This window comes from Nicotiana sylvestris, chromosome 3 (genome assembly GCF_000393655.2).
Source record: "Nicotiana sylvestris chromosome 3, ASM39365v2, whole genome shotgun sequence".
NCBI classification, from domain to species: Eukaryota; Viridiplantae; Streptophyta; class Magnoliopsida; order Solanales; family Solanaceae; genus Nicotiana; species Nicotiana sylvestris.
The window spans coordinates 209113721-209185809 of record NC_091059.1 but is presented as its reverse complement, the minus strand read 5'-3'; the positions used below and the strand labels follow the sequence as shown (position 1 = coordinate 209185809).

At 38.3% G+C, this 72089-nt stretch overlaps 5 protein-coding genes and 1 long non-coding RNA gene across 7 annotated transcripts in view; 3 read left to right on the top strand and 3 right to left on the bottom strand.

The window, feature by feature from the left end:
* LOC138888783 (uncharacterized) overlaps positions 1-349 on the top strand; it is a 1142-nt gene extending 793 nt beyond the window's left edge. The window contains exon 2 of the long non-coding RNA XR_011406339.1: positions 1-349. This exon is cut by the window's left edge and continues 252 nt beyond it. This is a non-coding gene — a long non-coding RNA (uncharacterized lncRNA).
* On the bottom strand, positions 110-4724 carry LOC104220378 (transcription factor ICE1-like). The gene is made up of 4 exons (XM_009771239.2): positions 3394-4724; positions 1516-1752; positions 1102-1272; positions 110-408 (listed from the first exon to the last, which is right to left on the bottom strand). Exons 1-4 carry the CDS (start codon positions 4513-4515, stop codon positions 325-327), a joined length of 1614 nt encoding a protein of 537 aa, XP_009769541.1. The 5' UTR covers positions 4516-4724; the 3' UTR covers positions 110-324.
* An 11576-nt stretch (positions 4725-16300) lies between these two features.
* On the top strand, positions 16301-18470 carry LOC104220377 (uncharacterized). The gene has a single exon (XM_070168662.1). The coding sequence runs from the start codon at positions 16366-16368 to the stop codon at positions 18166-18168; it is 1803 nt and encodes a 600-aa protein (XP_070024763.1). The 5' UTR covers positions 16301-16365; the 3' UTR covers positions 18169-18470.
* Positions 18471-20255: 1785 nt separating this feature from the next.
* On the bottom strand, positions 20256-26710 carry LOC104220376 (ATP-dependent Clp protease ATP-binding subunit ClpA homolog CD4B, chloroplastic-like). Its single transcript, XM_009771238.2, has 10 exons — positions 26550-26710; positions 24695-25266; positions 24363-24478; positions 24106-24228; positions 23773-23958; positions 22887-23102; positions 22462-22679; positions 22062-22137; positions 21891-21980; positions 20256-21745 (listed from the first exon to the last, which is right to left on the bottom strand). Exons 2-10 carry the CDS (start codon positions 25257-25259, stop codon positions 20564-20566), a joined length of 2772 nt encoding a protein of 923 aa, XP_009769540.1. The 5' UTR covers positions 25260-25266; positions 26550-26710; the 3' UTR covers positions 20256-20563.
* A 1669-nt stretch (positions 26711-28379) lies between these two features.
* Positions 28380-40114, bottom strand: LOC104220375 (dual specificity protein phosphatase PHS1). Of its 2 annotated transcripts, none has more exons than XM_009771235.2 (11): positions 39936-40114; positions 39604-39681; positions 39362-39510; positions 34296-34500; positions 33712-33888; positions 33458-33618; positions 31348-32434; positions 30960-31106; positions 30641-30868; positions 29886-30043; positions 28380-29635 (listed from the first exon to the last, which is right to left on the bottom strand). In XM_009771235.2, exons 1-11 carry the CDS (start codon positions 39975-39977, stop codon positions 29269-29271), a joined length of 2799 nt encoding a protein of 932 aa, XP_009769537.1. In that variant the 5' UTR covers positions 39978-40114; the 3' UTR covers positions 28380-29268. The 2 variants fall into 2 exon arrangements, with proteins under 2 accessions (XP_009769537.1, XP_070027530.1); XM_070171429.1 differs by having other exon boundaries at positions 29496-29635; positions 30750-30868.
* Positions 40115-71571: 31457 nt separating this feature from the next.
* LOC104218720 (uncharacterized) lies at positions 71572-72015 on the top strand. Its single transcript, XM_009769283.1, has one exon. The coding sequence runs from the start codon at positions 71572-71574 to the stop codon at positions 72013-72015; it is 444 nt and encodes a 147-aa protein (XP_009767585.1).
* The last annotated feature ends 74 nt before the right edge of the window (positions 72016-72089 follow it).

The window sequence follows — 72089 nt, the reverse complement described above, 5'->3', positions numbered from 1 at the left end:
GTTATTCATTCATATCAGAGACTTCTCAGCTTACACAAAAGGCAGCTGCGTTCAATACCATTAATGAATTGCCTGGTATGTAAAAAATGACTAAATAAAGAGGATCATCCGAAATAAGGAACTTGTCACTGAAAAATTCATAGCATTCAGTTTTAGAGCTTCTAAGCAAGCGCTCAATGTTTTTCCTAGAGAAAACACAATATAATGGCTAATAGATGAAAATATCTGTAAACTGCAAAAGGAGCATAGGAAGTCCGAGGTTTAGAAGCTAGAGCATGAGGTCCAAAATCTTGGATAGAACCTCCCAATGAAAAGCGCAAAAGCTTATATCATCCCATGGAAGCCAGCAGAGTCCAGCAACACTGCCTTAATTTGTTCTGGATGGATGTCTTGACCTTCTTTGGATTGCTGTGAATAAATACGATCCAAAATTAATATTACAAGTCGAAGAATTGTATCAACAACTCAATATTTTGGTCAAGGATAAGAAACCAACAATGGAAGATATGGGGAAGGGTTCAATACTTGAAACATCTTTTCCTTCCTCTTCAGATAACGGAAATAGCAGAGGTACAGTAAATTAAGTAGGGAAAAAGCAGAGTTCGCGCAACTCATGGCATATATCATCAATATGTACTCATTGAAGTGTCATCTACCACTTATTATGCAGCATTCCCATTCTATAAGTAAACAAGAAAACTTTGGCAATTCTAGCATTGCTGCACAGCTTTTTTGACATGTATGTTTCTGTGCAATTCTTATTCCCACTCGCAGTTGAACATTTTTGTTGTATTTTGAATTTGTACAGTCATTACATGCTATAATATTTTCATGATTGACATTCAAACAATTCGTTTTTTAGAGGATGATTCATGTTATTATGACTACTTTTCGCTGGCATTCACATATTGATTGATTGATTTGACGTTCAAAGAAGTTTTTGACGGCTTGTTATGGAAATAGGTTTGTCATTCTAGAAGGATGTCGTGGTCATACAAAGCTGATGGGACTTCAATTCTCCATCAACAAACCTTATTGCGCAAATGAAGCATTCTCTAATCCTAGTGTCCGAGATGTAGTAAGTTCACAGAAAGAAGGTACCTCAGCTCGGAAGATATCCAAGGCAAACCCATTGAAGCAGCTGATAACAGCCTGTTGAATGTCCAGTCCAAGATTGTCCAGAGCCCTCATTGTTGAGAGTAAAAGGCCTGGTCTGCGGCTGCAAAACATATGGATATTCACCGCTCTTCCTTCTCTTGCCCTTACTTCAACCTACAAGTACAAAAAGATTTGCATGCATCATCTCAAACCGATAACATAACGAATGCTAAAAGTCTGATGAACTTAGACAGGAAATGCTGCTACAAAAAAGATATTAAAATATTTCCATGTCAAATTGAAAAGGAAAAGAAGTAAAAAGTTTCCACTATCAATACATTTCAACATTTATGCACATCTAATGAGTAAAAAATTCCAGCATTAAGTTTCTTCTGGTTAAAAGGAAGGACATTTTACCCTTGGAGGTTGACCAGTAGGGCTAGACAGAGGGCTTGCAAATGAACTTGGACAAAGTTCTTCCTTGATTCGGCCGGGTAGAGCTGTTGCAGTTGGCGTTAAAGGGTAGAAGCTTGTTGCCGGAGTCAATGAAGAGCCAGGTGGTGTTGACTCGAGTTCGTTATGCAGGTCATTGATTTTCTGTAGAAGCTCCTTTAGGTACTCAATTGCATCTCCTAAGATTGAAGCCCTGTCCATCTGCCAACATGCAAACAAAATCACAAGCTGATTCACGATAATTCACCAGGCCGAGTAACTGCATATAAGGTGTTCGCACCATTTCCAAGTTATAGCCAAGAAAAACCTTCCAGTATCAAGCAGTCAAGAAGACAAAATATCTCGTTTCATTCAGCAAGCTTAAAAACAAGTGCACGGGTTCTTTAGGACTTGAATCAGATTCAAGTTGCAAAAGATGTCCCATAAAATCAGGACGACTAACCAGCAGGAGCTAACGACCCCCTCCATCCCAATTTATGTGGCGGTGTTTGACTCAGCACATAGTTTAAGAAAGAAATGAAGCCTTTTGAATGGTCTAAAATAAACAATAGATATAGATATTTGTGTGACTGTAAATCAATTCATTAAAGGTAAAGTAGAAATTCTAAAAATAAATTATTTTTAAATAAGAAAATGTGACATTCTTTTTGGGACTGACTAAAAAGGAAAGAGTTCCACATAAATTGGGACGGAAGGATTGATCACCACAAGTTTCTTTTAAACAAATTTTCCTCGGTAGATTTGTATGAGCCTTCGAGGTGTTTTAATAAGTTCCTATATACAGGTTGATTTTTAGAGCTCTACAACTATCTTGTTATTACTAGTAAATCAGCCACAAATTTTGGCATTAACAACAGCTGATCAGACAATATTAATATCTAGAATAATTGAGTAACGGAACGAATACGTGGAAATTCAAAATAGGTCCCCCCCGCGCTGGGGCAGGTGGGGAGGGGGTTAGCAAAGAAACATACTGTAATTAAATAAATTTCATGTTACAATAAGTCAGTGAACTATATATCACTCTTAATGAGTTACTGTAGGAAAGGTACCTTTCAAGAATAGCCTTCTATTCTCTATGTGGTCCAAAATTCAGAACGCTTTTAAAAATCAGCTCATAGACTCCATGTGAATGAATTTAATGCTACTATCAATTATACTTAAATTCACAAACCTTTTTGAACTATACACAACTCAAACATGGTAACCATAAGAAAACAAGCTAACCTTAAGAATAAGAAGGCAAAAATTATACAAATAAAAAATACTCTCTCCGTCCATTTTTACTTGTCCACTATAATTAAAAAAAATGTTCACCTCTACTTGTCCAGTTTTGAAAACCAAGCGATAACCATTTATACCTATTTTACCCTTACTATTAAGTACTACTGTTCATTTTCCAACCTTTTAATTAGGGGTGTTATAGAAAACTTATTGTTTTATTAATAATTGCTTCTTAAGGGCACGAGCGGAGAGAGTAGGCGAGTAACGGGTTCGGTCGAACCCAATAACTTTTGCTTAAATAATGTATTTGTAAATAATGTATTTGTGTTCTGGAGTTCATTCAATATGTACAAATATTAATTTAGAACTCAGTCATTAGCACTTGAAGTCGAACTCATAAAATTAAAATTCTGCATCCGTCTCAGATTAAGGGGATGCATAGTTAGTCATGAACAAGTAAAAATGGACGGATGAAGTAACAAATACCAATGCCACCCCCCCCCCCCCAACTCTTCTTTTCGGAGGTGGAAGCTAAATGCTGATGATTGTGAATGGCTAAAAACATGTTAAAATGGTAATGAAAATTCACGAGAATTTTCTGTAAAAAGAATTTCATACCTTACTAATCTTTGGAACAACAGATCTCAGCATGTAAAGCCTATCATTGAGTTTCTTCCTACGGCGGCGTTCAGCCATCAGATTCTTAGCCGGAAGTCCTTTCTTTTTCCCTTTCTGATCCACACCAGTAACAGTACTAGTTGCATTTGAGCTATTTCCACCATTTTTAACACTATCCTCTACCTTTTCAATAAGGTCATCAGAATCATAATTCAATGTAGATCCATCTAGACTCACATCTTCAAGTTCATCCAAATTACTACTACATTTCCTCTTCCTTTCATTCATTTCATTCACTTCTTTATTGCTTGAAGTCTGACCAATTTCATTCCCCAAAATCCCCAAATTTCCACTACTATTATTAGCCAAGTTTTTCCTAAGTGCAGCCCTCTTTTGGAAAAGTGTAGGTTGTGCTCCAATTGAAGCAAAATTATCAAGAGGTTTTAATAACTTAGACCTATTCAAAAACAAAGAGTTGTCATGAGCAGAATTGTCCCCAAACCCAACCAATGGACCAAAACCAGAACTAGTTTGAGGCATTTGTAGCAAATTGGTACAAGGGAATTGAGTGAAAGAACTCAAATTATTATGCCCCATTTGGTTTTGAGAGCTCAAATCTTGAAACCCACCAGTAAACATCCCAGTTTTATTCAAAACACTCAAATTTTGATGAGTTTCAAGAAACCCCTTTTCACCACAACCCAAATCAAAACCATTCTCCAATGGGTTGTTTAAAGCACTAAGCAAAGGTGGAATAGTGGATTTTTGGGGCAAGAAAAAGTGAACCTGAGAAGGGTCAAGATTGTTAAAAGCAGAAGATGGTGAACAAGAAGATGATGAATCAACTGGCTGTAAAAGCAAATTGTTTTCAGCTTCAGTAAAATTAGAACCAAATTGCATGGCACCAACACTGTTGTTGTTGTGATTGTTGTTGTTAGTAGCCATGTTGTACCAGTCTACATCTTCAGCATCAAGCATAGATTTGAATGTAGAAAGTGCACCCATCTCCATTTCATCTCTGTTGTTGTTGTTATGATTATTTTCATTGTTATTTTGATGAACCCAAGTACCAGTTTCTTCATCTTCTTTACCATCCATCCAACCCATACTATGAGACAACATTTTATTTTTTTTGTTTTTTCAAGAAAATATTGGGTTCTATAAAAAGGAAAAAATAAGGAAATTTACAGAAAGAATAATCAAAAGGGGCCTAAGTAAAAGAAGAGAAGATTGTGTTTTAGAGAGCGTTAAAGGGTAGCAGAAAGTAAGGAAAGACGTAAGCAAAAGGCAGCAGAAGAAGCAGAGGAGAAAGGCAAATGGCTTTTTCAGAGATATCTTTATATGAGAGAACTTAAAACGTTACTCTGTTATCATTATTATTATTACTACACTTTTTACATTATTATCTGCAAAATCCCACGATATTACTACTGTTTACATTAAGCTTGTTTTATAATGATAAATTTGCCAACTTTTGAGTTTTGGACTTATTGTTTTTATTTTTTATTTTTTATCTGTTTGTTATGAGAGAGGGATAAAGTTGGCCAAAATCTAGGCTTTATTATGTAATTAGTGAAACAAAACTAATCATGAACAAACTGCCAAATCTTCATTAATGACAACAGCAATTTGTCCTTCTTCAGTCTACTTCTAATACTCCCTGTCCAAAATAAGTAATTTTTATTTTTATTTTACACATATTAAAAAATTTACTTTTTAATATTAGTTAGCAATAAAATTGACCATATTAATCTTTATTATATCTTTACATAAATACTCATAACATATACTCTAACATTAATTACTCCAAGGGCAATGTAGGAAAAAAATAATTAATTCATTCTTGAAATCTGAAAAAATTATTTATTTTAAATCACAAAAAAAAACAAAAAATCACTTATTTTGGACCGGAAGGAGTACTTGCTTACCCACCAAAACCTCTTCCATTTTGAATGCCTTTTATTATTTCTTCTTTCCCTTCTTTTTCTCCTTCTATTTTTGATGAATATGCTTTTTAGTATAATAACTTTTTTATTAAGATTGATATATGAGTCAGTTTATGCGCATTTTGACTATTTTGTTGAATTTCTGTTACATCCTACGGGCATAAGTGTCGAATCTCTATCTACTAAAATTTAGACAAATAAAAAAAACCGATGAGATTTTATCTTTTAGATCATATTAATGGATTCATTTCTTTGTTTTTTTTTAATGTTAAAATTCAAATATTTGAACTCTTTGACAAATTGCAATTGCATGCATTAACTACTCTAGTTATGGATACCAAATTAATGGAGTATAGCCGATCTCATCAAATGCCATATTAACACTTTGATGAATCATTAAAGCAAGCTTTTTATATTATAGTTTCATGTTTTGAGAATTCCAGATATATTATTTTAATGATTTCTATTAAATGCAATGAAACCTTGAGAATTTTCATACACTTATTTTCTACTCTATGCATTTCTTTCAGACATATAATAGCCCATTGATTATAACAAGCGCCTAATCTATGAGGTGATATAATTTATTCTTATGTATTTCATAGATAAGTCAAGATACAAATCTAATCTAGCTGTTAGTATGATACTTTCTCCGGTTCACAATAAGTAATTTTTTAATTTTTTTTTTGTGGTCCAAAATGTCTGATTTTTCAGATTTTAAGAATGAATTAATTTAATATGGTCAATTTTATTGCTAATTAATGTTAAAAGGTGAATTTTTCAATATGTGTGAAAACAACTAAAACATTACTTATTATGAACCGGAGGAAGTATTAACTGGTATTAGATGGTGGAAAATCCCAAATTAATTAATGGTTTGAATACTCAGCTAAGAGACAACACCAAATATAAAACCCTGGGAACATAGTTTCCTAAGTAAAATACTTGTTTTTTAGGAGCATTTATCATGTGTATGCACTATTATAATAATTTCACTATATATAATGTCGGGGATATCTTACGTTTTCATCTTTTAACATTTAGCTAGCGTTTCGGCATAGATTTCAAATTTGTTTTGAAAAAATTTATTTGGGTGAAATTTGGTTTGAAGATAAAAATGTGTTTGGACATACGTTTTCAAAACATATTTTCCAACTTTATTTTGGGAAAACATGTATATAATTCCCAAGTTTTGGAATTTTGGCCCAAAATCATCAATTGGGTGATTTTGTAATTTGGGGTTTGGAATTTTGCTAAAATGTGGGCAAAATTTATGACCAAACATGAGTTTTGAAAATAAACCCCAAATTTATTTTGGCAAAACTCATGGCAAACGGGGCCTTAAATTCAAATTTTTAGCACCTCAATTCTGAAAATTGTAGTGCATATCTTGCGAATCACTAATAGTATTGATAATACGAATTCCTATATATGAGTTTTAGTTCTATGCATATAATGCAAAATATATTTATACAATTAATATATAATTATATATAACTTAAATAGAGTGGCTATGTATAGGATTTCAAAGATATTTGTTCCAAATAAGAACAAAAGAAGCTTGACTTGACATTGAAATATGGTGTCACTTGGTCCCTCAATTTGAAGTTTTATGGGAACTTCGACTTTTCGCTATCTTAACAGCCCAATATATACCTTTTTTGACTATACAAATTGCCTCTCAGACATGCAAGCCCACCTTCATTGCACTTTCAATCCCTTTTAGTCTACTTGAGTTTTCAAGTTATCATTTTGATTTTTAGTTTGAATAGTCATATATTTTTAAGTAATGGTCTAATTACTACTATACATTTAGTGAAGTTAGATGTTTACTTAACTAATTCCATAAAAATGATGGGTAATAATAAAGTTGCGTCGTATGATTACACGATCACAGGTTCGAGCCGTAAAAATAACTCATTGCAGAAATGCAAGGTAAGATTGCGTACAGACAACCCAACATGGTCGCCATTTATGGGATCCCGTGCATAAAGAAAGCTTAATGCATTGGACTACCTGTATTTATTTTATCATAGATAGGGTAGCAAACGGGCGGGTCGGGTTGAATATGGACATGTCGAAAATAGTTAGTGCAAAACGAATAAATTATCCGACCCGACACATGTTTAATATGAATAAAAAACGGGTTAACCGACATATATGAATATCCATATTATCTACGGCTTCTTAACTATGATTACTTTTTGGAGAAATTTTAGTCTCCTAAACTTGAAGAACCCCAATTTGAGACTTTACAAACGTAAAAACTAAACCATTTAGTTATCCATTTTCTAAGTGGATAATATGATTTTTATCCATATTGAACTCACTTTTAAAAAGTTTATTATCCAACCTATTTTGTAACGGATGATATAGATGAATAAATGTTTTCTATCAACCATTTTGTCATCACTAAGCATAGAACACCAAATTAATTTTTGTAGAAAAAGAGGAGAAAAAAAAGGAACAAATTAGTCAAAATTGTGGAGGCGCTAGGAAAATTATAAAGGGAGGGAGAGCCAAGAATCCCGTGAGGCCTTAAATTTTACCGCACCCAATTCCCAATTATAGACTTTAAATTCTGATGGGCCCTTCATTTTAATCCACCAAATGTTTTTTTTTTTTTTTAATGGAAAATCCAGCAAATACTAACTCCTCAATCCTAATCCCTTTCAATTGTCAGGATTTTGTTGCTCATCCTTACTGTCCACTTGTCCATTCTCACCTCCACACTTTTGTTTTATGTTTATTGTTTCTTGCTTGGTATTCTATATTCAGATTGAAACCCGATTAAATTTTAATTTGTATAAAAAAAAATCTTATAATAATCTCTTGGTGTTCTTCAGTTCAAATGTTCAAGAACTCAATTAAATAATGATATTTTAAGTTATTAGAGATTCTTACTCCTTAAAAAGGCAATTTATATAACTTATAAATCTACTGATTTTGTTTTTTCTTGAAAGCATAATCATTGACAGTTCCTTATTGGGTCCTATCAAAAGAGAGCAATATTAGTAATGTTCGGTGATTATACTAACTCAATAAGAATATTACATATAACATTACGTATACTATAAACTAGGGGTGTACAAAGAAAACCGACAAACCGTATCAACCCAATAATTCGAGTCAAATTGAGAAAAAAACCCAACTATAATTTGGTATTAGAAAAAAACTCCGACCATAATCTATTTTTATTTTTTCTTTAGAGTTTAGTCATGTAATTAATACTCCCTTATTACTCTACTTATTTTAGCACGAATTAGTACTTTTAGATTATGTTTATTTTTGTTATAGCTTTTTAATTAACAGTATTTATATTACATAATTTTATTGTCTTTATTGTTGAATATTTCAGGATAATGCCATGACACATCTCATATTTTTGTATTATATTCTTGGAAAATACCTTATATAGTTGTATTTTACTAGGATTAAAAAAATATTTTGAGCATAAGTTATATGTTTTGTGCTACGAAGATTTTACCGAAAAAACCCCGAAAACCCTGAAAACCCGATATTGAAAAACCCGAGTTTTATTGGTTTGGTTTGGTTTTTAAATTTAATAACCCGTACAATTAGTTTGATTTGGTAATTGCAAAATCCGAACCAACCCGACCTATGTGCACCCCTACTATTAACTCTTAAATTATACTAGTAAGTTAATGTAAGTTCGTGCAAATAGCATGGTCAAGATTCACTAATTATATTTGACGGTTGACGAATCTCTTTTTATTTGTTGTCCGAAAAGAGGAGGACTCGATGATTATTCTTTTGCCAAAACCAGAATTTAAAACTTTGGTAGATAAGGATCGCGTAAAAATTTCTTTTGAGGAATGAGCCAGGCTAGGTCATGTTTGATGAGAAATAAAAAGGAATATCGAAAATTCGAGTGATTGAAGCTGAAGCGGTTACTTTGGAAATAAAATAAAAAGTTTTTTCGAGAAAGTTGGGGAAACTGGCTAACGTAACCAGTAGCAGAAGTGTGGCCATATTAAAGATGTCGGAAACATTAGTGGCTACTGTGGAAATAAATAGTGATAGTAACAAGTTTAAAAAACTTAAAATGGTGTGGGGGTTGTGTGTCGGGGGGAGAGTCACAATTAATAAGAGCTACAATTCAGATACTAACGTTGTCTTATATTTGAAGAGACAGCAGCAGCAGCAGCAGCTCTTTTACAATTTCTTCCTTTTCCTCGTGAATTGAGATATTAATGCTTTGTTATTATCCTCAATTTTCCCAATTTTCCAAACAGACAGACAGACGAGACTATCATTCAAACCGCAATTTTGTAATTTCGAATCCAACTCGCTCTTCCCTTGTTTAACTATGGGCAAAAGCTCAGCCCGATTATGGCCAAACTTGGGACGGTCGAAAAGCGGTTTTCTGGGCTCCGGCCCTTTCAAACAGAACAACATGAGCAGAAGCCCAACCGGTCTTTTTCTTGTAGAAATAACACCAGATAGCCACTTTAAAGGATTATTATTTAAGAATTAGCCAATATGAGAAAGACTACTATCTTTATAACTTTGGAAACTATACTCCTAAAATGCCTCTATGCTTTCAATGTGGGACTATGTTTGCGCACCGACCGAAACAAACTACACATTTTCAAGCACTCTCACACTCTATACCATTGTTTAAAAGTTTAGGATTTGTTTGACGGGATTGATCTTAATGGCCTTCTAAGAAGTAGCAGTGTGGCACCATGAGAAACTTAGTCATGTAGTTGGAAAACATGACCCTTTTATCCATTTATATGTGATGACCCGCCATGTCATCATGCCACATAGACGTCATTTGACATATATTAAGCTATGTGGAAGCTTACATAAGAAGAAAGCTAGCATTTGTGAGAAGATTCTAGAGAGGTATGGACATTTCCTTAGGAAGAACCTAGATCCTTATGGATTTGCTAAGAAAGTTCTTGGAACCTTCTAGGCTTGTAAAGAATTCTAGAGAAAGCCCTTATCTTGTAAATATCAAGGACTTGTAAATAATTAATATTTACACACTAGCCCCTAGGAGACTAGTTTATAAAGGGGGTCACTCATTTGTAATTTACCAAGCAAACAATTCAAGTTCTCTCTAATACAAATCTTCCTTTAACAATTCTCTTGTGTTCTTTCTTCCATTCTCTTAGCGATCTTGAGTGTAGTAAGGCTTACTTGACATAGCAAGAACATGAGCAAGTTGTGCAAGATCGTGAGCGAGTTGTCAAGTGTCGCACGTGTACTTAGTTAACAACTAAGGACGTGACAACGTGGTATCAGAGCGAATGTTTCAACTAAGGGAATGGAAAACGACGGAGAAATTAACGCTGCCAACGTCATCCAGGATGCTGCTGGCAAGAGCGGCCGTAGCATAAAAAGGAATGCCACCAACAAGAGTTAGGAGGTGCCACCTGAGGTTGTGTCAAACGAAGGGCTTATATCCCAAGAACCATCTGCCACTGAGGCAAGCGAGGATGAAGTGTAGGTCCTTCCAGAGGACGTCTCGCTTGGTAAAGAGTGGGTGATGAAGATGAACGCGGGGATGGACGCCGTGGAGATCTTTGGCCAATGCTTGGGGAAGGTGGAAGGCACCCTTAACGTTCTTGAGGGGCACACTCTTGAAGAGATTGAGAGTATTCGAAATGACTTGGAGGGACGTACACAAACTGAGATGGAACTCAAGCAAACCATCAGTGCCTTAAAGTGCAGACTCATGGAGGCTTTGAGTACTATCGATGCTATGAAGGAAAAGATAGAGTCACTCGAGGAGCATGTCAATGCTGGTGTGACCGAGGTAGCCAGTAATGTTGTGGTGATGAGGGAGGCCAAGATAGAGGCTCCCAAACCCCCGGTGTTCAAAGATGTTCGTGATGCACAAGAAGTGGAAAACTTCCGTTGGCACTTGGAGAACTACTTCAGGCACGGCAAAGTGAGGGACGACGAGGCCAAGATCAACATTGCGGTATTGTACCTCTCAGAGACTGCCATGCTATGGTGGAGAAGGAAGATGGCCGATGTGGATAAAGGTCTATGTACTATTAGCACATGGTATCAGTTCAAAGCGGAGTTCGAGCGACAGTTCTTTCAAACAATGTCTTATACGAGGCAAGGCGCAAACTTAGGGAATTGAAGCAAATATGGAGCATACGTAACTATGTCAAGGAGTTCACTACCCTTATGCTTCAAATCCCCAACCTGACCAATGATGACTTGTTGTTTCACTTCATGGACGGGTTGCAAAATTGGGCTAAACGGGAGTTGCAACGCCGACAAGTCATTGATATAGACCAAGCCATAGTGGAGGCCGAATCATTGATGGATTTCAGGCATGACAAGCACGACAAGGCAATATCAAAGAGTCAAAGGTTAACAATGCCAAATGTGGGGGAGACCGTGGCAAATTCAAGGAGATACAACAACAATACTCCAAGACTCAAGATTTCAAAAAGTCGAGTGGTCGTCAGGGCTACGCCGAGAAGAAGGCGCAAGTCGAAAAGAAGGGATGCTATATATGCGGAGGGCCACATGGCTTCAGGAATTATCCTGACCTTAAGAGCCTTAGTATCATGGCACGTGAGCGGAAGGAGCAGCCATAAGGAGAGAGTCCGGGAACCGCACAGTTGGGTATGATCGGATTATGTGGTGCTGTCACAAAGCAAGCTATCCAACCTACCGATAATGGCAATCAGTACATAGATCTCACCATCAATAACAAGCCCTCTCGTGCAATGCTAGATACTGGAGCAACTCATAATTTCGTAACTGAGGCTGCCGCAAAGAGACTAGAATTGAAGCTTGCTCTAACCAACTCCCGCGTCAAGACCATAAATGGCGAAGTAAAAAATGCTCGTGGGGTAGATAGTGGGGTTGGTGTCAAATTTGGAACTTGGAAAGGTATGACAAACTTTACCATAACCGCTATGGATATCTTTGACATCATACTGAGGCAAGAGTTCTTTAGACATTGTCATACTTTAATCGACCCCTACCTCCAATGTTTCTTAGTTATGGAGCTAGAAGGGGCTTGCATGGTACCTACAGTGACTATGCCGCACGGGCAGACCCAAGCACAACTCTCAGCTATGCATGTTGTCAAGGGGATCAAGAAAGAGGAGCTGACGTTCGTGGTAACCATTGCAAGTCTAGAGGAAGACAAGAATTTTCAAGAGACAGTGCCGCTTTGCATATAGAAGTTGCTTGAGGAGAACAAAGATGTCATACCCGAGGAGTTACCTAAGCACTTGCCGCCTAGGCGAGAGGTGGATCACAAGATTGAGTTGGAGCCAGGGGCTAAGCCACCCGCATTTGCTCCATATCGTATGGCACCGCCCGAGATGGAGGAGCTCAAGAAACAATTAAAAGAGTTGCTGGATGTTGGTCACTGCCCATCAAAGGCATCTTTCGGCGCACCAATATTGTTCCAGAAGAAGAATGATGGATCGCTGCGCTTGTGCATAGACTACCGAGCACTTAATAAGGTTACAGTGAAGAATAAGTACCCGATCCCGCTTATTGCTGATTTGTTTGATAGACTTGGGCAAGCCAAGTACTTTACCAAGGTAGATCTTCGAAAGGGCTACTACCAGGTTCGTATTGCAGAAGGGGATGAGCCAAAGATAGCATGTGTGACGAGATATGGATCCTTTGAGTGGTTGGTGATGCCCTTTGGCTTAACCAATGCACAGACCACATTTTGCACCCTTATGAACAAGATTTTTCATCTCTACCTTGATCAGTTCGTGGTAGTCTAACTAGATGACATAATCATCTACAACAACACCTTGGAGGAACACATGAAACACTTAAGGAAGGTTTTCCAAGTCTTGCGGGAGAACGAGCTATACATCAAGAGAGAGAAGTGCGAGTTTGCACAATCAAAGGTGCACTTCTTGGACCATGTCATTAGCAATGGCGAGCTATGCATGGACGAGGCTAAGGTACATGCTATCCAGGAGTGGGAGGCACCCATAAAGGTAACTGAGTTGAGATCCTTCCTTGGCCTTGTTAACTACGATTGTCGGTTTATCAGTGGATACTCAACAAAGGCCGCACCATTGATTGAATTGCTAAAGAAGAACAAGCCATGGGTTTGGACGGAGCATTGTCAAAAGGCGTTTGAATGTCTTAAGGTAGCTGTAACAGAGGAGCCAGTCTTGGCATTACCTGACTTTGCCAAGACATTTGAGATGCACACAGATGCCTTAGACTTCGCCATTGGGGGTGTCCTGATGCAGGATACGCATCCCATAGCATTTGAGAGCCGCAAGTTAAATGAGACGGAGCGGCGTTACACGGTACAAGAGAAGGAAATGACTACCATTGTGCATTGCCTTCGTACATGGAGACATTATCTGCTCGAGTCGAGGTTCGTGGTCAAGACTGATAATGTGGCTACTAGCTACTTTCAGACACAGAAGAACCTCACACCAAAGCAGGCTAGGTGGCGGGATTTTTTGGCCGAGTTTGATTATGCGCTAGAGTATAAGCCAGGCAAAGGTAACATTGTAGCCGATGCCTTGAGCCGGAAAGCCGATCTTACTGCAATTACTTCAGCGAGATGGGATATTCGGGAGGCTATAAAATAAAGCATACAACATGATACAACAGCCAAATAACTTATCGAGTTAGCCAACTAGGGTAAGACGAGACGTTTTTCGGTAGAAGACGACATATTGCTTACCACAGGTCGGCGGGTCTACGTGCCTAAGTTTGGAGACATTAGACAGCGGATCATAAGGGAGAGTCATGATACAATGTGGGTTGGTCATCCAGGCCAACGTCGTACCAAGGCCTTGGTTGAGTCATTCTACTATTGGCCACGCATGCGAGATGATATAGAATGTTATGTGCAGACTTGTCTTGTATGTCAGCAGGACAAGGTTGAACAACAACAGCCTAGAGGACTTTTAGAGCCACTACCAGTTGTAGAGCATCCATGGGAGAGCGTGACTATGGACTTTATCACTTGCCTACCAAGGTCCGACGGTTATGGTACTATTATGGTGGTTGTGGATAAAATATCCAAATATGCCACCTTCATGCCCGCCTCACCAAGTTGCACAATCAAGGAAGCCGCCAAGCTATTATTTAAGAACGTGGTGAAGTATTGGGGCTTACCAGGCATATAATCAGTGATCGAGACCCTCGCTTTACTGGAAACTTTTGGATAGAGTTGTTTGACATACTTGGTACGGAGCTGCACTTTTCTACTAGTTTCCACCCACGGACGGATGGACAAACGGAACGAGTCAATGCCTTACTAGAATGCTACTTGAAGCATTATGTAAGCGCGCATCAAAAAGATTGGGCAAGGCTCATAGACATTGCCCAATTCTCTTATAACTTGCAGTGGAGTGAGTCCACGGGACGGACACCATTTGAGCTAGCCACAGGCCAGCAACCACAAACTCCACATTCCTTACCAGCCCCGTTCTAGGGAAAGAGTTTGAGGGCTTATCATATGGACAAAAGATAGGAGGAGCAGCTCGACACTGCTAAGTCCTACTTGGTTAAGGCAGCTAAGAAGATGAAGAAGTTTGCGGACCGTAAGTGGCGTCCCACATACTATAGAGTTGGGGACATGGTCATGGTGAAGTTTAACCCAAGATAGTTCAAGGCACTGCGAGTTATGCATCAGAATCTGATTCGCAAGTATGAGGGGCCATTTAAGATCGTCGCCAAGGTAGACAAGATCTCATACAAGCTTGACATGCCATCATATCTTAAGATCTACCATGTCTTCCATGCCAGCATACTTAAGCCATATCATGAAGATAAGGATGATCCAAGTAGGGGCCAATCAAGTCGGGCGCCAATGATTATCACTGCCTCGCATGATTGGGAGATTGAGGCTATCATAGATTACCAGGCCAGGTGAAAACAAGGGCAAAAAGCCACCGCTATGTTCCTCGTCCATTGGAAATGACAATCACCAGAGGATGCCACGTGGGAACGATATGAAGACTTGTGGCAATTCAAAGATACGATTCGAGAGTTTATGCAAAAGCATTGCGCCACGGTCGTCGCAATATTGGGTGGGGGAGAGTGTGATGACCCGCCATGTCATCATGCCACATAGGCACCAGTTGGCATATATTAATGCCATATGGAAGCTTACATAAGAAGAAGGCTAGCATTTGTGAGAAAATTCTAGAGAGATATGGACATTTCCTTAGGAATAACCTAGATCCTTATGGTTTTGCTAAGAAAGTCCTTGGAATCTTCTAGGCTTGTAGAAAATTCTAGAGAAAACCCTTATCTTGTAAATATCTAGGATTTGTATAATAATTAATATTTACGCACTACCCCCTAGGAGACTAGTATATAAAGGGGGCCACTCATTTGTAATTCACCAAGCAAACAATTCAAGTTTTCTATAATACAAAGCTTCCTTTAACAATTCTCTTGTGTTCTTTCTTCCATTCTCTTAGTGATCTTGAGTGTAGTAAGACTGACTTAACATAGCAAGAACATGAGCAAGTTGTGCAAGATCGTAAGCGAGTTGTCAAGTGTCACACGTGTACTTAGTTAACAACTAAAGATGTGACATATAGGAATATAACTTTCTTTAAAATTAGTAACAATAGTATCCTCTTCCACTTCTTTTCTTTTACTTCCCCCGTTTCAAATAATCTGTCGTATTTCTCTTTTACATGCCTCTTAAGAAAAATATTAAATAGGAGGATTTTTTTGACTGTTTTACTGTTATTTATGTTTTAAGATATAATCTCTTTTCATTTAATATTTATTCATAATTGAAGTATTTGTAGTCTTCAAGAATAATTAATATTAAGGGTAAAATAGAAAAAAAATAATTTAGTTTTAAAATTCTAAAATGATAAATAATTTGAAATAAAGTACGATATATAGTTTGAGAAGGAGGGAGTACTTATTTATTTATTAAATTTGACATTAAGCATTTTTGAAAATAGTACTCCTCATTTTCTATAATGACGATTGAAATCGTTAATACAACATTTTCATCAACAAAACCGCGCCAAAGCGGAGCTTAGAAAGCGGGAAAAAGAAGACCATGGCGGAGCAGCAGCTTCTAGGGATGGGCTTTCCAGTAGACTTAGTCGCTCAAGCACTAACCATTACCGGCGGCGATGTCGTTAAAGCCACCGAGTGGATTCTCAGCCACCGCAACAACCACCACAAGGATTCCAGCGAAGATTCTCCCAATTTCAACCCCCCAATTCCTCCATCCTCCGATTCCCCTACTACTACTACTACTAACGCCGCCCACGATCATCATCCTTTCCAGCCCAAAATCGATCAATTCTTTCAATTTCCCTCTAAACCCCTCACACCTACCCCCGTATCAACACTTAAAGTCTTGAACCCTAAGGAAGTGGTGACCCCTCAAGAAGACGATAACGAACCTCAATTACTCCGTTTAACAAAGCGTCCTAAATTAGTAGAAAATGAGCAGGGGAAAAAACAGAAACCAGCTCCACCGCCTCATGAGCCATTGGCCGAACGAATGCGACCTCGTACCCTAGACGACGTTGTTGGGCAAGACCACATTTTGGCGCCAAAATCCCTTCTTCGATCAGCCATTGATTGCGGTCGTCTTCCATCAATACTTCTGTGGGGTCCACCAGGTACTGGCAAAACCTCCATTGCTAGAGCCATAGTTAACACTTGCTCTGCTTCTCAAGCTGCTGGTGGTACTAATAATAATAACAATAATACCTATCGTTTTGTTTCGTTATCGGCTGTTACTTCGGGTGTTAAGGATGTTAGAGATGCAGTTGATGAAGCGAGAAGACTGAAAAAGAAAAGCAACAAGAGGACCATTTTGTTTATTGATGAGGTTCATAGGTTCAATAAAGCCCAACAAGATTCCTTTTTGCCGGTTATTGAAGATGGCAGTGTCATTTTCATGGGAGCAACTACGGAGAATCCATCGTTTCATTTGATTACGCCGTTATTGTCCAGGTGCAGAGTCTTGACTCTCAATCCCTTAAAACCCCATGACATTGCTGCTCTCCTTAGGCGGGCCGTGGCTGATTCTGATAAAGGGCTGTGCTTTTCTATGGGTGAGATGATGAAAATTGAAGTAAATGATGAGTGTATAGAGTTTCTTTCAGCAAATTGTGATGGTGATGCTAGGGTAGCATTGAATGCCTTGGAAATTTCTGCTACCACTACTGCTGCACGGACGCTAATGGCGAGAGGATCAAACAGGGAATTAGAGGAAAACACAGGAAATGCTGATTTGTCTTGTTTGTCTGCAGTTATAACTCTGGATGATGTGAAAGAAGCATTGCAATGTAAGCATTTGGCTTATGACAAAGCAGGGAATGAACACTATAATCTTGTCAGCGCACTTCACAAATCTATGAGAGGAAGTGATTCTGACGCTTCCATTTATTGGCTGGCGAGAATGTTGGAAGGGGGTGAAGAGCCTCTTTACATAGCGCGTAGGCTTGTCAGGTTTGCTAGTGAAGATGTGGGGTTAGCTGATCCATCAGCTCTTTGTCAGGCTGTCGCTTGCTACCAAGCTTGTCATTTTATTGGCATGCCCGAGTGCAATGTTATCCTTGCTCACTGTGTTGCTTATTTGGCCTTGGCTCCTAAGTCTATTGCCGTCTATAGAGCAATAGGGGCAGCTCAAAAAGTGGTAAGGGAATCAGTTGGACAAAATGAAGGGGTGCCCATTCATCTTAGGAATGCACCAACTAAGCTAATGAAGGATCTTGGTTATGGAAAGGACTATATTTATCCTCCTGACAATCCAGACTCATCATCACAGACTTATTTGCCACCTTCTCTTCAGGGTTATAAGTTTCTCGATTGGCCAAATGTTGCAGAAACTGATCGACCATGAGGATTACCTGTCAATTTATGGCTTTTTTCTGGCAATAGCTGCTTTTTCGGGTAGCACTGTTTCTTCCCCCTTTGCCTTTGGTTTTGGGAATTGTTCGTGATCTGAGAAATCCTTCCACTCTAGTTATATTTTGGGAACTTTCTGATTTTGTTGTGAGTGAAGAGAAAAGAAACTTAGTGGTTTTGAGGGATTGAATGATTCCATTTTGGTTATACTGTTGTCAGAATCTATGCATTCCCTCCCTTTCTTGATTGTTTTTGTTTTCGGGCTACATCTGGATAAAATACATATTTACTTGATGAGATCTTGTGAGGACATGGGAGGTTTACTTTTGCAGCTTCTATCTCTATATTAACAAACGATTGTTCACTTGCTATCTCAAAAACTTGATTTGAATTTTGGCCTAAATGGAGATGAATAATTTCTTATCTATATGTCCAGACTCCAGTGGTCGAGCTTTGGTACCTCACTAACCGAATGAATCATAGTGATGCCCAAAATTCAGAGCTCCTTTTTTCGATGTCATCTGAATTTGGACGTTTTGGAAAACTGATTAGTAGGTAGTTGGTACCGTATATCTTTCTGAACTGCTATTTTAAGTTGTTAACCGCTCAATTTATATGGGTTAATGCCATGTCTTCCTGAGCAATTTATTTGAAATGGCGGTTGCTGACTGAAGACATTTTAAATTGAGATGAACTTGGGACATTCTGATATATTCTGTCATCCGGGATAAAAAGATATTAACTGTCATATGTCTTAAAAGTATATGTGAAGTTGATATCTAACTTTGACCATACATAACTCAATTGACAATTAACAATTAACAACTTAATCAGGCTTTTCTTTGAGCTGTATTTTAGGGACTGCTTAGCAGTGGATTCCGATTAGTTTGGAAACCTGTCTCTGACTATTATCAGTTCCCTGTAAAACCTGTTCGATGTTAATTCTCTCTTGTGGTGTTTCTGCTGAACATACTAACCCAAGTTGGAAGATAGAAACCAAACACCCCATCTGTTCCCTACTTATATTCTTATTTGCATCCCCTTGTGTCATTTCTACACAACGAGAGGATCCATCAACAATATCCATTACTTGATCTGGTAATGCCCAGTTTGACGAAAACGTGGAGAGTCACATTGTCCATCAAATAGTTTGTCTCTGGGCCGTTTCCCAGTAAAAATCTCCAGCGATAGGATCCCATAATTATACAGACCTCCTGTTGTCTACTAGATCATATGAAAACATTTCGAGGGGAAAAAATATATGGTCAAAGTCCGCAAAAAAATAATAATATGTTACTGCATTCATGACTTGACAGATCCAAAAATACATTAAGCTGTTATCATCTACGTTAAGATAAGAGATGTTTTTCTCTCTATCTTTCCTAGGCCGAGGTCTACCGGAAACAATCTCTCTACCTTCTTAAGGTAAGGGTAAGGTATGCGTACACCCTACACTCCTCTGACCCCACTTATGGGATTACACTGGATTTGTTGTAGTTGTTTGCAGGTAGGGGTAAGGTATGCGTACACTCTACACTCTGACCCCACTTATGGGATTACATTGGATTTGTTGTAGTTGTTTGCATCTAAATGACCGTAGAGAGGCTAGGAATAGGATCTTTCTTGGGATGTGGCGACATTTTTGTGCATTTTAGTGTTGTGCCAAATTTCAATTAACCAAATCGAGCAGTATCCAACAAAAATCAATTCGTTCAAGCTCAAAAAGTCCTGTTCAACTTTTAAGCAGGCACTCTAGTTTACACTTTTTTCACGATTACTTCAGAACCAAAACATGCTCAGGTCAATGAGGTGGGTTTATTAAATCCGTTACATGGAAAAGAAAAAGAATAAAAAAAGATAAAAATAAATCCCGACTGTTACTTGAATATAAGGCCTATGAAGTTTTGATATTTTATAGAAAAAAAAAAAATAGGATTGTGCTGTGTGCGATGCACAAATACTTCAGCCACTTAATGGAAAGTTAACGAAACGTAGCATTAGAGAAATATATGTAAATAACCTATTTCCTTATATGCATTCTATAAAGATTGTGATTTGAGCCAGACAGCAGGAAAAAGGTGCTGAAAACAATGACAAATTCGACTATCACCTACCATAAATTAGAAGATATGGTTCTACATAGTCTTCGTCGCAATTTTACACTATCTTGCGAGGTCACTACAATCTTAACGAAATCCAGTATGTAGTGTGTAATCCTGAAAGCTCTGCATATAATGGAGATGCCACCCTTCTCAACTTGGCAGATTTCACCCAATGACCCCATAAATTACTCACAAGTTGCTTCATAACCCCAGGAGAGCTTAGTGGCCAAGACAAATGAAAGCAACATTACAAACAACAAATTTGCAGAGCTAAAGCAAGAAGCGGATCTACACAGGGATAGGCTCAGGAGCTGGATCTGAGGGAGTTCCGCTAGTGCCATTGAGGACGGTCACATTGCCATCAGAGTCCACGTCCACAATTACTGAATCACCTTCTTTGATCTCACCTGCAAGCATCTTCTCAGCCATGCTGTCTTCCAGCAGTCTCATAATAGCTCTCCTCAACGGTCTTGCTCCGTAGCTTGGGTTGTACCCTTCATCAACCACCCTGTCTCTAAACCTCTCTGTCACTTGAAGTTCTATCTCCTTATTTTTCAACCTCTCAAAGACCTCCTTAAGCATGATATCAGCTATCTCCTTCACCTCTAACTTAGTTAGCTGACGGAATACAATCATCTCATCCAATCTGTTCAAGAACTCTGGCCTGAAGTACTGTTTCAACTCCTCAGTCACCAAGCTTTTGATACGGTTGTAACTGCTATCCTTCTCGTCATAATCTAGATCAAAACCTATACGACGGCCTCCTTTCTCTATCACACTGCTTCCGACATTCGATGTCATGATGAGAAGTGTATTCTTGAAGTCGACAGTTCTGCCCTTGCTGTCTGTCAATCTTCCATCTTCAAGAATTTGAAGCATCATGTTGAAGACATCAGGATGAGCCTTCTCAATCTCATCAAAGAGCACAACAGTGTAAGGTCGACGCCTCACAGCTTCAGTCAGTTGACCACCTTCAGTATAACCAACATAACCAGGGGGTGAACCAATGAGTTTAGAGACGGTGTGTCTCTCCATAAACTCACTCATATCAAGCCGGATCATTGCTTCTTCAGAACCAAAGTAGTATGCTGCTAAAGCCTTGGCCAGTTCTGATTTCCCAACACCAGTTGGACCAGAAAAGATGAAACTGGCAATAGGTCGGTTGGGATTCTTGAGCCCAACACGAGCACGTCGGATAGCACGACTAATGGCTTTAACAGCTTCATCCTGGCCAATGATTCTGGTGTGAAGTGTTTCTTCCATTTTCAAGAGGCGATCAGACTCGTCTGTAGAAACCTTCTCAACAGGGATGCCAGTCCATGAAGACACAATGTGCTGAATATCTGCCTCTGTAACGAGTGGACCTGTATCTCCAGCCTCGGATTCAGCCTTGCTCATCTCTTTGTTTTTGTCTATCAGGGCTGAGATCTGTGCCTTAAGATCCATTTCTCTATCACGCAGTTCCCCAGCCTGTCAAATGCATTGAGAGATACGAGATTATGTAATGCAAACTCTGCAATTACACTATTTAGCATGAAAAGCAGTTCAATGCTTTTACTAAGGAAGAAAGCAGTTCACAGGAATTTTATGCACAGAATCAGAGAAAACCAATCACCTTTTCAAAATCTTGACCGCGCACAGCTTCATTTTTCTCCTTTGTAATCTGACGAAGTTCTTTCTCGAGCTCTCTTGCTTCCTCAGGGAGCTAGATCGTACCAAGAAAACGGGTCATGACTCCATTAGGAAAAGAGGGCAGGGAAAGGTAGATTAAGAGAGTACTTTATACCTGTGCATGGCGAAGTCTAACACGAGAACCAGCTTCATCAATCAAATCAATTGCTTTATCAGGCAGAAAACGGTCACTGGAACAAGCAAAGGTTCAAGTTAAAAGCGTGGTCAACTATAAATGAGTTATCATGGAATCTAGGAAAAATATTTTGGTTTGGAGATATATGTGCCAATTTTCAGGAGTAGATAAAAATATGCATAAGCTTATTCAGATGTCGATACAAAAGAAACCAACTTCTAAGACACTATATAAAGAACATAATACCATCTTGGGAAGGATATATCTTACTATACGCGTAAAATCAGTTGGTTATGAAATCCCAATGTCAAAATGTACCAACAACTCAAAGCGAGGAGAGACTAAGGGAAATTTGGAAAATGAAAACATGATTAATTACCTGATGTACTGATAAGAAAGCTGGGCAGCAGCTTCTAATGCCTCATCGGTGTAACGGAGCTTGTGATGAATCTCATATCTCTCCCGAAGCCCTTTCAAGATCTGTATGGTTTCATCCACAGTAGGTTCAGGGACTTTAACTGGCTGGAACCTCCTCTCCAACGCAGGATCTTTCTCAATGTGCTTTCTGTACTCATCCAGGGTTGTGGCTCCAATACACTGACAAGTGAAACCAAATAAACTACTTCTCAGTTACACCAGCAGTAAATATTGTCATGTTAACAGATTTACCTTTCGACATTGTTTTGCAGTTCTACCAGGATTAACTCAGGATCAAGATAATGATTAATCATCAAATTAAAAAGTGTATTTCTAGTTCTTGTTTAAATTTACAAGGAACATACTAGGTCTAGGAGGATAACTAACCTGTAGTTCCCCTCTAGCCAGGGCAGGTTTCAAGATGTTTGCAGCATCAATTGCCCCCTCTGCAGCTCCAGCTCCAATCAATGTGTGCACTTCATCAATAAAGAGTATTATTTCATCACTTTGTTTAATTTCTTCCATTAGTTTCTTCAGTCTTTCCTCAAACTCTCCACGGTATTTTGTCCCAGCAACAAGCAAACCCATATCTAGTGTTATGACCTAATCATCACCAATAGCAAGTCACATAAGAAAAGGGATTTACAATTAAAAGAAAAGTAATACCACACATGACATTGAAATCAGTTACATTTCAAAAAAAAAATAGGCTCTCCTGTACCTTGTTAGAATAGAATTAAAGTAAGAGGGTAACTACAACCTGTTTTTCTCCAATACTTCATAGCTGAGTCCATAAACCAATCACTGAAGGAAATATGTAGAGGACGCTTCAGGAGGTTGGAATTGAAAACAAGCTCGTACTAAGTTTTTTTCTTTTATCATTCGTGGCTTTTTGTAAATGTTTGGAGCACCCATCAAAAATATTAATGAGCAAAGATGGTTGATAGTTTGTGGAGAATCATGTTTCCTTTTTTTCTTTGGTTTGGGGTGGGGGTGGGGGTGGAGAATTGAGTTGTGAATGGGGATTGGCATAACAGTATGGCATTTTCTACTCTTCATACTCCTTGTATATATCTGGTCTTTGGAATTTTGACTTCTAATTTGATAAAATTAATTACTCAATAAAAACAAATTTTAAGACACTATAAATATGAATTGTTAAGCCTTCCCACCTAAGACTGGATCTGCTATACAGTTAACATAACATTGAAAAAATAGAAAATAACGCACAAGCATACATCATGTTCGGCATATTTATCATACACGTCTTTACCTTCTTTCCCTCTATTGTTTCAGGGACATCGCCATTAGCAATTCTTTGAGCTAAACCTTCAGCAATAGCAGTTTTGCCAACACCTGGTTCTCCAATAAGGCAAGGGTTGTTTTTTGTACGCCGACCCAAGATTTGAGTAACGCGCTCAATTTGCGGTTGTCTTCCAACAACAGGATCCAGTTTCCCCTGAAAACACAATATGGCCAGATCAGATAAATGAAGAGAGGCAATCACCACAATATGACAAATATAACTCCATTTTTTTGCACAGCTAAAACACAAATAAAATTAAGTATAGTCACCATTGCATGACAAATATAACTTTCTAAGTACCTCTTCAGCTAACTTTGTCAAATTGGTGCCGTACTCCTCCAATGTAGGCATCTTTTGTCCAGAAGTTCCACCACCAACACTAGCACCGACAGCCTCATTACTCTCGCCAACCATTCGAATGACCTATTTTACAAAATAAAACAAAAGGAAGTTATTACAATGAATTCAAGTAATTTAGATACCCCTGGCCCCACCAAAGTACCAAAAAAGAAAGAAAAAAATAATGAAGGTACCCAAAGGAAGCACAAACTACTTGCCTGTGTGCGAATGTTACTGGGGTCAGCACCCAAGTTCTCAAGAACACGGGCAGCCACACCTTCACCTTCACGCAGCAATCCAAGTAGCAAGTGTTCCGAGCCAATGTAGTTATGCCCTGTATGAAAAACCAATCAGCACAGACAATAACCAAATGACTTTCAGAATTCGATGAAGCTCATGCACGGAAAGGACAAGAGAGGAAAATGAGAAAATAAATTAACTATAGAAAATCGTGCCTACAACAACTAAATTAAAATAGATCAAAAAGATAATTTTTTTTTTATGTCTGAAAGACAACCCAAGAAAAGACTGAAATGATTAGATAAGGTACCTAGTTGGCGGGCTTCCTCCAGAGAGAGTTCAAGAACACGCTTTGCACGAGGAGTAAATGGAATCTCAACAGCAACAAACCCACTACCCCTTCCAATTATCTTCTCCACCTCCACACGAGCATCTTTTAAATTGATTCCCATGGATTTAAGAACTTTAGCTGCAATACCAGTTCCCTCACCAATAAGACCCAACAAAATCTGCTCTGTGCCAACGAAGTTATGACCTAGTCGTCTGGCCTCTTCTTGTGCAAGCATAATGACTTTTATTGCTTTCTCAGTGAAGCGCTCAAACATTGCTTTTGGGACAAACCGGCAACCTTTTGGCCGCCTAACAGAAGTTGCAGCTGCCACTTTTGAATGGAGAGTTTGTCCAGATTTTACAAGTGTATCTACTGCATTGCACCCTCGCAGTCCTGTAAAATTGGTCAACCTTATGGAGGGTGATTGTACATTACAGAGCATTTTAACAGTTTTTTTGTTTTTCCCAGATCCACTAAATTGCCTAGTCCTTTCACCGGCAACTGAAGATGGGATGTTAGTTGACTGAACTAAAGCTCGAGCCATGATGGACCTGCAATTGATATGATAGCATGTCATAAAAACTCACTTGTGACATTTGGTAAAATATCAAGGTTCATATTACTTAACAGAATAAGGATATGATCAATTGGAATTCCCAATTAGTAAACATAAATAAAATTATTGATAACAATTGAAGGTTCAACTTTTTTGGGTGACATAATATAGAGAAACAAGATCCTTCTGGGAATTCTGAACTTCAAAAACTATGCAAATACCCTTCCCCTATATTCACAGAATATTTGAGCAATACATAGCTGACGCATTAGCTTAAAGCTAGATACAGATGTCACCATAAAAATTACTCTTTAAAGCTAGATACAAATGTCAGCATAAAAGTTACTACTTAAAGCTAGATACAAATGTCACCATAAAAATTACTAAGTAACCAAATAATAAAGCCTCTAAATTAGAAGAGCTGGAAAACTATGCAGCCACCAAATGGTGTCAACTGTTTTCTCCAGGATGAAGCAGCCAAGCTGCAAGGACCTTAGTTTCTAAACTAGAAGAATCGTGGGACATCAAAAGCGGTAAGTTGATTGTTGGTTTTATTACTCATTCTCATATATGTTACTTGGTTTCAATCACAATATATAAACAAATTGGATATAATACAATAGTTCTTTTACGAATCTGATTAACTAACAATCCAAAAGCTAAAAAGAAATGGCAATCCGGGGAACTGGACATAGGAACCAAAATGGATAAGGTGGATAAGGGTCTAATCTAGACACTACTAAAACTCATGCCCTTAAGACAAGCCAGTTCTATTCAGTATTCCAAGTACCAACTAGTTTCAAACACTTCAGAGTAATTTAGTGAAGCAGTGAGGTCGGAATTTCAATAACACAAGAAGTCAACCAGAACCAATATAAATGCTTAATTAAAATCACAAAAGGGTGAGCTACCTCATACCCCTTTTCAAAGAAGCAACTCGACAAAGACAAGCTCAGAAATTACTACAAACAAGTAGAAGCAAAAGGCGAACAGAAGAAACAGCTCAAAAAAACTCTAATGAACAAAATCAGCTCCAAAGTTGCAATTTTTACCGCTCTATCGAGTAAGTATGCTTGAATTGAAACACAAGAAATAAAGGGGTCGAGAGTATTGAACGGATAAAACAACTAATTAAAGCATTCAACACCCACCCAAAAAACAAATCTTGAAAAAGAACCCTAATACCAACCTCTTATTTAACAAATAAATATGTATATATAGATAGATATATATATATATAGGGAGATTATTCAATTCATTAGGTTAAGAGATGCTCACCTCAATAATACTAAAGACCCAAAAGATTCTTCAGGATTGAAAAGAGATAGAGAGAAGAAAGGGAAAAGAAATAGAGAGACCTTGAAAAAGGTCGGCCGTGAATTGCTATAAAGATAGATATAGGATTGTGGATGTAATTATAAAAGAACTCTCTCTCTCTCTAGGCTTGTGTTTTGGCTTTCGTGTTTATATTTGCCACTCCATTGACCACTCGTGCACCGTCATACACCCCAAAACATCTCTTCTCTTCTCTTCTCATCTTTCTCCTTTGGGAAATTCGCCTAAGCAAATCACTACCGTTTGATTTGAATACTTTTATCTTACTGGTCCATTCACCATCAAAGAGAGGATACATGGCCCCACATTGTTGACGTGTCCGCTGGCTGATCTCAATTTTATGTTATTTTTTAATTTTTTATTACATTGAGGGAGGAGAAGGTGGAAAAGAAAGGATCATCTCAACTAGAGGTGCTTATCGGGTGTATATTTAGGCTAATTGGTTCGGCTTATTGGTTATCGGTTATCGGCTATTGGTTTATAAATGTAAAAATCTACCCGGCCTGGTATTTTATTTTGACTGGTAGAAGCTAAACCTGAACCAAACCCTAAGCTAGCCAACCAATAAAATGTTACAAGGATTGGTATTGAATTAACAATTATCGGGCGATTATCAGACGGTTTATCGACTAAATCAAATAGATCATAAAACAAATAAGAACTAAAGATAGGAAAAATTTAAGTCCAAATTTATTTATATAATATTTCTCCAATCGATTTAATCTAATGCCAATTATTATATTCCTGATATGTCAACTATTATGTAACTGTATGTTACTATAACCATAGCACAAGAAATGTTAATGATCACACATGCTCCCAACTTGGGAGTCTATTTGACTTCAGCCTTGCTATAAAATACTCTTAAGTTCTCAATTATATCTAAAGAGAAAAATAAGATTCATGGCAGATCCTAAATAAAAAGGAAGCAATAGTAAAAAATTTATTACTTTTTAACTTAAAAAAAGAAAAGAATGAAGAAAAGAAATAGCAAAAGTAAGGAGTGGTAGACAAAAGCAAGAAGAAAATGATGATTTGTTATGAAGAGGAGGGAGAAACGTAAATATAAAAATTCTTAACGGTTTATTTGATACAAAAATTGAGTAATCCATCCCAAATCGTTAAGCCGTTAATTATAAAATTTCAATCCGTTCATCGACTATTACTCCGACAACCCGATATTATTGGCTACAATTTTGCGGTTTGGTTAACGGTTACGATTCGATTTTAAACAACCTTAATCTCAACCCCAATATTAATCCCTCTTTTGCATTGGCTGTAATTTCTTATAACTATCAGGTATTCGAAATTTACATCAATTCATTCCAGATTCATTTAAGTAAAAATGCTTATTTATCATAAATTTCGCATACATCCCATATTCCCACCATATTCCATGATTGTTGTGAATTGTGATTTCTTAATTGGCTTACCGTTCCCAGGTCTATCTTAACTCCACTGTACTGGATATTTTTTCAAGATTTTTTCTTCTTTTTTTTGGGGCAATTTTCCTGATTATTTGGAAAAGGGGCTGAGATAGGGAAACTTGGAACGAGTAGGTCCTCTCATTTTAAGCAATCTGCAAAAAAATCGTGCTGATATTTGGACTGACATTAACATTTGTTTTGTTATTTTGTTTGTGATTCAACCCCTTGTTGTTCACGTCACCCATTTTTTCTTCCTTTCCTTTTCTTTTCTTTTCTTTTGTCCAGAAAAGAAGAATAAAAGCAAATGTGGAAAACACAATGGATTGGATGATTTACAGTTTAATGGTCAGACAAAAATAAAGCAGTTGCTTAGAAGTTACAAATTACAAATCAAAGTTTCTACATAGTTGGAAACAGGGGGGAAAGTAAAAAAGATTACAAGATCCTCATTTGCTTTACGTAACGGGAAGCCAACAAAAAGTCTAATGCAAGATTTTGCGATTACAATATGATGGGGTAACATCCACGAAAACAATAGTCCACGATCATAACAAGTACATGCATCAAACATAAGAATCTTCCTCATGTCAAAACTTATGCACGCTAATTATGACACCCTAAGCAAATCCAACATCGACAAAACACGGAGAGATGTTGGGTATATAATTAAACAGACCTTAGACCCTAGTGGTGCATTTTAAAGCCGTGCGGGCCTAAGCTCAAAGCGGACAATATCACTGGTGGACTAAGCTGTTACATATGGTATCAGAGCCACTCCACGTCTAACCTTGAATGATAGCGAGACAAATTAGCAAACCTCAGCGAGGACGATGAGTTCCTAAGAAGAGGTGTATGTGACACCCTAGGCAAATCCCACATCGACAAAATACAGGAGAGATAGCCATACGGACCTAGGCCCAAAGCGGACAATATAGATGATGGGCTGGGTTGTTACACTAAGAAACATTATTTTACATTTTCCATGGCAGGAACACATCAGGTATCTAACTTCCTAAAATTATTGCTAGGATACAGTACAGAGCATCAATTCTTAAAACTCTTACACCTGCACTTGAGCATGTTTATAGGTTAAGCTTGTGTACTTAACTACACGTTTTACCCTTTTGATTGATATTGAAACTACATAATCATGAGGATGACTTTAAGCTTCATGATTCCCGTCTGCAATGACCAATACCCGTCAGGTAGGTTAGGCCAGTAGCACACTATTAACCTCATGATTCCAAATCTTCAATCATGGAAGATTGTCTTTGCGTAGGGCTGACACTTCCACCTCGACTTATTTTGAGTGCATCTAAGGCCTTCTGTATTTCCATGTTCATAGCACTGTCCACACTTCCAGATGATAGTTTCTTGTGTGCTTTCTGCAAATGAAGCTTCAGCGAACTGCTGCTCAAGCCAGCGTTCTTTCCACAGATGGGACAAACCTTCATGCTTGGCTTCCGCTGTTGCCATTCCATAGAAACCTTACCATGCAACTTGCGATCTAGGTCCAAAAGAATCCTTGCAAAACCATCATTAGGTTGGGCTCGACGATGAACTCGTCTCAATGTATTCCATGCCTTTAACAAAGTAAACTTCCTGCACCATATAAAACTTTCCGTTATGAAGTTTCTTGCATGACTTCCGGAAAACAAACTGCCTCAATAGTCTACAGGCCAAGTTTTAACAACAAAAAAGAAACTATTCTAATTGCTTCAAAAATGATAACAGCCAATCTTCTAAAGAATTAGCAAGTCAGCTAATGTCCATTCATTTGACATTCAGCTTCACATCAGTCTACAAAACATAAGCCAATGCATAACCCATTCATTAAATCTTTTGCACTTACTTCCTGAGCATTAAATAAGCAAGAACTACTGTAGCACTCCTGCTTCTCCCTTCAAAGCAATGAACCAGAACCTTCCCGCCGTTTTCTTCAACAAGATCGATAAAATCATGAGCTTCGTTAAAGAGTGCACTGATATTAGAATCTTCTTCATCACATATCTGCCCATACAAGAAAAGTAACACCACACATGCAACCTCTGTTAGTATACAACAAATACAAGAGTTGAAGAGCTTCTAAGTGTGTTTAAGAGTTGTTTACAATAACTATTACTAATACTTTTCCTCAATCCCAAGAAAGTCGAGTAGATATTTTAAAAAATAAACAACAGATTACTTAGTTGCTAACTTGGAAACATCAGTAAGAAACTTCTTCAAATTTGTAGCTTGTACACTCTAACAGGTTTGAAAACTACTTCCTCCTGAGTCAAAGATCAAAGGTTTTAGGATAATTATTTCATAGTATGCAAAGACTATACAGATCGCCTAACTTAATTTTTAGGATACTCAACCGAAAAAAGTTATACACAATGGAAGATGGGATGCATCTTGTGAAGAGAAACAGGTGTCATCTCAGTAGCCACATGATGAAGACTCAAAATAAGTAGAATTCTAGCACTTCTACTGCTTTAGAAGACTTCAAGATAGAAGTAGTCAGAGATGCATCAAACAGAAGGACCGATCATAAATTAAATGCCAGATTTTAGCCAGCATGAAAAATGTATATCAAACAAAAGCAAGAAGGTTTTGAGGACTAACGGAAAAGTTCTTATATTCAAATAAATCAGGAAATTGGGAGTCTGACTGCCCAGTTTCATTTGCACAGAGACATAAGATATGTGTGATCCCTAAATGTTGCAGTGTGTACACAGATCTAGCAGCAAGTGCGCCACCAATAAACAAGCTGGCTGAGATTGCAGATGGTTTTTCTGTATTTGCAGCATCAGAAACTAATGATATCCTCTCCAGAATGTGCTCAAGCCTGATCTATAAGTTGCAAAATTGAACATGAAAAGGATTACAACAAAGACAAATTACCATAGTGTCTCAAGGGGCAAGCTGAGTAGGACATTAGTACCTTTAGCTCATAAGCATCAACCACATAATTACTATCACTTCCTTCAAAGAAACCTGAATTAAAATTGTTTTCCTGGCATAGTTTAACTGCATCACTTTTAAGCATCTCATTCCATTGCTCCAACTCTTTATTTAGTTCTGCATCTACCTGAAAAGGAGAAGCAAATGCCTATAATTGAGAGAAGGAACTTGCTCAAGACTTAGAATCTTCTTTTTCATAGAAAAAAGTCTCCAGGATATGGAAGAATTTTGTGTTAAGAGACGAATAAAATTCTTAAAACATTACTGAAATACTTTTAATGATACCCAGCAACTTAAGTAGATCAGATTTTTTTGCAAAGAGATAAACACTTTCTTGTTGGAGTAAATTTCCAACGCACATCACAAACCTTAGCAAACTTATGAAAGTCACGGAGTTTTGAAGTCAAACGGAGACTACGAAGTGGCTCACCACTGCCCTTACAGAGCTTTCCTTGCCAGCTATCACGTGAACTTGGAGAAACAGTAGAATCCAAGCTGTCTCTGCATCCTGAAGATGATGGTCTAGTAGCTGTTCTCTGACATTCTGATTCATTTGAATCCAAATAATTATCATTTGGTGTGCGTTCTTTACTTGGTGTTGATGGGCAATGCCCCGCAACGCCAGCAGATTGTGAAGGTGACTCAGGAATTACCAAGTCTTCTTTCTCAAGATCGCCAGCAGAAGCACGGTTGATAATATTAAGAAATACTCGAAAGAGGCTATCCAGTTTCTGATGAAGTGTGACAATGAATATATGAAATCCCTGCAAGTCACGTAGAGCTGCACGAAATCCACTCCGGAACTCATGCACTATTGAAGCTGCATCAGCTGCCTGATAGTTGTTCATTATATCAGAATCCTCTGGTGGAGATCCTAATTTTCCTCCCGTAATCTCATATAATATTTTTGAAGCATACTCGGGACTGTTAATTAGGAGCTCAACCAGCTTAGGATAATTTTCTTGATCACTTGCACGCTTTCCTGCAGGTGGTCTTCGAGGAACCCCAGAGTCTATTGCTACAACGTGAAAATCTGGACATGACTCATTTGAAGTTTGACTTACACTCATATTGCTGGATTTTGGAGATTCTGTGATGTCTGAAAGGTCGGAACTCTGTGATATTAATCCTGGGTTAGGAGTGCTTATTCTGCTATCTACAGAATTAGCTCTTCTTTCTTTCTGAAGCGCCCGAATCACTCTCGGCCTATATCTATCAATTGCAGAATCGAAGGCTGCTGCTAGTGCGTCCAAGTTTGCAGCATTCACTTTATCAGCTAACAATAAATTTGCAGGGTTACCGCGCCATCTGAGATGGCGACATGGAAGCCGATCTTCATTTCTGATGACAAGATCCAACATCAAAACCCTACCTAGTGCTGCCGCAGTCCTTTCTCCTGCTTCTCTTGAATCAAATGCATTTGAGCTCTCCAACAGGGGGGACCCATGTATGTAACTGAAATAGCAAGTCATAAGGCCAACGAAAGTATCAAAATACAATTCTAGTGACTTAAAACATTTTCTTAGACCAAAGCTACCTATTTCATTTGGGATAGTAAAAGGAGAAATCTGACACAAGGAAGCTAAAGTGGTAACTGTCCTAGTGCACCAAAAATTAGACATATAATCTGCAGTACTAGCAAAGCCCCCAACAAAGTAGAGTTACCTAACTTGGTCTTTCACTCCATTTCCTACTTTCGGCTCCATCATCTTTAACTATTTCCTTTATACATATTTTTTCATAATCTTAAAATAAAATATTCTACATTTTTTAGTAATATATTCAAGCTAAACAGTAAAAAATAAATATGTGTATGCATCAAGCGCAAAATGATTTATGCGTCACCATACATTGGTAAACCGTAAACCATACATACTATTGAATGATAGAGAATTTCCAGGAAGATATTCTCCGTATCAAGACCGATCCTCTTAAGATTTTAGGGATAATTGTTGTAATCTAGAATATCAGATTTATGATTCTTTTAGTATTTTATATGATTCTGTATAATCCCTATTTTAAGAGATTTAGGTGATTCTGCTTCTCAACCTCTTTGGTATATAAAGCCATGTACATGACATTGAAAGATATGAATAAAATTATTCAAGTATCTTACTCTTTCCACACATATTAACACAAGAATGAAGTAAACAGTTGCTAGTCCGTCCACAAGTAGGCAGCAGCTAGTAGAAAGATTGCCTGATCCAATAACAGCTCATTGGCTTTTGGCTTATGCTTTCTAAGAGAGGCCTAATTTGATAAGTTTTACAACCTAAAAAGAGCCAAAGTACCTATCGAATAAATTTTCTTACCGTGAGAAACAGCCTCTTGACTACATTCTCATAATTTTCAAATTGCATTTATCTAAATTACCACCCGTCTCATGCACCAATTCACCAGCAAAGAGATATCAAGAAATAGGGAAATTAATGCACATGTGCTCTAACGCCCCACAAAAACATCAAGTCGTATACGCACTTCATTAACATAAGGCACCGGCTTAGCTCAAGAGCTTCCAGAAGTTCTGAACACGTCATTTCCACAATCCCATCACCTTCCAAAATCGCTGCATCTTTTGCTTTTTCTGCAGCTTCCTTGATCTGTAGCCACTCTGGGCTACAATTATGAATAACCCTGGACTGCAATATTTTCGGAACATAGTTAAAGATATGACCTACAAAATCTCCCTAATAAAACATATAAACAATTATAATGAAGTGAGAAGGAACAACTTGTGGAGTTTGGACACCTAGCCACTTCGCAAATTCATAACCCAGACGTTCTGATTGTGTAGCCATCCTCGAAGATGATATCTTTATAACAGCCGCAGCTTCTTTTGGAGAAGCATCATCATTTTCAGGTTCGTTAAATAGCGCAAAGAATACAACACCCCCAGAATTTACAGTCACCTGCGTTCAGTTGCATGAGCAAATAATTATTAAGAACACAGCAATAATTGTAAAATGCTTAAAGTGTCATGCGTAGTTGACCTTCCCTTTGCCACTCGTTTGTTACTTCTAACAGATATAAAAGCTTATTTTAAACAATAGGTTCATTAATCTCTCATACCAGAAAGTATGTTCAGTTGAAAATGACACATAAGATTATAAAATAGCATTCATGAAGCTCTCAGTAAGGGGAAAAACAAAAGTTTTAAGGAACCTGGAAAGAAAAAAGAGTTGTTAGATAACTAAGGTAAATGCTACTAATTTTTTCTTTTGGATAAGTAAGGACCACTCTATACTTGTTCCAGTCAATTCTACCTCTTATTCAGACAATCAAGTACTGAGCAAACAAACTATCAAAACTGAAATACCTCTAATGCTTTATTGGTTTCATCCTCGGACTGTTCGGTACTACTACTGTGTTCTGTGTGGTGAAGAGAAGACAGCATGTTCCATGAAAAGGTGCTTGATTCAATGTCCAAAACCGCAGCTTTGCCAAGTCTCTCCCATAAATTTACTTCTGGCGTTTGCTCAGATGGTAGAGGATCAACCTGATCAAGACTTGACTCTTCTGCACTGAACGAGAATTATACTAGAGCTACATTATAATTGCAGTCTGTACATTTATAGAGCTCAATGAGTCCATGCAATTATTTGCACAATAGACAGAAAAAAGAACTAAATTCCTATTCATTTAAGGATATGGGCCCACAACAGCACCTAATACTTTTGCTCTCATCTGAAAGTTTGAAATTTTTCTTGAAAGAAAGATGTGTTAGAACAAGCACTTTGAAAGAGATGGTGTCACTTGTTTAATCTCAATATTGAAAGGGAAAACACTGTTCCCATTCTTCCCTTCTTTTAGGAAGTGCCAACATGGTTGTAGACTCGCGCTCAAAAGAAACTTCACCCCTCAACTCTAAGCAGCTTAGTAGCTACCATTGGAGGAAAGAGCTTTGCCAAACTTAGGTACTTATTTTTCACTTGATTTCCTTGTGAAGAAGATGTTCTTTTGCTCCGAGAACTATGTATAGAAACAGAACAGAACAAGACTTACAACTCCTACATTTCATTTTACATGGTACTCTTTCCTTTTTGGCCAATACCACAAAGATAAACACATTTCTGTATCTCGGAACTCTTTGATTTTAACATTCTGGTTTTGCCCTTAACGACATGCTCTTCGAAAATTGGAGTCGCATCTATAAACAAGAAGATACTATGGGTACTTTGATTTGGGTTAGCCGTTAGTATAAAAAATCTTCCTTGTTTTCTTAAAATGTCATAAATAGCCAAACACCACTCTATTAAATGAAATAAATCTATGGTTCCAGATGTGTTACAAGTTCCATTGCCTAGATTGACCTCGGATCACTCGCCTATTATGCTAGATGGCAGTAGAAGGAGGAGTTTGCGTATTCCTTTCAGGTTCGAGAATATGTGGCTTCAGGTGTCAGATTTTGAAGATAGAGTGGATGCTTGGTGGAATGGGTATGTAGTGACTGGCACACCATCTTTTCGACTTGCAAGCAAGTTGAAAATGCTAAAAGGAGATATTAGGAAGTGGAATAAGGAGGTGTTCGGGAGGGTAGAAGTTAAAATAAGGGAGCTAATTAATGAGGTGGGGGAGATGGAGCGTGTGGAAGCTTTGAGGGCCTTAGAAGAGAGCGAGAGAGTTAGGAAAGAGGAGGCAAATCAGGAGCTAGCCGCTTTAGCGGTCGCTCAAGAGACCAGTTGGAAGCAAAAATTGAGGGCGTTGTGGTTGAAGGAGGGGGATTCAAATACAAAAAATTTCATAGGCTCGCGATAGCAAATAGGAAGAGGAACTTTATTGAGTCCATAGAAGTGAATGAAGTGGTGTTTGAGGGGGAGGAGGAAGTTAAAGGGGCTATTGTTGGCTATTATGCACGTCGGTTTAAAGAAGATGCTAGTTGGAAACCTAAATTGGGGGTGGGGGGTTAGATTTTAGTCAAATAGGAGAGGGGATGAGGCAGTGTTTTGGAAAGCGTTAAGCGCAAAAAAGCAACGAGGCCTCGCTTCACCAAAGCGAGAAGCGAACAATGAGCACTAGCAGAAAAACAGAGCAGAAAACAGAAAAACAGAAAACAGAGCGATAAAACCAGAAAAACAAAGCATAAACCAGAAAACATAGCATAGTTTTAGGACACAAAAAAAGAGCAATAAACCAGAAAACAGAGCATAGTTTTAGGGCACAAAAATAGAGCAATAAAAAATGAAAAAAATAGAAAGAAGAAGAGAAAAATAGGGCAGAAGAACAAAGCATAAATTAGATGTCTAGAACAGAGCAATAGAAAGTGAAAAAAATAGAAAGAAGAAAGAAGAAGAAGAAGAAGAAGAAGAAGAGAAGAAGAGGGAAGAAGAAAGTCGTTGGAGTAGCAGTCGTCGTTGGAGTTGGAGCAGCAGAAGAGCGTATGTTTATTTGGCAACTTACGGTTTATTTGCCAATTTTTTTTTAAAAAACCCTAGCAGATGCCTTCACGTCGCTTAAACACGCTTTTTCCATCGCGGCGCTTCTCGCTTAAGCGGTTAAAGCGTGCACTTTTTTTATGTGAGTCGCTTTTGTAGCAGAAAAGCAAGCGATAGAACAGCGTCTCGCGTCGCTTCAGCGCTTAAAGCGAGAAGCGAGCGCTTTTAATAACACTGGGATGAGGGAGTGGTTGGAGAGGGCTATGGAAGAAGAAGAGGTAAGGGCAGCGGTAGTGAGTTGTGCGGGTGACAAAGCTCGGGGATCGGATAGATTCACTTTGGCTTTCTTCCAACATTGTTGGAGGATAGTTAAGGTGGAGTTGATGGAGACCACTGTGGAATTTCAAGAAACTAGGGAGTTTGAAAGAAGCCTTAACGCATCTTTTGTCACCATTGCGCCAAAGAAGGAAAGAGCGACGAGTATCAAAGATTATAGGCCTATTAGTCTGTTGGAAAGCATCTATAAGATTATTTCTAAGGTACTTTCTAATAGACTAAAAAAGGTTTTGGATGAGATGGTATCCACTTCTCAAAAATGCATTTGTGGAAGGAAGACAGATCCTGGATGCTGCATTAGTGGCGAATGAGGTGGTCGATTCCAGAAAGAAGAGAGGAGAACCGGGAATCTTATGTAAGCTAGATCTTGAGAAAGCTTATGATCATGTGAATTGGGATTTCCTAGATTTCATTATGTCCAAGATGTGGTTTGGGGACAAATAGAGGAGATGGATCAAATTTTGCATTTCTACGGCTAGATTCTCTATTTTGGTGAATGGAAGCCCATGTGGTTTCTTTGGGAATTCGAGGGGTTTGAGACAGGGGGATCCACTATCCCCTATGTTATTTATTTTGGTGATGGAAGCATTGAGTAAGATGATGGATAGGGCGGTCTCTAGAGGTCTAATTAAGGGCTTTGATGCTTCGCTTAGTGGGCATAGCAAAGTGACAGTTACTCACATTTGTTATTTGCAGATGATGCGTTGGTCTTTTGTGATGCAGAGGTGTCTCAGGTAACTTATTTGAGACAGATTCTCTGATGGTTCCAGATTGTGTCAGGCCTTAAGATCAACCACAGAAAATGTGAGATCACACCGATGGGAGAAGTGGATAATATTGAAGAGATTGCACATGTGTTGAATTGTAAGGTGGGTACTTTACCTACTACCTATTTGGAGCTACCGTTGGGTGCATCGAGCAAAGATCTTGCAATGTGGAACCCAGTGATTGAGAGAGTAGAGAAATGGCTAGCGGGATGGCAAAAGAAGTACTTGTCGATATGAGGGAAAGAAGTTTTGATCAAAAGCACTCTATCTAGCATTCCTACAAATTATATGTCATTTTTACATGAGAGGTTGGAAAGACTTCAACAAAACTTTTTATGGGACACAACGGAAGGAGCAAGAAGGTATCATTTAGTGAACTGGAGAGTTGTCACATCTCCAAAGGAACGGGGAGGTCTCGGGGTGAAAGATCTCAAAGTCTTCAACAAAGCTTTGCTAGGGAAGTGGATATGGAGATTTGGGGTGGAGGAGAGTGCATTTTGGAGGGGGATGTAGCAGAAAAATATGGTATTATGGAAGGGGGGGTGGAGGACTAGAAACATTAGAGTACCGTTTGGGTGTGGCTTATGGAGGAGTATTATGAAGGGGTGGGAAGATTTTAGTGGCCATATTTCCTTTAGGGTTGGGGACGGAAGCCATATTAATTTTTAGGTGCATAAGTGGTGCGGGTAGAACGAGTTGAGGGAGCTTTCCCTAACTTATATAGAGTATCTTGCCAGAAAGAGATGACGGTCCAACAAATTTGTAGGTCCCACGGAGGGGTGCTTCATTGGGATTTGAGATTTATGAGGAACCTACAAGATTGGGAGATAGAAGAATTTCACAATCTAGTTGAGTTATTGTATGGGTTGGATACACCGAATAATGTATCGGATGTATGGAGATGGCGGGAGAGTAAAAATGGATTATTCACGGTTAAATCTTATTATAAGAGGTTAATAGTGAGAGAGGAACAAGTTTTCCTTCATTACTCGATTTGGATTTCTAGAGCACCAAGAAAGGTGTGTTTCTTTGTGTGGTTGGCGGCGAGGGGAGCGATTTTGACAGCGAAAAATCTGAGAAAGAGAAGGATCACCTATGTTAGTTGGCATTTCATGTGCAAATGCTCGGGCGAAGATGTAGATCATCTCCTATTGCATTGTAAAGTGGCTAATCGGTTGTGGAGAGTGATCCTTAATTTGTTTGGGGTGCAATGGGCGATGCCGGGTACAGTGAAGGAGGCGTTGCATAGTTGGGTTCACATGAGTGGAAAGAGAAGTCTAAGGGCATGGAGTGTCTCTCCCTTAGCAATCATGTGGGTGATATGGAAAGAGAGGAATAGGAGGGCTTTTGAAGGGGTGGAACAAGATTTTGTGAAATTGCAAAGTAGTTTCTTGTTCCTAGTTTCTTTTTGGTGTACTCATGAGGTCTCTATTTGTATAGAGGATTGCATCTCTTTTGTTGAGAAATATATTTTGGTGTAGGTTCTCTTTTTTTTTCTCTTTTTTTTGGTATACGGCTTGTATACGGGGTTAGTCCCCAATTGTTAATAAAATTATTTACCTTATCAAAAAAAATAACTGTCACCTTTTGCAAAGAAGATAAAAATCTAAAAGCACAACTTGCAAACTGTGGTCCATAATTAGTTATAGCTCTTAGCAATAAACTCAAGCGCAGCATAACAAAAAATTTCAAGAAAGACAACTCACATCAGGTTAAAGAAAACCACAGTCACTAATCTCAAATTTGAAGAAGACTGTTACACTGTCTAAATCCAACTCTCAAAGTTGTGCTGCCCAATACACAAATTTTTGGGTTAATAGCATGATTAAGCATCAATGTCAGTTTTCTTTACTATAAGATCATATTATGATGAATATAAGTCATTGTGTTAAAAAAGAAGTATGAACCTTAAGCTTAATGGCATGCTATGGGCTCTGGGGATCCGATGAGGGAATCCAGAAGAGCGGTAATTGCTGCTGCGCTTACGGACCAGCTCCAGCCATTGGGCAAACCGATACGCCGGTCCCGCCGTTATATCCCCCAACATATACAGCACCTGCAAATTGCAACACAATGCTCCACCCTTCAATTTTCCTATCCCCAGAACTTCAATAATAATAAATTATAATTAAAAATAAAAAAACCAGACCCGAGAAGTGACAGTGAGGGGCAACGGGGCCTCAGGCTCCTCAGATCCCAGCTCGAAGGAGTCTTTCTCCTCTTCTTTCTGCATAATACATAAATTTCTTCCCCTCTTATAAGATCGTTATAAAAAGCAATATAAATCGATAACTCAGATCTATATAGTACGATATACACACACACGCACACTAAAAGCTCATAATGATTAATGTGCGATGCGTATATAGGTTATTTTTTGTAAAAAAAAGAAAAAGAAAAAGGAAGAAAGGACATGGGTGTGTTCATTTGAATTGAAAAAGGTACTCTCCTAATAGTTTGAAGGAAAGAAAGAGAGCGTGCCTGAAGGGAGTACATGTCTTGTTGTTGATACTCATTGGTCATTGCCTTTTCTTTTCATACAAAAAGCAAATTAGATTTTGCCGCTTTTTCTGGGTCGTTGAGAGAGAGAGAGAGATCGAAACTCAGGTGGGTCGGTTCTTTGTTTGGGTCGACAGTGATGATGACACACTCTCGCTCCACTGCTTTATGTTATTGCGAGTTTTTAGTGCAGTCCATGTTCTACTACTTATTTGTAAGGTGCAGCCACGTGTTTCTCCCTCCAATTTTAAATTTTAACTTTTTTTTCCGGAGAAACGGTTATTTATATTTATTAATAATTTATATTTATATCTATACACGAAGGTCCTTAGCGAAATGTCGTTTGCCTTTTTTGCCCTTTAAAAAAAATTCACACTAGATAAAATTGTCATTTACCCTTAAATCAAATAAAATTATATTTATTAAAATTTTTCATATTTGAATTATTATGTAGGAAGCCTTAATATTTAGGACATTAAAATCAACTAAATTTCCTCCATGTATAAAGTAAAGTTCTAATTTAGGACCAAATATATTAACTAACTTACGTTGAAATACATTAGAAACTCAAAATCTTTAATATCTAACCAGAAACCATTAGACTTAGGATTCAAAGCCATTAACGGAAAAAATTGAACAACTACCGAAACTTTTTTTTATTTGAAGAAAAGAGGTACCAATTTTTATGTTATGAATTTTTGGAGTTGAAAACAATTTAATTCTATCTTGAAAAGGTATTTTTCTCTTTTAATTACGTTATATTTTAAGAATTAAATATAATTTAATATTTTTTGAAAAAAGTTTTTGTTTATTTTACTTCTCGCCTGGATCAGCGATATCAATATTCATCATTTCAATAACTTATATATTTTTCAAAATTTTTATTTTATAACTTAAATATGTTATTTAATAATATTTCTATATTTTTAAATATTTATATAGTTGTTGATATAGGTATACATACAAAACGTGTATCTTAAGTACGAAGGTCATTAACCCCTTTAAAAATATATTTTATATTGGACAAAGTAGTAATTTTAGTTATTTTCCTAATATGTAGGAATAATCATTAATTATTTTTCTCATATTTAGGGACAATCATTTAATTAGTTGCCTATTATTTAGGACTTTGACATGGAAAATCATATAATTATCTTTTTGTTATAAAAATATTTGTTAAAGATTCCTTGACGAGCTCTTTTGTTTTGTAAAAAGTTTTAGTTTTAGTATTATTTATTTTTATTTTATTTTTTCAGAACTCATTTTTTCGTATAATTATGTAATTTGATTATACAATAAGCTACAGTAACTTATTCTTTTTCTAATCTGTTAATAATTCATATAATATTTATTATTAATTAAAAATTAAATAATATGCATTTTACTCTCGAAACAAAAATTGTTATTTTCTATCAATTTGTTAATCCTATTTGAGTCTTCTAAAATGAAGTAGTGAATAACTTTTAAAAAAAAAAATCTTAAGCTGAAATTGAAAAGGAAGCATGATAACTTATGAATTTAAAGCGATTGACTGAAAAAATTAAAATAAATTTTTAGTTGAATACATTGATCGATGATTGAGAATTTGTATGAAGATTCATCATTTTAGAGAATATTAGCTTTTATTTTATTATTCAAACATAATATTTTAATATAATATTTTAAAATTCTTTCTTATCGAGATAGTGTACACGCGCAAAGCGCGTACCCTAATACTAGTAGTAATAAAACTACTAAGGTGGCATTACATCACTTGTACTATTATTAGGGACTACACTTAAGTTTTCAAACATGGTCAGCTTGTTACATATGGAGTTAGATACAAGTATAGTAGTAGCTATTCTATCCTTGTCGGCTTGCACCATCACTGTAAAAAAAATTAAAATTAGCTATGAATGTCGTCGCTAATCTGTTGCTAAATCGCCCGTAGCTAGCAAGATTTCTTGATAATCTGTCGCTAATCCATCGCTAAATGTGATTAGCGGCGGATTGTACTATTTAGCTACATAATTTGTCCGTCACTAAAATCTGGTTTTTTAGTAGTGCATTGTCTTGACAAGATCTGGGGGAGTTAACAAAATAGTTGCCTCGGAAAGAGTTGGTTGTTTGGAGCCTATTTTACTCAAAACATGTGCCACCCTGTTGCCTTCACAAAAACTATATCGTACCACTGGATTCCCCAATCTCCGCAACAAGCATCTGCATTCAAAAATAATGTTAGTATATGCTGGATAGCCATTACGCTCAAGTAGCTGGATGATCTCTCTAGAGTCAGTTTCTATTTCCAGGGGAGTAATCCTTTATCTTGTGCGAGTTGTAACCCTGCCTTGAGTGCCAATAGTTTTGCATATGTAGGGGTGCAGGCTTGGACTGCTTTTGTAAAGCCTCGTAACCTCTATGAATAATTTGGATTTAATTTGATCTTAAGGATGTAATTTGAACAAACCTAAGCTATATGAATTATTTGAGTAGCACGAAGTTATTGAGGTATTTGGAACTAATGACTTCTATCAAAGAATGAATGTTGGATGGATGGTAATTAAAAGGATTATTAACAACTCTTGAAAGGAAATGAATTAAGGAACAAATAAATACAAATGAAAAACGAGGGAATCAAGGATATGAGCTTAAGGTGACGGTGGATAGAATATGAGTTATGTGACGTGGTTACCAGCTAGGAAACAAGGGGACAAAAAGGAAATTGAAAGAATAAAATAGTTAAGCAAGATGAACACATCTGGATACAATTTTAAATTAAGGGAATGGGGATTATCAAAAAGGAAGTTAAGAGCATCAATTTTTGATCTTCAGAGGTCGACGTTATGGGTGACGCGTCGCATTCCCATAGCCCTCAATTCTCCATCTGCCAAGAATGGGGGCAGTGAACTATGCCCATCGCACCAACCTTGGCGTCCCCTTAAATTTTATAGAGTTGGGACGCACGCGATAGTGCATGCGATGCGTCCCATGTGGCATGCGATCTTTGAAACCTTTTTAAAGCAATTACGGGAGGAAATTGGTCTTTTATGTTTTGAAGCTTTGTCTTTGAAGACTTAGAGAGAGAAGAAGGCTCTCTACCATTAATACACCTTAAGGTAAGAATTTAATTCTTTCTTGGTAGATCTAGTTCATTAAATATACCTCTTGACTCGTCAACTACATGGAAATTCTAGATTTGTTGAAGAAAATCTCAAGAACACTTCAAGAACCCAAATCTTGAATTCTTCTAGGGTTGGACAAAAAGGTAATCCCTTCACTCCAACCTTATACATTATACTCCATGAATGTAAAAGAGTATATTTACGAAGATCGATTTGTATTTAGGCCTCTGTTCATGAACCCTAGAAGAATGGATTGGTAGAGATGATGAATAGTGTTGGGTCTTGTTCAACGATGTTATTTTGAGCTTTCAATGGAATGACTAGATCCTATGACATGTTTAATGAAGGATTTTGAGTTAAAGTTTAAGGATTTACCTTCAAATGGTGAAATGGGGATTTTTGCTAAACCTATGAAATTAGACTTAAAGTGTTGGGCACTTAGTTGAGTTAGTTGGTATTGTTGTGATGCTTTATTGAATTATGTGAGTTCGTATATGTAGATTGTGACTCGTCGGTATTATTGGATCATTTGGGGTAAGGTTGGAAGCAATTTGAGGTACGTTGAAACTTATTACCTTCGGAGCTTTTCTCCAAACTCATATCGAAATATGATTAAATTCAGCTTCTAAATGTGAGTCCTATCTTGTAGGGACGAGCGAGTTAGGATTGTACCATTTCTTGCATCATAAAAGATTTTGAGTGCTATGAATATTATTTTCTTGAAATGTTATTCAAATTTTAAAACTAAACAAATGAGAATAGCCCTTGTAGTATTTTTTATACGCAAATACATGAGTTGTGAAATATTTTGGATTTAACTATTTTTAAGTAGTTGATTTTGCTATGAATATCGTCATTGATAAATGTAAAGGTTTTGGGAGTTACTTAAGTTCACCGAGATTGACTTTGGATATTTTCCTCATTAGGTCATAAAACTACACGTGCCGGTGTAGGCGTAGAACCTACCTTACGGTTGGGGACTACGGCAGAGTACTTCCCATTAGGGGGTACTATTATGCTACTTTATTAGCACGGCTGAGTCGATTCGTGCGGCACCACGATGAGACGACCTGCGCAAGTAGGGTATATGATACTTACCGCTAGGTACATAACCTAGTTGACTTTTCCTCGTGTCGGTGATGGTATAGTGCTCCCGGTAAATGAAAAATCTAACATGATTATGTAAAGATCAACTCTAAAGGAAGACATTGAAATATGTTTTATCTTATTATTTTATTTTATTTTTTAAATTGTTAATTTATATAAATGCTTCTTTCTTATATCAATTGTCATTGCATGTCTTACCACTCCTTAAGGCTTGTCCTATATTTTTGTTGGGGAACCGTTCATGATTCGTACTAGGAATGTAGAGCTTAGGCCTTTCGGTCACATTTCGATTTATGTTTTTAGGGACTGGACTTGGGCAGCTTGAACCGCGTGGATAGGGCAGCTCTACATTTCCTGTTGATACTTTTGGTGAGACTCCACCCTCGCAACGGTGGAGAACTTTATTATATTATCATTCTTTTGAGCCACCGGGTTATGCCTTGGTTGGCTATGTCATTTCGTGTCATAGAGATTCCATAGACAATAGTAGTATTCATTTTGGGCTGTAATCCTATGGTTACTTGTCACACCTCCTTTTTCCGGCACCGCGAGGTGCGTAGGGAGTTTTTTCCAATTAAAGGACAGTCGAAACGGGATTGGTTTAATTATTTCAGAGTCGCCACTTGGGAGATTTAGGGTGTCCCAAGTCACCAATTTTAATCCCGAATCGAGGAAAAGAATGACTCTATATTACAGTCTGCGTACCAGAAATCCGGATAAGGAATTCTGTTAACCCGGGAGAAGGTGTTAGGCATTCCCGAGTTCCGTGGTTCTAGCACGGTCGCTCAACTGTTATATTCGGCTTATTTATCTGATTTTTAATACAATTATGAACCATGTGCAAATTTTATCTTTTTACCGCTTTATTATTATAATTATTATTTTTTTAGGAATGTGAACATCGCTTAAAACATATCTTTGGATTGTGTCACATGAAATGCACCCACAATACGAAACATATTTTATTTGATGTTTTAGGATTTAGATTTGGGTCGCATGAAATGCGCATCCGAGTTTAAGAAGGTAAAATTAATTAAATCGCGCCTAAAGAGTCTAACGCGTCATCATCTTTGGGGAAGGAAGTGAAATTCACTAAACAATCCATCCCTAATTCTAAGTAATTTTTTTTTTAATAATTAAATAAATAAATGAGAATGGAGAATCCTATACATTTGTATTATTTACATCTATTTATTTTTAGCGAACTCCTTTAATAGTATCCCTAATGACTACCTTTTTATTATTACTAAGTTTTTTTATAAATATAAAATCAATATCTACATTCTTGAAAATGACATATTAAATAGAAGGGAAAAACAAATATTAGCAGAAAATAATAAAATTATAATCATAGATACAACATGGAATTATCGGAAAGTAAAAAAATAAAAAAAAAAAAAAACTAATTATCCCATAGTTGGATTAAAATTCAAATTATTAGTAAGACTTAAGCTTATTGAAACTAATTATTTGCAAATACTGAAAATTGAAAGAAATAAAAATAAAAACTTGAGTACTAAATCATATTTCTAAAAATTTAAACAATTTAACATTAACTAACTTTGTTTTAATTCATCATGTCCTAATACTTGTTTGCAAACTAATTCATGTTATAACTGAAATTAACTACATGATTCGGATTAACTTATCGTTGATGAAAAACCTTCTGCATAAGGAACTTAGTTAATTTTTGCCAAACTGATTCAATAACGCCATTTTTACGTTATTTCTTCTATTTTTTTTTATTAAACAGTTTTAATTAATAATCAGGCTTAAATATATTTCCTAATAATCTGGTAAAGGCGTTATTTAATATGTCGCTATAATATGCCTAGTTATGCCGATGACAGTGATTTACAGAATAATAATACATGAATAACCTAAATACAATACAAAAATTAAATTAAACTAAATTAAAAATTTAACACTCCATTCTTCATTTCAGCTTACAAAATGCCAAAATTACAGTTGTGTACCTGATATTGTCAATATAAGAAGAAGAAAGTCAGCAACGTAATACGTAACACAGCAACAGCAACAATAACCAGCAATAACCAGTCAACGAAAATCCCAGTGACAGCTTTGAAAAATTCAAAATAAAATCCAGGAATGCCGAAAATAATGGACAGAAACCAAAGGAAATTTTCAGATTTTTGAAAGGCTAGTTAATCTTCAACCCTTAATTTCTACACCTGTATACCAGAATATTTCTCAGGTGTGTACTACTTTCTCTTCTAATTTTCAAATTTTTTTTTCTTTGTATGTTTTTTCTTTTCTTGAGAGTTTCAATGTTTTTTTTTTTCGGAATAAATGTTCAGCCTTTTTTTTTTCAATCTCTTTTTTTCTGTCTCTCCCCTTTCTTATGTTCAAGACTTCACATATATATATCCCATCCCATAAATCAATTCAAATCAATCCCTTTCTCTACCAAACCCATTATCTTCCCACTCATCCCCATTACATTAAATAAATATATCACACCACCCCATTATATTTTGTCCCCCATGCTTTATTTAAAATAATGCAAGATTCCCCTTTAATTTAAATCTTGTCCCCCCTTTATATTAAATAATCATATCACAACCCACCCCATTTCATTTTGTCCCCCATGCTTCAAATAAACAATTTCAAAATGTACAATTCCTAAACTACCCCTTCCAACCTTACTGAAATTACCAAACTACCCCTGATCGTATTACAAATTTACCAAACTACCCATCAGCTATAACACATCATTTAATCAAACATAACCAAAATATAGTCAATATGATCAATTTCTAACAATGTTCAAACAACAATATGAACATGGATGAACATCATAACAACAATATCACATGAACATGATTTTAACAACATTTCAACAACAAATCATATGAACATAAATTGAACAACCAAGAACAACCAAAATTTGATTGAACAATATTTTTGGCAACAACAAACCTATTTTTCGGATTTAAACAACAACAACAATCAAACAAGTATATTCAGATTCTTAAATTCAATAATATTGAACTTAACATCAACTCTAACAACATTACAACAAACAATTCTTATATTAAACTTTAAACAAGATTATGAGAACAATTCAAGCAATAATCATAAATGGTAAACAAGAAATCAAACTATATAAAATTCGGATTCAAGATCATCCAAACAAAGTAGGAACATGAATGAATCTACTTTAACAACAATAACAAACAAGCTTTATTCAACTTCGAATTAAACTTAAACAAAACAAATAAACATATTCAAATTACTAATCTTCAAATAATCAATTAATCTTTTTTAAATTAAATCCAACAAAATTATAACAAATATGCATGATCCAAAAATTAAAACCAAAACATAACTTCACATTAAATCACTGAATTAAAAACGAACTTCAAACAAGATGAAACACGAATTAAATCTATATTAACAACAATCAACGGATTTAAACGATTTAAGCTAACACTTTTCTATATTAAAACTAAATCTTCTCAAACTGAAAAAATAATTTAATTGAATCTTCAATTCAAATCTATCAACAATATAATTAAACTAACCATTTTTATCTAAAAATAAATATGAAAAATGAAACAAACTTATACTAATTTCAAATCTGAAAATATCAAACAAATTATGGATGAAAATAAACTTAGAACAACTAACCGTAAATGACCAATGACGAACATCGAACGAACTCTAAACGAAACCAACGAAACTTGGACATAAACGGACTTGAAGACGACGAAGCAACAAGCATCAGTGAAAGATGAAGAAAACGCAGCAGCGACGAGCAAGCTCGTCCATGGTCAGCCGCGATGGAGCAGCTGCGAAGAAGAAAACGGGCAGCAGTGGCAGCAGCAGCGGCAACACGGCATCGGCAGCAGCAATCCGGCAGCGAAGGCAGCAACACGTCGCGGACAGCCATGGACGACGACATGGTCGACGTCGAAGCTCGTCCATGGCTGTGTTCGTTTGGTCATTTGATTGAAACAGAAGCAGCAGCATCGACAGCAGCACGATGGAGGGAGTAGCTGCGACAACCGGCGACGAAGAGAAGACGCAGTCGCGACAGCAGCCATGGCAACGAGCGGAGCTGTAGCGGCGACAAGGCATCGACTGCGTAGTTGTCCAGGAACTAAAGCACGGCCATGGCAATCACTGAAGCAGCAGATGTGTCGAGAAAAGGGTGCAGCAACAGTAAAAAAACGACGCGACACGGCGAGAAGGATGAAGTCGCGTTGGTGGTTTTTGAGGTCGTTCATGGTTTCTGAGGTTGTTCATGGGAGGGCAGCTTGGAGACGACATGTGTGTGTGTGCAGTGAGGAGGATGGAAGGGAAGCCATTGATGCTAGGGAGAAACTTGGAGAAGAAGAAGCAAAGGTGGGGGGGGGGCGGATGACTTAGGTCTTTTAGGGTTTTTTCTTTCTTTTTTTTTTTTTTGTTTTTGTTTTGTAAAAATGAAAGACAAATGGGGTTTGAGTCTTTTGGGTTATGGACTGGGTCGACCCAGTTCGAAATGGACTGGGTCGTAGGGAAGATTGGGCCATTATTTTTTGGGCTTGTGGCTTGAAATTGAAGAAGAGGCCTAATTCCGACTTTCTTTATATTTTTGCTTTCTTTTCTTCTTTTATTTCTCTAAAACTAAATTATAAAAATACTTAAACTATTATTAAGAATTAAATTAAGTTATAAAAGCGCAAATTAACTCCCAATAACAATTAACGCACAATTAAGTATTAATTAAGCATAAAATTGTATATTTGGACATTAAATGCTAAAAATGCAAACGATGCTTATTTTTGTAATTTTTAAATTTTTGTAAAACAAATTTAATTACTAACAACTATAGAATTAAATCCTACATGCAAAATGCGACATATTTTTGTATTTTTTATTAATTTATCAAATAAACACGCACAGACAAATACAAATAATTATTCAAAATGTCACAAAATATCACAAAATGGCACACCAAGAAAAATCATTTTATTTTTGAATTTTTTGGGAGTAATTCTCATATAGGGCAAAAATCACGTGCTTACAGCTGCCCCTCTTTGCCCGGATACACGAAGGGTTTTCGTGCAAAGATAAAGCGAGCGATTTTTGCCCATTCGCGTACTCCGTTGAAGCATTTTTTTTGAAAAAGATTTGACCGAACCTTTGCTTCAAAGGTTTCCTACATATCCTGGGCTAAACAGGAATCAGGTCAATGTAGTTCGGGAAATTTTGGTAGCTGGGACTACCGTTGGACTGCAATGTTACTGTTGTTGCATGCTATTATTATTGCTTACCGATCTCCTTGTTACACCGTGCTTAAAAAAAACAAGAAGCTAGGCTAGAGTACAATTTATTTTTGTTGCCTTGCTTCCTTGTCTGCTTGCATTTCTTTCGGTGCTTTTCTTCCGATGCTTTTCTTCCTTTTGACACATGGACTTGAGTTTATGCTGGGACCCCTTGTTGCAACCTTCTGCTTCCCGGTGCTGGGGAATTTTATTGTTTATTGCTGGGGATTCCTGTTGTAACCTTCCGCCTTCTGGTGGGGTTACTGATTCCAAACTCTGTAATACAAGACTAAAAAGTTGCTTCAATGCAAAATTATGAAATGTATGCCCGCATTATACTGGTGGACGACCTAGAACTGAAATGTATTCCCGCATTTTACTGGTGGGCGACCTAGAACAGAAAAGTATTCCCGCATTATACTGGTGGGTGACCTAGAACATGAAATGAAAACATAAATGTATACCCGCATTATACTGGTGGGTGACCTAGAAATGGAAAACTGAAATGTATGCCCGCATTATACTGGTGGGCGACCTAGAACAGAAAAGTATTCCCGCATTATACTGGTGGGTGACCTAGAACTTAAAAGTATTCCCGCATTATACTGGTGGGCGACCTAGAACCTAAAAGTATTCCCGCATTATACTGGTGGGCGACCTAGAACTTAAAAGTATTCCCGCATTCTACTGGTGGGCGACCTAGAACTGAAATGTATTCCCGCATTTTACTGGTGGGCGACCTAGAACTGAAATGTATTCCCGCATTTTACTGGTGGGCGACCTAGAACTGAAATGTATTCCCGCATTTTACTGGTGGGCGACCTAGAACAGAAAAGTATTCCCGCATTCTACTGGTGGGCGACCTAGAACTGAAATGTATTCCCGCATTTTACTGGTGGGCGACCTAGAACAGAAAGTATTCCCGCATTTTACTGGTGGGCGACCTAGAACATGAATGTATTCCCGCATTTTACTGGTGGGCGACCTAGAACATGAATGTATTCCCGCATTTTACTGGTGGGCGACCTAGAACTGAAATGTATTCCCGCATTCTACTGGTGGGCGACCTAGAACTGAATGTATTCCCGCATTATACTGGTGGGCGACCTAGAACTTAAATGTATTCCCGCATTTTACTGGTGGGTGACCTAGAACATGAAATGAAAAGACAGAAATGTATTCCCGCATTATACTGGTGGGTGCCTAATTGGTAAAGAATAATTTGAATTTGTTTCCTCTATTCTCCGAGAAAATTTCCACTTGTGGCAGAAAATTTTATGCCCCAATTCTGGCGATCTCTCTTATGGCATATTTTTAGGCCATCATCAACACTTTATTTTCCTGTTCAAATCAAAGAAAATTTAGTTAGTTTTTTTTTTTTTTTTTTTTTTTTTGAAATATGGCGAATGGTCATGTCACTCCTGATGGGGATGATTGTTCCCTTTCCCTTATTCTTGTTCGGCGTTCTCAAAACTTGTTGGGGATGATGTTATTTGCTGGGGATAACATTCTGCTGGGGATGGTTTTTCCATTTATCCCTTCACCATTTTGTATCTCAAAAATTTCTGGAGGTTATTTTGCCGAAGATGAATTTTCCCTTCTTCCCTTCCCCTTCTGTGTTGTCCGACCACCTCGTAGCTTGGTCGATATTCGGTCGGAGTACTCTGGGGATCGTCTTGGAACTAGGCTTACAATTTCCTCAACATTTTTTTTTTCCGGCTCTTCCCCGTACTTTCCTTGCCATTTTAGGACAGTATTATTCGGCCTAGCAACCCACGTCTTTTGCCTTATTGCCTTGTCTCTTGCCTGACCTTTTCACTTTTTATGTTGTACCATTTTGGCAACTGGTAGTAAGCTCTGAAAGACCTTCCTTAAAACATAAATTTCTAGAAAAATTCTTTTAAACAACGAAATGAAAAGATAGAAAAATGAGAAAATCTTTCTGAACAAAAAAAATGAACTTATCTGGGTGATACAACCGATTCCAATGATCATGTTGTGCATTCCGGATTAATCAACCCAGTCTATTTGTGTCGATCAAACTTTCTGATGTCTTCACTTGCTGGGGATAAATAGGTGCCCAATTCTTCGCAAAATACGGATCTTTTCCGTCAATCTATCTTGTCGCCTTATAGTGCCCTTCGCGGGGTTTTCACTAACAAGGCTCTCTCATTTCTCACAACTCCCGTCGCCTTATGGTGCCTGTGAAGGTTTTCACCGATAAGACTCTCTCATTTTGTATTTCTCAGCTTACGTCGCCTTATGGCGCCTGTGAAGGTTTTCGCCGATAAGACTCTCTCATCTTATTTTCTCAGCTTGGGATTGGAGTGTTGCCGATAAGATTTATCTCTGCCGGGAATTCTTTTGGCTATAAATTCTTTCAATTCATGATCCTCATTCAGTCAGGGACCGATGTTTTATTCTTGGTTTTCATTTGCCTATCTTAACACCTCTCGGATACTGATCGGGAGGTCTTTTTTGGATATCAATATAGGTTTTAGAAGAAAAGGATATAAAATTCAAAATAACTTTGATGGGTAAAGTATTACAACTCTTGGAATCAAACTTTTTTTTTTCAAAATTTAGAAACATAATTTCTGCCCCAGTTTTCTTACTTGGGGATTTTTCTTTTGATTTTTTTTTTTTTTTTTTATTTTATTACCTTATGACCGAGCCGTGAGGCGCCTACGTATCCTCTTTGAGGAATCAGGTCGAACGTAGTTCACTGACTCCTTTGTTTTCTTGCGACCTTCAAAAAGTTTTTTTTTTCATACATTTTTCATTAATGATTCCAAGAGAGGGGTATAAAAAGATAAGTATGGCTCAAAGGGGTAAAGCAAAGGTTAAAAGTGTTTGGATAGAAGAAAGAATTGCCTCCGTCATTTCATTATCCGATAAGCACTAAGTACAAACAAACAAATAAACAACAAAAGAAATTACACATAATATCTTTTGACTGCATCAGAATTGATAGCCATGTCGACGCATCTTCCTTCAACATCCATCAGACGTAAAGCGCCATTGGATAATACTCTGGTCACAATATACGGCCCTTGCCAATTCGGGGCGAACTTGCCTTTTGCCTCAATCTGATGTGGGAGGATCCGTTTCAATACTTGTTGCCCTACTTCAAATTTTCTGGAGCGCACCTTCTTATTGTATGCTCTTGCCATTCTCTTTTGATACAACTGGCCATGACATACTGCTGCCAATCTTTTTTCATCCATTAAACTCAGCTGCTCTAGTCGGGTTTTGACCCATTCATCATCGTCAATCCCGGCCTCAGCGATAATTCGAAGGGAAGGAATTTCAACTTCTGCTGGTATTACTGCTTCGGTTCCGTATACCAACAAATAAGGAGTCGCACCTATTGAAGTACGAACAGTAGTGCGGTATCCTAACAACGCAAATGGTAGCTTTTCATGCCATTGTCTGGATCCTTCAATCATTTTCCTCAATATCTTTTTTATATTTTTGTTGGCTGCCTCAACTGCTCCATTCGCCTTGGGCCGATACGGAGTGGAATTACGGTGTGTAATCTTAAACTGTTCACATACTTCTCTCATCAAGTTGCTGTTAAGATTAGCACCATTGTCCGTGATTATTATATTTGGGATCCCAAATCTACAAATGATATGGGAATGGACGAAATCCACCACTGCCTTCTTGGTTACAGACTTAAAAGTTTTGGCTTCAACCCACTTAGTGAAATAATCGAATGGCTACCAGAATGAACCTGTGACCGTTCGAAGCTGCCGGCTCGATAGGCCCAATGACATCCATGCCCCATGCTACAAATGGCCATGGTGCGGACATTGTATGCAATTCCGTTGGTGGAGAATGAATCAGATCTCCGTGTATCTGACACTGATGGCATTTTCGTACGAAACTGATACAATCATGCTCCATAGTGAGCCAATAATATCCCGCTCGCAGAATCTTCTTTGCCAACACATATCCGCTCATATGGGGCCCACAGATTCCAGCATGTACCTCTGTCATCACTATCGTGGCTTGACCTGCATCAATACATCTCAGCAATCCCAGATCTGGGGTTCTTTTGTACAACATTCCTCCACTGAGGAAAAATCCATTTGCCAGTCGTCGAATGGCTCTCTTTTGATCTCCGGTTGCCTGCTCCGGGTATATTCCTATCCTGAGGTATTCCTTGATATCATAAAACCATGGCTCGCCATCCATTTCTTCTTCTATTATGTTGCAGTAGGCATGCTGATCACGAACCTGAATATACAATGGGTCAACATGGATTTTGTCTGGATGGTGCAACATCGATGCTAAAGTGGCCAAAGCATCGGCAACCTCATTGTGAACTCTCGGGATGTGTCTGAACTCCACTGATCGAAATCGCTTGCTCAAATCGTGCAAACATTGTCGGTATGGTATAAGCTTCAAATCCCGTGTTTCCCATTCACCCTGGATCTGATGTACTAGGAGGTCCGAGTCTCCCAAGACCAAGACGTCCTGAACATCCATGTCTGCAGCCAATCGTAGGCCCAAAATACATGCCTCATATTCAGCCATGTTGTTAGTACAATAGAAACGTAGCTGAGCTGTAACAGGATAGTGATGTCCTGTTTCTGAAATAAGTACTGCTCCTACTCCAACTCCTTTCGCATTAGCAGCCCCATCAAAGAAAAGCTTCCACCCTGGCTCCTCATTCAGTTCTAACTCCTCTATATGTATCACTTCTTCATCAGGAAAATACGTCCTCAAAGGCTCGTATTCTTCATCAATAGGATTCTCAGCTAAGTGATCGGCCAATGCTTGAGCTTTCATGGCCGTCCTCGTCACATAGACAATGTCGAACTCTGTGAGTAATATCTGCCATTTTGCCAATCTTCCTGTGGGCATAGGCTTCTGGAAAATATACTTTAATGGATCCAGACGTGAAATAAGGTATGTAGTATGTGACGACAGATAATGCTTAAACTTCTGTGCTACCCAAGTTAGAGCACAACATGTTTTCTCAAGTTGAGTGTACTTATTCTCATAGACTGTAAACTTCTTGCTGAGATAATAGATGGCTTGCTCTTTTCTTCCTGTGATGTCGTGTTGACCCAACACGCAACCAAACGAATGATCCAGGACCGTTAGATAAAGGATTAATGGCCTCCCCGACTCAGGTGGAACCAATACAGGTGGATTAGATAAATAACCTTTGATCTGGTCAAATGCCTTCTGACATTCTGCCGTCCATTCTATCGCGGCATCTTTCCTCAACAATCGAAAGATGGGTTCACAAGTTGTTGTGAGCTGAGCGATGAATCTGCTGATATAGTTCAACCTTCCCAACAGACTCATTACTTCTGTTTTGTTCCTCGGTGGCGGCAATTCCTGGATGGATTTGATCTTTGACGGATCCAACTCAATGCCTCGCCGACTGACGATAAATCCTAACAGCTTTCCAGATGGAACACCAAATGCACATTTGGCTGGGTTGAGCTTAATGTCGTACCTTCGAAGTCTTTGGAAAAACTTCCTAAGGTCTGCTACGTGGTCTTCCTGACGCTTGGATTTGATGATCACATCATCTACGTACACTTCGATTTCTTTATGTATCATATCATGGAACACAGTAGTCATTGCTCTCATGTACGTTGCCCCAGCGTTCTTCAAACCGAATGGCATTACCCGATAACAATAAGTCCCCCATGGCGTAATGAAAGCTGTTTTCTCTGCATCTTCTTCATCCATCAAAATCTGATGATACCCAGCGTAGCAATCCACAAAGGAGCCGATTTCTTTCCCGGCGCAATTGTCGATCAAGATATGGATATTGGGCAATGGAAAGTTATCCTTTGGGCTTGCCCTGTTCAGATTACGGTAGTCGACGCATACCCTGATCTTCCCATCTTTCTTTGGTACTGGCACTACATTAGCCAACCAATCAGGATATCGAGAGACCCGAATAACCTTTGCTTGCAGCTGCTTGGTTACTTCTTCTTTAATCTTCACACTCATATCTGTTTTGAACTTCCTCAGTTTCTGCTTGACAGGAAGACAGGCCGGGTCAATGGGCAATTTGTGAACCACTAGCTTGGTGCTTAAACCCGGCATGTCGTCATATGACCATGCAAAAATATCTTTAAACTCAATGAGTGCTTTGATTAATTCTTCCCTGATGCCAGGCTCAATGTGGATGCTGATTTTGGTTTCTCGGACATTATCCGCATCCCCTAGATTTACAGCCTCGGTGTCATTCAGATTAGGCTTGGGTTTCTCTTCAAATTGGCATAGTTCTCGGTTTATTTCCTCGAAGGCTTTATCCTCATCATATTCAGACTCATAATCGATCTCTTGTATCATTAAATCAGAGTCAGATTGATTTATTAGACTAGGTCGAAGATCCGTCGTGCATGCCATGTCATTAGAACCAGTAAAAAGAGAACTGTTCAGAAAGAGAAAAGAATAAAACAAAATTAAAATGAGACAAGAAAAGAGTTTTATTAAAATGCGGGATAACAGGGTTCACACTTTTACAAGATAAAATGAGATTTGGATTACACCCTGAATAATCCGAAAAATAAAAAAGCAAAAATCAAAGCCTACTACCAGGACTCTCCCCGAGTAGGAAGAGGAGTAACCGTCCAATTGTTGGTTTTGGCTTCAGGCCCCATAAACTGTATGTCTGTTCCACTGGAACCCTCTCCGACTTCTACCATATTGACATTAGTGAACAATCTTTCGAAACTCTGATTCAGATCCCCGTCAATCCCAATCAATCGCCCGAGAACTTTCGGGACTGGTGACCCCTTGGCGCTTGCTCTAACAAAAGATCTTGAGAGACGTGGCACAGGTTTGGGAAGAAACCAAACTTTCTTCTTCATTTTCCGAGCTCGTTTTACATCTGCCGCAGTCGGTTTGAACCCCAACCCAAAGGTCTCCAAATTCTTGGGCAAGGAAACAGGTTGAACAATTCCCTGAAGTTCAGCTCCCAAGCCTTTTCCTGGCATAAACCCATTACCTAGCATTTCTGAAACCATCATAACCGTTGCGGAAGCTATCCTAGGATGCTGAATGATTTCACCCTCGGGGATCTTGTTTGCCGACACTGCATCAAAAATCTGGTAGACCCAGGGACCTTTGTCATCATTAGTCTCTATGAAGGGTACAATGGCGCCTCCTACGGTGCACGCAGTGTCCTCGCCGTGCAATACGACCTCTTGTCTATCCCACTCGAACTTGACCATCTGATGCAAGGTGGATGGCACTGCTTTGGCTGCATGGATCCACGGACGTCCCAACAGAAAGTTATAAGATACCGTAGCATCTAATACCTGGAATTCCATGGTAAACTGGACTGGACCGATGGTCAACTCAAGTATAATATCCCCCACGGTGGCTGTTCCATTTCCGTCAAATCCTCGGACGCAAATGCTATTCTTTTGGATTCTTCCGTGGTCGATCTTCAATTGGTTCAGGGTGGATAATGGACAAATATTGGCACTTGAGCCGTTATCCACTAATGCCCGAGTAACTGCCGAATCTTCACATTTGACAGTTAGGTAGAGAGCTTTATTATGCTCCGTGCCCTCCACTGGCAGATCATCATCTGAAAATGTTACCCTGTTCACCTCGAAAATTTTGTTGGCAATCGTTTCCAGGTGATTTACAGAAATTTCATTGGGCACATGAGCTTCATTCAGTATCTTCATCAGGGCCCGACGATGTTCATCCGAATGGATTAATAATGATAGCAGTGAGATCTGGGCCGGTGTTTTCTTCAACTGTTCGACCACGGAGTAATCCTGCACTTTCATCTTCTTTAAGAAATCCTCAGCTTCTTCTTCTGACACAGGTTTCTTTATTGCAGCTGGATTGGGTCTTCTCAATTCCGCCGGAGCAAAACACCGTCCTGATCGAGTCAGTCCCTGCGCCTCACAACTATTCTCCTCCACTTGTTGTCCCTTGTACATCACCACTGCCTTTTCATACTTCCAAGGCACAGCCTTGCTATCAATCATTGGTGTTTGGACTACTGGTTTTATGATGACCAGTTCCCTGCAGACCCCTTTCACAACAACCACGGGTGTAGATGATGCTCCCGTTATTACCAACTTGGCTGGTTCTGGTTTCCTTGTAGCGGCAGATGGATTCTTCCCCAATATCACCACTGGCTTGACATCTTCCCCTTTCAACTTTACCCCTGCTTCCTCATTGATCGATTTTTCTTTTGGAGTGGCACGGATCATCATCACTGTCTGTGGGGGTTTCTTCGGCTCCCCTACTTCGTGCACAAGCTCGATCATGTGGGCTTCAGGGTGCTTTGGCAATGGGTTCTGGTTAATGTTAGGTGCCTCCGGTGCCTGTACCTCGATCTTGTTGGTATCAATAAGATCTTGTATTGCATGTTTCAGCCTCCAACATTTCTCGGTATCATGTCCGGGAGCTCCCGAACAATATTCACATCTTACCGAGTGATCCATATTTTGGGGTAAGGGATTTGGTAATCTAGGCTCAACAGGATTTAATAAACCCAACTGCCTCAATTTGTGGAACAAGGCAATATAAGTTTCCCCCAACTCAGTAAAAGTTCTTTGCCTCTGCAATCTTTCATTTCTGGCGGCCGGATTTCCCCTGAAACCCATCCCTGGAGGGTTCCTGTAGGCTCTTGGTGGTGGATAGGTGTTTTGTGGTGGTGGGTATGTGTTATGTGGAGGTGGGTATGTGTTATGTGGAGGTGGGTATGTATTGTGGGGAACCGGCGTGCGCCATTGTGGGCGAACCGGAGGTTGGGTGTATGTCTGGGCTTGATGGACGGTGAAATGTTGTTCTTGTGGTTGGTAGTAGGGTTGTGGAGGGTAATTTGGAATGTGTGGGTAGTTTAGACGATGGGGTCTGGGTTGGTAATGAGGGGAAGGACCTCTAGATCTGGACCAATTGTCGGCCTCTAATGTCGTGACCTCCTCTCTCCTTTTCTTCCCTAGCGCACCTCCCGTGCCGCTCTGAATGGCCTGAGTTGTTGCCTTAATTGCCGAATAACTCAGGATTTTATTAGACTTAAGTCCCTCTTCTATCATACCTCCCATTTTCACAACTTCATTAAATGATTTGCCAACTGACGTCACCAAGTGACCAAAGTAAGTTGGCTCGAGAGTTTGTAAGAAGTAATCCACCATTTCTCCTTCTCTCATTGGGGGATCAACTCTGGCTGCCTGTTCTCTCCATCGGAACCCAAATTCTCGGAAGCTCTCTCCGGGTTTCTTCTCGAGCTTTAGCAATGTGAGACGGTCTGGGACTATCTCAAGGTTGTATTGGAAATGTCCTGCGAAAGCCTGTGCCAAGTCATCCCAGGTGTACCACCTGCTCGGATCTTGTCTTGTATACCACTCTAACGCCGACCCGCTCAAACTCTGGCCAAAGTAAGCTATTAATAGCTCATCTTTGCCCCCTGCTCCCCTCATTTTGCTACAAAAACCTCGTAGATGTGCCATAGGATCACCATGCCCTTCGTATAAATCGAACTTGGGCATTTTGAACCCTGCTGGTAATTGAACGTCAGGGAAAGGGCATAGATCCTTGTAAGCCACGCTGACTTGGTTACCTAACCCGTGTATGTTCCTGAAGGATTGCTCCAGGCTTTTAAATTTCCGCATCACCTCGTCCTGCTCTGGGCTCTTAGCCGGCTTTTCAATCTCCGCCGGGACCTCAAAGTGGGGATTATAGGTATGTGGCTCGGGTGCTTTGAATGTGAGTTCAGGGGGGTAGTATTGTGTATCGTGAGCCTGAAACAATGGCTCACTAGATGATCTGTGCAATGGGGCTGGGGGAGGTGCCACAAAGACGGGAACATTTGGTGGAGGAGGGTTTTGAGTGGGTGGTGGAGCTTGGGAATCATAAGCCTCTCTTCCCTGATAATAATGATGGCTTGGGAAACTTGTTGAAGGACCGGGAGAAGGGTATTCCGGCGTGTGTGTTGGTTGGAGGGTAGGAGTAACGGGTAATTCTTGCCCCTTCTGGGCTCTAGCTAAGGCTATCTGCATTTCATTCATTTCTAGCCTCATTTTTTCCATTTTCTCCAGGGCTTCTTTCAGCATCTGATTGGCCGTTTTTTCTGACTCAACGCTGTTGTCTGACCCAGTCATACTTTCTGGTATAGGACCTTTTGATCTTGTCTGATAATGGTACGGTGCCAGTACGCTCTAACAACTAACTGATATTGGTATGAAAAAACAACAAACTTGTCAGTGGTAGAGTCTTAACAGATATTGTAATTGCACGTTAGGGGGATGCAATGCTCCTAGGCAGTTAATCATTTCTAACATGCTTTTGCTCCGATCCGCATGCATCATCCCGGCTTATTTTTGCTCTGACAAATATATATTCTTCCTCTTTTTTTTTTCTTCTTTTTTTTTCTTTTTAATTACGGTCGAATCCTATAGAGATTGCCTACGTATCGTGACCCCGCACGAATCAGACCAAGCGTAGTTCGTGCCATAAGACCAAATATATATATATATTTTTTTTTATATTACTCAAAAATAATGCTATTACAAGCCATCACAGAAAAAACAAAAAATACAGACTTTATATATATATATATATATATATGTTTTTTTTTTTTTTTTTTTTTTTTTTTGAAAATGTTTGAAGAAAAGGAAAAAACATATGGGTAGACAACAGACTCGAAAAACAAACAAGTGCAAGATTGAACTAGGGATACATTAAAGCTTTGAATTTTGGTGCCCGCGAGGCATCATTCGGCCTTTCCGCGGGCTTGGGGGCCAGGCTTCTTTGCAAGCTTTTTAGTTCCTCCATGATCTGATGGACATAACCCATGATTGAGGCAAATAGGACATCACGAGGCATCTCTTCACATGTTAGGCACTTTGTGGTGATATAGCGCCCTATATCATTGATCCTACCCCTGATTCTATCCCTCTCTATGCACAGCTGTTCTATCCGTTGATTCTTTAGTCCCAATATTCGAGTATTGTCAATGAGCTGCTCTTGGAACCTCTCCATTTGTTCTTCCATCCGGGCTATCGACTCATGGTAGTGTTCTCTATATGTTCTAGCATCCTGGGCTTGTTTGAGGACCCGATTATTGAGAATGGAGTTTATCTCTCTCAATGTCGCGACACTCATTTCATAGTCCCTTTTTACTTTCCATAGGTGCTCTCTCCGTGATGTTGTAACTGTAGCCCACCTGACCCGCATTCTTGTTATACAAGCCTGGGATCTCTCCAAGTCTTCTCGGCTTTGGCTGACTTGATTTCTCAATTCCGCTATCAACCTTTCATCAGATCGACGTTTCTGTCGGTCGCTATCACTCTTACTGACTTGGCGAATTCGGGCTTTCAGTGCCTGGTTTTCTTTGGCTAATTTGTTCTTCTCACCCTGCTCTGAGGCTACCTGAACGTTGTTTTCAAACATAAGTCTTTCAATTTGTCGCTTCAGCTTCCGGATTTCAACCCGGTAGCCTTCCTCTCTCTCTAACCAGCCCCACTGTTCCTGCGAATCATCCGTAAATTGTTGGACGTGAGCTCTTTTGGCAGGCCTCTGACGAATCTGGAACCTTTTCCCGAACCAAACATCGTATTTTGGGTCTACCTCACCCTTAGCCAGCTCTCGAACCATAGTCTTGGGTTCAAGGAATCTACATTCGTGCCACAACTTTCTAATTTTTCCTTCGGGGAACACGACTCCTGGACTCAACTCAATGGCGTGCTTGCTTAGATCCTCATCAGTGGGAATTACCTGAAATCTTCCTAGTTGGCGCAGTACCCGATGAGGAGCATATGGTTGGATGCTACGAAGTCCCATCAAAAGAACATGACATTCCTCGGCCGCCATGTATATTACCTCAGTATCATTCAACCACCCAAATGCCCATTCAACTTGGTCGGCTGTTGTTGACCTCAATTGTGCAAGCCATGCTTCGACGCCTTCGGGAAATATGACGCCTGTCATTCGTTTCTCAAAGCCGCTAATGCAGTTTTTCTCAGTCAACCCGTGGTTCATGTATCCCACTCGGTGATGGAGGTGTTCTTGCATCCACAACTGGAGTAACAGATTGCATCCCTGAAAGAACTTGCCTCCTTCTCGGCATATAGTTAAAGCTCGGTAGATTTCAGACAAAATCAAAGGAACCACAGTACTGTCGGTTCTTTTGATTGCAACATCGGCCATCCCTACAAGGCCTATCTCTATTTTTTTATCTTTGCGGGGACAGACCACAATTCCCAGAAATGCTGTGATAAATGCCAAAGTACGTCTTGCTTCCCACCTGATTCTGTTCCCAGTGTGAGTTAATCCGAGGTTTGGTTCTTCCAAACCCTGAGGAATTCCGTACCGTTGATACAAGAATTGGAGAGTACAACATCCCTTCGACAAATCATCATTCTGTACCTTCCGACTAATGCTTAGTAAATCCAAGAACGCGTGCGGAGATACTGGTCTTGGTGAAAGTAAATACTGCCCTCTTAGTTTCCCATTCAACCCCGCATATCCGGCGACTTCCTCTAGTGTAGGTGAAAGTTCAAAGTCAGCAAAACGAAACACGTTGCGTGTTGGGTCCCAGAACGGTATTAGAGCCTCGATGATATCTGTCCTTGGCTTGATATTCAACAGATCGACAAAACCTCCCAAAACTCTTTCCACTATCTTTATACTATCCTTTCCCATATCATTCCACCACATGTGGAGTTGCGAAGGGACCTCGCTACACACTGAGAATGGTTCATTTTGACTTGTGCTCATCCTGCACATTTATTATAGTGATTAAAGAAGGAAAAACTTTTATTTGACTTAAAAACTATCTATATTCTAAAGAAATATTTTTGAACCAATATTCTGAATTTATGAAAGAAATACTACAGAAAAAATATTTTTGAATTTTATTTTGAATATCTTTTAAACAAATAATTGGGATTTTGAGATTAAAAGGAAATATATATTTTTTTTTTAAAAAAAATTGAGGTCTAAAAGAAAAACTTTCTAAAGAAGTGAGTAATGTTAAATATTTTTGGATTTTTTTTTTTGAATATGGTGAGCCGAAACCAAAGAGGTTTGCCTCTGATCTCACATCCGGTGAGAATCATACCCGCGTAGTTCAGGCTATAAACTAACTAATTTTTTTTTTTTTTTTGAAAACAAACAAATTTTCCACTTCCTTTTATAAAAAAAAACTATTTTCATTTTTCATTTTTTTTTTAAATAAAGCAAATTAAAATAGAAGACTTATTCCTACACACTTTCTGCTTTCTAGGCAAACCAACAATTCTAAAAGTAAAAATATATATATGTTTTTTTTGTTTTTTTTTTTAAAAAAAAATTCGGCAGTACTTCGACAGTACTTGGACACTGATTTTTTCTAAATTAATCAAATAACTTTTACTTGCTATTTTTATTTTATTTTACTTTTTACACTCCCGAGACTCAGAAGCCGGTCAACATGCAAGACCGAGCAAATAAATGCACATAAAACAAATAATATGCATCAGGATGGTCATTTTCATTTTTGGTGCACCTGTCCTAGACAGACTCAACCCCTGTGTTGAGCCTCCAAAGTCAGATGCACGTGATGCAAACAAACGTTCCTACTAGGGATCCGACATGTGGTTTTGTTATACTAGGTTCAGAACCTGGGTGTTTGTTCTAGACCTGGCTTACCCGAGCGGACAGCTCGAGCCGAGGGGGGGTAGCGTACCGGGAATACAGAAGCTTCACCGGCTTAGCAACTTGTCCGAACCTCGTTCTAAATTGGGATTTGACACTATACAGAAAAGAAGTCGTACGAAGTACACCCTTCTTCATGATTTAGAAGACTCAGAGAGGAGATGGGTTTCGGCACAGTTTATACACAGTTCACGTAATATCAAAGCGGTAAAAGCAGCATTTAGCACATTAGGCTCAATCATGTAAAAATCAGATAAAACCAAATATAACAATTTATATGAGCTCGAATTTCTAACCCTGAACCACTGGTTCTGGGTTAAGTCCCCAGCAGAGTCGCCAGAGCTGTCACACCTCCTTTTTCCGGCACCGCGAGGTGCGTAGGGAGTTTTTTCCAATTAAAGGACAGTCGAAACGGGATTGGTTTAATTATTTCAGAGTCGCCACTTGGGAGATTTAGGGTGTCCCAAGTCACCAATTTTAATCCCGAATCGAGGAAAAGAATGACTCTATATTACAGTCTGCGTACCAGAAATCCGGATAAGGAATTCTGTTAACCCGGGAGAAGGTGTTAGGCATTCCCGAGTTCCGTGGTTCTAGCACGGTCGCTCAACTGTTATATTCGGCTTATTTATCTGATTTTTAATACAATTATGAACCATGTGCAAATTTTATCTTTTTACCGCTTTATTATTATAATTATTATTTTTTTAGGAATGTGAACATCGCTTAAAACATATCTTTGGATTGTGTCACATGAAATGCACCCACAATACGAAACATATTTTATTTGATGTTTTAGGATTTAGATTTGGGTCGCATGAAATGCGCATCCGAGTTTAAGAAGGTAAAATTAATTAAATCGCGCCTAAAGAGTCTAACGCGTCATCATCTTTGGGGAAGGAAGTGAAATTCACTAAACAATCCATCCCTAATTCTAAGTAATTTTTTTTTTAATAATTAAATAAATAAATGAGAATGGAGAATCCTATACATTTGTATTATTTACATCTATTTATTTTTAGCGAACTCCTTTAATAGTATCCCTAATGACTACCTTTTTATTATTACTAAGTTTTTTTATAAATATAAAATCAATATCTACATTCTTGAAAATGACATATTAAATAGAAGGGAAAAACAAATATTAGCAGAAAATAATAAAATTATAATCATAGATACAACATGGAATTATCGGAAAGTAAAAAAATAAAAAAAAAAAAAAAAAACTAATTATCCCATAGTTGGATTAAAATTCAAATTATTAGTAAGACTTAAGCTTATTGAAACTAATTATTTGCAAATACTGAAAATTGAAAGAAATAAAAATAAAAACTTGAGTACTAAATCATATTTCTAAAAATTTAAACAATTTAACATTAACTAACTTTGTTTTAATTCATCATGTCCTAATACTTGTTTGCAAACTAATTCATGTTATAACTGAAATTAACTACATGATTCGGATTAACTTATCGTTGATGAAAAACCTTCTGCATAAGGAACTTAGTTAATTTTTGCCAAACTGATTCAATAACGCCATTTTTACGTTATTTCTTCTATTTTTTTTTATTAAACAGTTTTAATTAATAATCAGGCTTAAATATATTTCCTAATAATCTGGTAAAGGCGTTATTTAATATGTCGCTATAATATGCCTAGTTATGCCGATGACAGTGATTTACAGAATAATAATACATGAATAACCTAAATACAATACAAAAATTAAATTAAACTAAATTAAAAATTTAACACTCCATTCTTCATTTCAGCTTACAAAATGCCAAAATTACAGTTGTGTACCTGATATTGTCAATATAAGAAGAAGAAAGTCAGCAACGTAATACGTAACACAGCAACAGCAACAATAACCAGCAATAACCAGTCAACGAAAATCCCAGTGACAGCTTTGAAAAATTCAAAATAAAATCCAGGAATGCCGAAAATAATGGACAGAAACCAAAGGAAATTTTCAGATTTTTGAAAGGCTAGTTAATCTTCAACCCTTAATTTCTACACCTGTATACCAGAATATTTCTCAGGTGTGTACTACTTTCTCTTCTAATTTTCAAATTTTTTTTTCTTTGTATGTTTTTTCTTTTCTTGAGAGTTTCAATGTTTTTTTTTTTCGGAATAAATGTTCAGCCTTTTTTTTTTCAATCTCTTTTTTTCTGTCCCTCCCCTTTCTTATGTTCAAGACTTCACATATATATATCCCATCCCATAAATCAATTCAAATCAATCCCTTTCTCTACCAAACCCATTATCTTCCCACTCATCCCCATTACATTAAATAAATATATCACACCACCCCATTATATTTTGTCCCCCATGCTTTATTTAAAATAATGCAAGATTCCCCTTTAATTTAAATCTTGTCCCCCCTTTATATTAAATAATCATATCACAACCCACCCCATTTCATTTTGTCCCCCATGCTTCAAATAAACAATTTCAAAATGTACAATTCCTAAACTACCCCTTCCAACCTTACTGAAATTACCAAACTACCCCTGATCGTATTACAAATTTACCAAACTACCCATCAGCTATAACACATCATTTAATCAAACATAACCAAAATATAGTCAATATGATCAATTTCTAACAATGTTCAAACAACAATATGAACATGGATGAACATCATAACAACAATATCACATGAACATGATTTTAACAACATTTCAACAACAAATCATATGAACATAAATTGAACAACCAAGAACAACCAAAATTTGATTGAACAATATTTTTGGCAACAACAAACCTATTTTTCGGATTTAAACAACAACAACAATCAAACAAGTATATTCAGATTCTTAAATTCAATAATATTGAACTTAACATCAACTCTAACAACATTACAACAAACAATTCTTATATTAAACTTTAAACAAGATTATGAGAACAATTCAAGCAATAATCATAAATGGTAAACAAGAAATCAAACTATATAAAATTCGGATTCAAGATCATCCAAACAAAGTAGGAACATGAATGAATCTACTTTAACAACAATAACAAACAAGCTTTATTCAACTTCGAATTAAACTTAAACAAAACAAATAAACATATTCAAATTACTAATCTTCAAATAATCAATTAATCTTTTTTAAATTAAATCCAACAAAATTATAACAAATATGCATGATCCAAAAATTAAAACCAAAACATAACTTCACATTAAATCACTGAATTAAAAACGAACTTCAAACAAGATGAAACACGAATTAAATCTATATTAACAACAATCAACGGATTTAAACGATTTAAGCTAACACTTTTCTATATTAAAACTAAATCTTCTCAAACTGAAAAAATAATTTAATTGAATCTTCAATTCAAATCTATCAACAATATAATTAAACTAACCATTTTTATCTAAAAATAAATATGAAAAATGAAACAAACTTATACTAATTTCAAATCTGAAAATATCAAACAAATTATGGATGAAAATAAACTTAGAACAACTAACCGTAAATGACCAATGACGAACATCGAACGAACTCTAAACGAAACCAACGAAACTTGGACATAAACGGACTTGAAGACGACGAAGCAACAAGCATCAGTGAAAGATGAAGAAAACGCAGCAGCGACGAGCAAGCTCGTCCATGGTCAGCCGCGATGGAGCAGCTGCGAAGAAGAAAACGGGCAGCAGTGGCAGCAGCAGCGGCAACACGGCATCGGCAGCAGCAATCCGGCAGCGAAGGCAGCAACACGTCGCGGACAGCCATGGACGACGACATGGTCGACGTCGAAGCTCGTCCATGGCTGTGTTCGTTTGGTCATTTGATTGAAACAGAAGCAGCAGCATCGACAGCAGCACGATGGAGGGAGTAGCTGCGACAACCGGCGACGAAGAGAAGACGCAGTCGCGACAGCAGCCATGGCAACGAGCGGAGCTGTAGCGGCGACAAGGCATCGACTGCGTAGTTGTCCAGGAACTAAAGCACGGCCATGGCAATCACTGAAGCAGCAGATGTGTCGAGAAAAGGGTGCAGCAACAGTAAAAAAACGACGCGACACGGCGAGAAGGATGAAGTCGCGTTGGTGGTTTTTGAGGTCGTTCATGGTTTCTGAGGTTGTTCATGGGAGGGCAGCTTGGAGACGACATGTGTGTGTGTGCAGTGAGGAGGATGGAAGGGAAGCCATTGATGCTAGGGAGAAACTTGGAGAAGAAGAAGCAAAGGTGGGGGGGGGGCGGATGACTTAGGTCTTTTAGGGTTTTTTCTTTTTTTTTTTTTTTGTTTTTGTTTTGTAAAAATGAAAGACAAATGGGGTTTGAGTCTTTTGGGTTATGGACTGGGTCGACCCAGTTCGAAATGGACTGGGTCGTAGGGAAGATTGGGCCATTATTTTTTGGGCTTGTGGCTTGAAATTGAAGAAGAGGCCTAATTCCGACTTTCTTTATATTTTTGCTTTCTTTTCTTCTTTTATTTCTCTAAAACTAAATTATAAAAATACTTAAACTATTATTAAGAATTAAATTAAGTTATAAAAGCGCAAATTAACTCCCAATAACAATTAACGCACAATTAAGTATTAATTAAGCATAAAATTGTATATTTGGACATTAAATGCTAAAAATGCAAACGATGCTTATTTTTGTAATTTTTAAATTTTTGTAAAACAAATTTAATTACTAACAACTATAGAATTAAATCCTACATGCAAAATGCGACATATTTTTGTATTTTTTATTAATTTATCAAATAAACACGCACAGACAAATACAAATAATTATTCAAAATGTCACAAAATATCACAAAATGGCACACCAAGAAAAATCATTTTATTTTTGAATTTTTTGGGAGTAATTCTCATATAGGGCAAAAATCACGTGCTTACATTACTCATATGGCATGCATGAATGAAACTTTCTTCTACCTTTTTGAAGTTTTCTTTCGAAGTAAAATAGTTGCTTAAACATATTTTTTTTGATTTGGGTTATATATTAAGATGATTGTATTTGAAGAGTCTTTCATATTTCCTATTAGGCAGATAGATGATTATTAATTTATGGGATGGTTTACTCGGGTCGGGTAGAGCACCGAGAGCCGGTCACATGGTTTTAGGGCGTGACAAACTTGGTATCAGAGCCGTAGGTTCTAATTCGAGTCCTAGGAAATCTATGGAATCGTGTCTGGTAGGGTTCTCCTTATGGGTGTGTTGTGCACCACACTTATAGCGAGAAGACTATATTGACATTATAAGGACACTTCACTCTTTCTTCTTATTCTAGAATCGTGCAATAAAGCTAAGAAATATTTTCTAACTCATACGATATATCTATTGGCAGAAGATGGTGAACACGCGTGGTAGTAATGTGAACCGGGAAGCTGCTCCTATTCCCGGTGCGGCTTCAGGAGGGGTACCTGTTAGACCTAGGGGCCAACCCCCAAGATCTACAAGAGCACGGACCGTGCCAGTTCCAATGGCTCCAAGAATAGTTCGGGATCTCGAGGATGAAGTTGATGATGCACCTGCTCCACCTCTAGAGCCAAATCACTTGGAAAAGACCCTCACTGATATTAGAACGACTATGAATATGTTTGCTGATCTCATGGCTATGCAGACTCAACAGAACCTTCAAATGGGTATCCAAGCACTCCAACAAGGAGGGATGAGAGCGCCAGTGGTTGAGGACATGGCACAGTTGGCCATGAAATTTGTGAGACTTGAACCGCCAATTTTCACTGGTACAGATCCTACTGCAGACCCGCAGGACTTCTTGGAGGAAGTTGAGAAAGCTACTACTTTGCTGGGAGTTAAAGACTATTGGGTGGTTCGATTGGCAGCCTACCAATTGAAAGACATTGCTGACCTCTGGTTCAAAGGGATAGAGAAAAGTAGACCGGAGGATGCACCTCCAATGGTTTGGGCAGAGTTTAAGAAGATCTTCATTAAGAGGTGGTTACCACCGGGAGTGAAAGCTGCCCTTGCGATATTATTTGAGACCTTGAAGCAGGATACCATGACAATCCTAGAGTATAGCATCAAATTTGAGAAATTATCTCGTTATGCTCCCCACCTCATCCCCACTATGAGAAGATTGATCGCTTTGCTCGTGGCTTGATTCCGGGCATCAGAAAAGATACAACTAGTGGGAGAAGAAATACTACCTTTACTGACTTTATGGATCTAGAAATGGATCTCGAAAGGATTTATCAAGAGGAGAGGCCCAATAGGGAGCAAAACAAAAAGGCCCATACTTTTGGCACTTTCAGTGCAGTGCCTAGTCTAGGCAAGGGGCAAAGCAATAGAGGGCCATCTGGTTCACCACAGTCTAGGGTGCAGACAACTTTCAGTAGCCCTCCAGTGGCATACAGTTCCAGACATGGAGACTATTCTAGGACCGTTCAGAGTGACCACCTATTGCACATCAGGTTAAGAGTAGTGTGGGTTCTCATCAGCGTCAGTCGAATATTACAAAGGGACCCCGTGGTCCATGTTATGGTTGCGGGTTGATGGGTCATATTCGAAAGTTTTGCCCTAATGGGCAACAGGATTCTAGAGCTCATCCGACACCTTTTACGGCTACTACTTCAGTTGCACCACCCCCATCTAGGGGTAATGGAGCCCACAGTGGGCGCAATACAGGAAAGGTGCCGCAGACAGCTGCCACTTCTCAAGGGTCTCATCCTCGTTTCTATTCCATGCCTACTCGTCCTACTGCAGAGGCTTCAGATGCGGTCGTCACATGTATATTTACTGTTTGTACTCTAGATACTTATGCTCTTATGGATCCCGGATCTACTTTTTCCTATGTTACTCTGTACTTTGCTTTGGATTTTGGGATAGAGCCGGAATAACTACTTGAACCATTTTCTGTGTCGACTCCGGTGGGAGATTCTCTTATTGCCTCTCGCTTCTATAGGAGTTGTGTGATTATAATTTAAGATCGAGAGACTACGACAGACCTCATTGATCTAGAAATGGTTGACTTTGATGTGATCATGGGGATGGATTGGCTATACAAGTGTTATGCTATTCTTGATTGTCATGCTAAAGCGGTCAAGTTTGAGTTTCCCAATGAGTCAGTTCGTAAGTGGAAGGGCAATATTGGTGAGCCTCGAGGTAAGTTTATTTCATACCTTAAGGCGAAAAAGATGATTACAAAGGGATGTCTTTATCATTTAGTCAGAGTCATTGACATAATTGCGGAGGTAGCAAGCATTCAGTCTGTGCTAGTTGTTAATGAGTTTCCTAATGTTTTTCCTGATGAGCTTCCGGGTATTCCACCATATCAGGACATCGACTTTGGGATAGATGTGGTGGCAGATACTCAGCCGATATCTATTCCCCCATACCGAATAGCTCCAGCCGAGTTAAGAGAATTGAAGGAGCAATTGAAAGATTTACTGGATAAAGGGTTTGTTAGATCTAGCGTGTCTCCTTGGGGTGCACCAGTGCTATTTGTGAAAAAGAAAGATGGTTCTTTGAGGATGCGTATTGATACAGGCAACTTAACAAAGTGACCATCAAGAATAGGTACCCACCACCTCAGATAGACGACTTGTTTGACCAGTTGCAAGGGGCGAAGTTCTTCTCGAAGATTGATTTAAGGTCAGGGTATCATCAGTTGAAAATTAGAGAGAAGGATATTCCCAAAACGGCCTTTCGGACCCGCTATGGGCATTATGAATTTTTGGTGATGTCATTTGGGTTAACAAATGCACCCGCAACCTTTATGGATCTAATGAATCAAGTTTTTAAACCATTTCTTGACAGGTTCGTAATTGTTTTCATTAATGACATATTAGTCTATTCGCAGAGTCAAGAGGAGCATGCCAATCATTTGAGAATAGTGTTGCAAATGTCTTGGAGAATGAGTTATATGTCAAATTCTCTAAGTGTAAATTTTGGCTCGAATCCGTGGCATTCTTGGGTCATGTGGTATCTCACGAAGGTATTAAGGTTGATCCTCAAAAGAATGAAGTGGTTAAGAGTTGGCCTAGACCAACTACACCGACATAGATTCGTAGTTTCTTGAGATTAGCGAGCTACTATCGGCGGTTTGTTGAAGGATTTTCTACTCTTGCATCTCCGTTAACCAAGTTGATGCAGAAAGCAGCAAAGTTTCAGTGGTCGAATGCCTGTGAAAGAAGCTTTAGTGAGTTGAAAGCTAGTTGACTACAACACCTATGTTAACCTTGCCAACAGGTTCAGATGGATTTGTGGTGTATTGTGACGCCTCTAGAGTTGGGCGGGGTTGTGTCTTGATGCAAAAAGGTAAGGTTATTACTTATGCTTCTAGACAGTTGAAAATCCACGAGAAGAACTATCTGACCCATGACTTGGAACTTGCCGCGGTGGTATTTGTTTGAAAATTTGGCGGCATTATTTGTATGGTGTGCATTGTGAAGTATATACCGACCATAAAAGCTTGCAATATATATATTCATGCAGAGGGAATTAAACTTAAGGCAAAGGAGATGGTTAGAACTTTTAAAGGATTATGATTTAAGCATTCATTACCATCCGGGAAAGGCGAATATGGCAGCCGACACGCTAAGCAGAGAATCAGGAGGTACCTTGGCACATTTAACGATAAATAAAGAGCATGCCACAGGTTCCATTGCACGTTCCTCTCTTATTGAACGTGTCAAGGCTAAGCAATTTGAAGATCCAAATTTGGTGAAAATTCGAAATGGTTTGCAATCTAAGGATATCCTTACATTTTCTCTTAACGAGGATGGGGTGTTGAAGATGAACGGTCGCTTGTGTGTGCCAGATGTCGATGGGCTTCGTTATGAAATTATGGCTGAGGCACACAACTCAAGATATTCCATGCATCCAGGGTCCACAAAAATGTATAAAGATCTGCGGGAGATCTATTCGTGGAATCGAATGAAGGAAAATATTTCGGACTTCGTGGCTAGATGTTTAAATTGCCAGCAAGTAAAGGGTGAGCATCAAAGACCTGGTGGGTTGGCTTAGAATATTGAGATTCCACTTTGGAAGTGGGAGATGATTAATATGGACTTTGTTATGGGTTTGCCTCGCACTCGCTC

Bases quoted from the DNA above. Each gene is read 5' to 3' on its own strand.
- LOC104220378 (XM_009771239.2), bottom strand. From the start codon at position 4,515: ATGTTGTCTCATAGTATGGGTTGGATGGATGGTAAAGAAGATGAAGAA. The intron at 1,753-3,393 runs GTATGAAATTCT...GCATGTTGGCAG, and splicing joins TTGTTCCAAAGATTAGTAAG to ATGGACAGGGCTTCAATCTT. The intron at 409-1,101 runs GTACCTTCTTTC...ATTTATTCACAG, and splicing joins TGGATATCTTCCGAGCTGAG to CAATCCAAAGAAGGTCAAGA.
- LOC104220377 (XM_070168662.1), top strand. From the start codon at position 16,366: ATGGCGGAGCAGCAGCTTCTAGGGATGGGCTTTCCAGTAGACTTAGTC.
- LOC104220376 (XM_009771238.2), bottom strand. From the start codon at position 25,259: ATGGCTCGAGCTTTAGTTCAGTCAACTAACATCCCATCTTCAGTTGCC. The intron at 23,959-24,105 runs GTACTTAGAAAG...TTGTGTTTTCAG, and splicing joins TGACAAAGTTAGCTGAAGAG to GGGAAACTGGATCCTGTTGT. The intron at 22,680-22,886 runs GTTAGTTATCCT...TTCACTTGTCAG, and splicing joins TGGCTAGAGGGGAACTACAG to TGTATTGGAGCCACAACCCT.
- LOC104220375 (XM_009771235.2), bottom strand. From the start codon at position 39,977: ATGACCAATGAGTATCAACAACAAGACATGTACTCCCTTCAG. The intron at 31,107-31,347 runs GTTTGTGATGTG...TCTCCTTTTCAG, and splicing joins ACTTTCATAAGTTTGCTAAG to GTAGATGCAGAACTAAATAA. The intron at 29,636-29,885 runs GTAAGTGCAAAA...TATATGGTGCAG, and splicing joins GCTTATTTAATGCTCAGGAA to GAAGTTTACTTTGTTAAAGG.
- LOC104218720 (XM_009769283.1), top strand. From the start codon at position 71,572: ATGGCAGCCGACACGCTAAGCAGAGAATCAGGAGGTACCTTGGCACAT.